This window comes from Pteropus medius, unplaced genomic scaffold, assembly GCF_902729225.1.
Source record: "Pteropus medius unplaced genomic scaffold, Ma_sr-lr_union100, whole genome shotgun sequence".
Classification (NCBI taxonomy): domain Eukaryota; kingdom Metazoa; phylum Chordata; class Mammalia; order Chiroptera; family Pteropodidae; genus Pteropus; species Pteropus medius.
The window spans coordinates 7905004-7967478 of NW_024351730.1; the positions used below are offsets into that span (position 1 = coordinate 7905004).

General features: G+C 40.8%; 1 protein-coding gene across 1 annotated transcript; it reads right to left on the reverse strand.

Annotated features, from left to right (window-relative positions):
• Positions 1–3923: 3923 nt before the first annotated feature.
• On the reverse strand, positions 3924–59870 carry USP46 (ubiquitin specific peptidase 46). Its single transcript, XM_039845189.1, has 9 exons — positions 59683–59870; positions 37203–37283; positions 34445–34658; positions 32808–33037; positions 21308–21384; positions 13998–14081; positions 11617–11814; positions 8388–8466; positions 3924–7528 (listed from the first exon to the last, which is right to left on the reverse strand). The coding sequence occupies exons 1-9, from the start codon at positions 59716–59718 to the stop codon at positions 7427–7429; spliced, it is 1101 nt and encodes a 366-aa protein (XP_039701123.1). The 5' UTR covers positions 59719–59870; the 3' UTR covers positions 3924–7426.
• Between the last annotated feature and the right edge of the window lie 2605 nt (positions 59871–62475).

Here is a 62475-nt window from a genome sequence, read left to right on the forward strand (position 1 = left end):
AATTATGTTTACTGCTCGTAGCAGCAGAGACTACACACTGTGGGGAAGCATGGGGCATCTCAGTAAGAGGATGTTAGAAAGAACTTATAGGATTGAGACTTTAGTAAGCTTGGGGAGGGTTCAAGAAAAAAGAGTTCACCCTGGATTGGGTGCTGTCAAAAAGTGGGAATAATTCTTTGACCGTGTGTCTTAACGAATCTCATGTATGACAGATAAGAGCAAAGCTAACACTGTCACTGGTAAAGCAGCAGTAGTGACCCAGATTTGACAGCAGAGAAAGATGTTTGGTATTTTGTGGTTTGCAGTGATCTTGTTTTTGTCTATGCTTAAATAGAATACAAAGTGGTCGTGCTTTTTGTCTCACTTGATCAAGGTCACAGCATGACCTTGTCTGAGGTTGGTGTTCTGAGATTATGTCCAACCAGAAAATATCATGACCCAGATGTGAGCCCCAAGCCGTCTCCTACGACACGTTAAGTTTAGCTGTTTCGGATTAGTTCCTGGCTGTCAGGGACGGCTTTTTTTTTTCTCACTTCTCTTTAGTCTTTTATCTTTCATGACTGGAAGATGTTGTGGGGATCAGATGAAACAAAATAATATAGCATAGTACCCAAGAACTTCTTAATTATTTAAGTAGCTATTCTATGCTTCCCATTGTTTTGGCAATTGTGTCTATCTCCCTTGAAGGCCTCTGAAGAGCACCTTTGCCAAAACCACTCATTAGCATCCTAACCTCAACATTATGTCCAACATCTGACTTAGATGACAGACCTGTAACATCATCAAACCAGGAAACCACAGTCAGGACTTGAACTCAGATCTTATGCCTCCTGATCCTTTGCTTCCCCCACATGCTATGACGATGACACCAGCTAGTGACTAGCCCATACTAGAACCTGGACTCGTGATTCAAAGTCTAGTAGAGCTTTTACACTCTACTATTGAAGTGAGTTTAAAATTCCACCAGAGATCAAGGTCAGGGCATTAACAAAGCATAGAATCTGTAGGTTGTACATCAATCAGCTGAAGGCACCTGTGGGATTCCCGGGGGTCCCATCTAACCCTGCAGGGCAACTGCACAGCTTACGGCAGGTGCTGCAGTGAAAACTAAACAGTTATGTTAAAAGGATCCTGACCTTATTCCCTTCCTCTTACTCTTGAGATCCACACCCTCACCTTCTATAGGCTGTACAAATTCTCCTCTAAGGCCAGCTTCTGTGGTGAGGTTGTTCTTCATAAACCTTCAGACTCCTCAAAAGACACGGTTTAAAGACCAGGTCTATCAACGGACACCCAGGAAGGGGACTCTTCCTTCTACAACCCTATAAATACGACATACCCAGGCTAGCAATTTATACTTATTTTTGCTCTCTGGGCTCTGGGGTAGTAAAGATAGAAAAATATGCAGAAGTAACTTTCTTTCAAAGAGTTTTCAATTTATTCTGGAGGTGGGGATGTGAGAGAAGTCAACAGAACGAGTCTCTTCTTCACACAAATTTTGTAAGTCATTAAAAATATTTTTCTATCCTTTAGCATGGAAACAAGCAATTCTCAATCTGGAGACAATCTTTAGAGAAAAGAGACTTAGCTTGCTGCAGAAGGTATAAAGGCTCACAAATTTTTCTTGTGTTTATTTTCAGTTGTCTCGGCACAGAATGTCAAGCAAGGTCAATTAACAGGGACTCTGAAATACAAATATAGTTGAGTTGGATCACAGGAAAATGAATTTGTTAAATATAGAGAAATGGTGGCTTCAACTATCAAATTATTTTGCTCCCGGCCAAGTCAAATCTAAGTCTCAGTTTCCTTCTGAAAGCCCCATACTATAATGAGAAGTTAGGAACAAAACAGGATTTCAACCCACAACGCGAGCATCCAACCTTTCTATGAAGAATTTCAGTGGAATTCCATAGACCTGGATGCTCACTTTAGGGGCGGGGGAAGTGAGAGGCATCCGTGTAACTTACAATATGAGTATGATACCCTCAAGGTTGTTAATATTTTATTGAGTCATCATGAAACGAGCACGAAATTAGTAATCCTCGTTATAAAATCTAATGTCACTTCTGACTCTGGCATCTCATAACCAAAATGAAGTCATTTTTCATTCGTTTGTAAGGTCCTAATGTGCTTTGTTCAAAGCACTATTAAAACATGAGGGAAACCATAAAAGGGAACACAGATTCGTAAACCAATACAATTTTTAGTCATATAGCTTAAAAACTCATGCTCTGGTTGCCTCTAACTATTTAGCAATGATGTTAAGAGATGGTTTAGATATCTGATTCATAAAACCCACCGTTAAGACTTCAATACCCTGGCTCTTTTAACATGAGAATTAAGAGGCAAGATGCTCAAGTCCATTGCTGCAATGTAACAGATCTATTACTTCAAAAATTGTGTCATCCCCAGAAGGGGCTAAAAGGTAAGCTAGGGCAACACTGAGAGCAGGCAGAGAGGAAAGTGGGGCCCCAAAAGGCAGATCCAAGAAAAAAGTAACCAGCCTGCTTTATTGAACAGTGCCCACCTGAGGCAGTGCCTACCTGCTCGGTAAGACGCAGGCCAAACACCAAACTGTGATGAATTCCCCCATACACACATATTTCCACAATTTAAATTTCTTTTCCCAGACTTTTTTTTTTCTTTTCCCTGAAGCAAGAAATTAGAAGAGGGTCCTATCTGTTACACCTTTTTATCCTCCAACTCCAAACACGATGCCCAACATATAAAAGGTGCTACATAATCGCTTAATTAAAAACCTCTCTGCCTGGGGCACCTCTGGGCAAGTCTAAGTGGTTTGTCTTTAGTATTATCCTCACAGTTGAAATCTTCCCTCAGGGAAAAAAATGATAGCAAATATTTTTATCTTCATGAAAATAGAAGGCAACGAAATGGAAGTTTTCAGCGTCTGTTAAACGTGTTTTAAGCATAAACGAATACAAAACAGGGAAATTTGGAGAAATGGGGAACATTTCTCATTCCCCATTGTGTCATGCTGAGGGTGACAGGCCTCCTCTATAAATCCCACCTGATAGATGATCAAAGGGAGGCCTGTCTCTCCCTCCTTATAGCCTTCATGGTGAATGCAGGTGGCTTTCCCAAAAAGCCTCTGTTCCGGCTCAGGTTCAGCTGAATTGCCCTGAGAGACGGATGGAAACTGGGACACTTAATAGCACATTGCCCTGCTCTTGGTCTGTGGGTTTATATTCTCATAATTGGGCCCCGGCAACTGTGTTTGGAAGACAACCTCCTGCCCACACATGGACCCTTGAAGACTATTTGGGGAAAAAAAGCCTTAGGCACATTCATAGCATGCTTGAGTCTTGGCCCTGGGAGGCCACAATCTGAGACCCCAGGACCGGGACCTGCACCTGTCCCACCTCTGGCAGGGCAGTATAGGAAGTGACATGCCCCCAACTGGGGACCCCCACAGCTCAGAAACCACCAAGAAGTCTGAGGTGGGCTGTCAGCACATCAGGGCCAGAACAGCATTCCTACTCTTTCCTAGATGCTGACAGTATCAGAGCTGGAAGCTGCTTTATTTGGGGAACAGATCTTTTAATTCAAACCGGTAGATTTTATATGCAAAGTCCCAGCTAAGCAATTCATTGTGATGTCTAATTACCTGCCCCTGATTCTTTTTTTTCCACTGATATTCTCAATTTGCTATTCCCTAGGTTTCCGGATTAATTCTGTTGATCTTTTCACTTAAAATATTGGTAAATTATCTGCAGACACCGACTTTACCAACCCCGACAGCAGCACCGCCTTCCTATCTTGTGACGACCAGAACGTTCTTCACATTCCCACTGCTTTGAAATCGAGTCTGGAATGATCGCCTGGACATGAGACTCACCGATGACTCACACTTTACAAAAATGACGTTAAGTCCATGTGTGTAACATTACCTGGATAAAATTCTCTAAGAGAAACCTATTTATTTATTTATTTATTTTGCAACAATTTTAGAGGCAGGGTGTTAAACTGATTGAGATTTCACAAGATTGACATTATTGCTTAAAGTGCTTGAATTGGTTACATTAAAAAAACTAAGGTACAGATTATTTTAAATAAAAACTAAGTTTTCTTAGCAACAAAATCATATGAATGCCACACACATACAGGAACTATTTTTGTTACACAGAAATGGAAGCAAAAAATAAATTAATGTAATACTGGAAAACAGAAATTTAATTAGGCAGAAAAGCAGGAAATAATTTTCCCTGACCCATGCCATTTACATGAGTGAATCACAATATTGCTGATAAATGCCTTGACCATATGATAGCAAACGAGGGCAAAACATTTAGTGCACAATATTTTAATACACATAAATATACAAAGTTGATCAAAATGCAATGTTTAAAGATAAAATCCATCTGTAATAAAGCTACACTCTAATATCTAAAATAAGTCCTAAGCTCCAGTTAGAACATAGTTCATTGTTAGGCATGCCCATGAAATTAAGGGTATCCATGAAAATAAATTCATAGGGACCATTTCTGTCATTTTTTTTCTCCATTTCATCTGAAATCCAAAATATACCAGGCTATAAAACCAAATACGACTGGCTTACTATTCAAAACAACATCCTCTTGTGTTGTTCCTTGGCTCTCTCCAAAACAGGCCACTTGGTGCTGCCTCGGAATGGAAAATGAATCAACACACCAGGACTGATGTCCACATTTTACCAAAATTTGCCTTTAAGCAAATGACTTTTTCGCATACTGTACCATAATCTAGATGCTAAACTAGTAAGTAACAAATAAAGGAAATATTTCTTCTCTTTTTTAAGTGTAAAACACTGTAACTTATTTTAAAACACCCAGCAGTTAAAAGAAATACAGCAGGCCTACTCACTCCTGCCAGAAAATGACACGCAAAAACCCTGGCCATTTGAGGGAATATTGCTGAGTCTTTGTGCTATCGTTGACCTCAGAATGGTCTTACATATCCCACACCAATCTCTGCTTTATGTGATGAATGAGGGATTAAAAAAAAACTAAAAAGTGTTTGCATGCTACTGTTTTTACATAAAGTGAAATGACCGGGGAGGGGTGGGGTGGCGGGGAGGGGAATGTAGCTGCCTAGTGTTTGTTTCATTAACTGAAGAGGAAGAGGAAAGAAGTTACCAGATAGCTCTAATGTCTAAAAAACTGATGAAGTGTTCGTGGATAAATGCGTTTGGTCTTTTCCAATCTTCTTTTCCTGTATCGCACAACCATTCCAATGTCTTTGCATTATCTTCCATACTTATTTTTTTAATTCTAAAAATCTATCCATGAATATTGACTTTTAACTGACCCTTTCTATGAAGAGGAATTACTTCAGTTTAGTCACTGGAAAAAAACTCTTTACACATCCAAAAAAAAGTACTGAATCTATGACTTGGCATTTAGATATTACTTCTATAGGCTTCCAAATGAAAATTTTTTTTCTAATAAATTAGCTTCAAAAGTCATTTCAAAGATAATTTTAATAGTTTTGCTTATGAATCAGTTCCAAATATATTAGATATCAACCATCACTTTTTAAACTTTGCAACCTACAATCAAATACATGAGTTATACATAGTACAAACAGTTCCCTATATCGATCAATTGGAAAAGTGTCTCTCCTTAAAAACAATAAAAACTCACCTTCCTGGTAAGTGATTACTGCATATGTTTCATGGAGGAAAAACAGACAAAATATTTATAAATATGAATTTGCCTCTAAACAAGGCAAGGTATATTTTTGTCACTCGTATAAAACAACATGAAGATCACCCTGTTTTTGTCCTCTCCAGTGAAAGGTAAAACATTTCACTCCAAGCATGAACAAATGAAGTGTTTGCATGCTTACTTAAGTTCTGAGCAATATTAACGGTTCAAGATATTTCAAAGATTAGAAATCCAGTTTTCATCTAGATAAAGTGCTATGCTCTTAATTGTTGCAAAATGGCCACTAACATTTTCGATTTCAATTTTAGTTCACATTATGCCAAACATTTGCATGTTCCTTTGCTGATTTATCAGGTAACTATATGTTCACAGTATATCATAGTGTATGGAAATCAACTGACTTCCCAAAGGAAGGTCTATGACTCAGAGTATTTGTAGGAAACCAAAAACCAGCTCAAAGGCAAAACACCACATCGACCCTTTTAATAAAAGGTACCAATACTCAAATGATCTAATAAATATGTATATAACAAAAGTGAAAAAAGTAAAAGTAACTATGGTGAGATGAGGTTCTTCCAAAAAACTGTCTCGTCAAGCATTCTAGGAGCCTGAGCCTAAGCAGCCCTCGGTCTCTTTGACTCGGCGCACACTGCCGCCTCCTTCGACCCAGCTTCGCACCCAGCCCCCTCCAGCACTCCCTCCAGGGAAGGTTCCACACTAGCCCTAGGCCTTGCCAGTGCCTCAGTGAACAGACTGAAATGTTAAAAAGTGAACGGCTGTACAATGAGGTTGATGGTAAAGGTGCAGAGCCTTCGTCCTTCCTGACAAAAGCGATGTTGGTACCGACCGGCTAAGGAGGGCTGCGCTGGCGGCGGCCACCACGGTGCCCGAGCCCTGTGGCCACGGACCGCGAAACACCAGCGTGTCTGGAGAGATGTCTTGGGAAGCTTAACAATCAATGCCAGATAAAGGGTAGATACAATTCACAGGACCTTACAGAAGAAAGTGTCACTAAAAACAAACATTAGAGTTATTTTCCTGAAACTTGGTTTTGGTAGAAAGATTAAAAAAAGTAACTTTTCACTGTCTGCAAAAGCTTCCTACTCTCAGCTTTGCCTGTCCGGAGCTCCCTACCTTCTCTGCCCCGGGAATTCTAACAGCTAGGTGAGCGCAGCCCGGGTCAGACGCGAGCCACCATGAACAGCTCTTCACTCGATTCCAGCTGGAGGATGATTTTAGTATAGAGTTTACTCACTTTTTAACATTTTCACTTGCACACACTTAAAGCTATAGTTGCAGCCCTAAAAAATGAACATGTACCCAATTCTTCTATCAGGTAAGAGGCAAAGAAGCTAATGTTTCCAGGGACAAGTTAAAGGAATGCATTGAAAGGAGACCCTGGAAGCCATTTAGGAAGTTTAGCAAAGACCCAAAATAGACCACAGACATTTGTAGGCAGTGTCATTCGAATTCGGCCAGACATAGCCAGTGGCACAACATTTACCCAACCCTAAAATTAGCAACTGTTATTCATATAAATCTTACTACAATCTGATCGCAGTTAATTCTACCTCAGACTAAAATAAAACCACAAATAGTGCTGCATGTAAAAAAACAAAGGGAGAGTCTAATGCAGCCAGACCACTGAGACTTGGAGTAATACCACTGGTGATCTGCTGGGGAAGAAGAAAGTCTGCAGAGAAACCAGGGAATAGTGCTTTGAACATTTTCCCTCACTTGACTTAGTCCCACAGTTCTCCGAGTTATTCTCTTGACTGATAGAATAAAATATATCCAGATTCTGAATTTTTTGATATATCTGACGTCAGGCCATAGAATTCTTCAATAGCTTGGGCATCTATTTTCTGCAATAAAAGAAAAATAACACAATATATTTGTTTAACATGATTATTAGTAGAAGGAAAGAAAAACTAATTGAAGCAAAGGAAAATGTAAGAAACACTGTTGACTATAAAATCACAATTGGGAACTTTGAATTGCAAATGGATAATTCCACCAACTTGGCAGAGAAACATGATTACATAAATTGCAAATCTTTGAGGGAAGAAAGCCACCTTTTAATCTATCAGCAGCCACATGTGGGTGCTCTTTTAAGCCAGGACTCTGTCTTTCAAACGGTAAACTGGGGAATAACCCTGATTCTTTTGGAGGTCATTCCCTTCAGTTGTCACCCTAGCGGGCCGACACGGACTATGCCTCTGAGTATGGAATGCTCTCCAGCTAGTATTCCTTTACAACAAATCAATATATGGAATACTGTGGTGTACTATAAAGATTTCCAGGTCCAACAGACTGAAAAATTTTTACATAATACCAACACAAGAAAAATTTGGTATAACGAGAGAATTTTAACATAAGTTTGAAGTTTATCATTTGGTATGTACCAGAAAAGGCTTTATTCTCGTTAGGAAATGGGACATAAACAATCTGATCGCAGTTAATTCTACCTCAGTGACTTATGGTGGCACAGAGATCCCATGTCTATGGCTGAGCAGTTAACAAGAACACTGTATTAATGAGTCCATGATCACATCCCTTCTCGCTTTCCATAGAGAATGGAGAGCAGATGTAGTTTTGAGATATAAGACATTTTCAAGTCAGATTACGGAAAAACGGGCCTATTGAGAAAACGTCCACATGTACACATCCCCCCAAAGCACCAAGCACGCTCTGCCCCTACTGTAGAACGCTCTGCATACCGACCTCTACAATGTCGTCATCGAACAAAAGCCAGAAGCCGTGACTTTTCACAATAGTGATGTAATGCCCACGGTTAGGACCGCTGGAAAAGAAGAAACGAAAGAAAGTTACCAAGTTAACATTTACTTCTGTATAAAACTCTAGGTAGCTCTTTATAAGCAGTGATTCACTAGAAAAAAACTATCATCAGGACAGAGAACTTGGCACAGGCCATGTCTACGTCCACACATTCTTTCGGCCAGTTTATGGAGGAACGCCAGGTGCTGGCTCTGTGCTGGGCACAAGGGGATGCAAAGATGAACGAACGTCTGTCTTCTAAGGACTCACACATCAGTAAGGGAAACAGACATTCAAATTCAACAAATATTAACAAGTAATCACCGTCTACCTACTATGTGTCAGAACTTATTCTGGCTGTCAGGGGGAAAAAAAGCAGTGAAGAAAAAAAAGTCCCACTTTCTTAGGGAGGGGTTGAATAGCCAATTAACAAACTAAAATACAAATATATTTCCAGTGGTGATAAGTGCCATGAAGAGTAAAGCAGAGTAATGGGATGATGAGTGATAGAGGGAAGGTACTACCAGATATAAGCAGTGAAAGGCCTCTCTGCTAACACGAGATTTGAGCAAAAGAAAATGTCCCTGAAGGAGGGGTGGGGGTGGGACACGTGACTGACTATAGGATAGAAGTTAGTTTCAGGAATAGGGAATAGTAAGTGCAAAGGTCTTGGGGGTGGGGGTACAGCTCTTGCTGTGTTCAAGGAACAGCAAGGAGGCTAGAGCCCACGAAGCCAGGGGAGGCTGAGGGGAGGCGGCCGGAGAGGTGGAGAATGAGTATCATGGCTAAGATTTCAGACTCTGCTGTGAGTGAGCTCGGAAGACACTGGGCCACTTTGAGGAGTGACATGATCTAAGTTTTAGAAAGATGTTAACAAATCATAAAGTATAAAAAGCACTAAAATAAAAAGGAATATATTTTATAATATGTAAAAAAGTAGAAAGAACCAAACAGCTGTTATTATGTAGTTAGATTTGCACAATTGAGGGCAATTTCATCTTAAATCTAGAGGTTTTTTTTTTTTTTTTTTAAGGCTTATTAAATTTTAAAAGCTGGATTTCCCTTTGTTTGCTTTCTTCAAATACGACCTCATCCAGCCACTCATTCCCCGTCCCTCCAAGCTCCAGCCCATTGGTCTCTTCTGTTTTCACACACATCACCCTTCACATGTTGGGCCTTTGCACTTGCCCTAACTGCCTGAAATGATCCTTCTCCAACGTTCGCATTCTTGACTCATTTTATTCCTTAGATCTCAGCTCAAATGTCACCTTGATAGAACGATCTTTGCCGATCATCTTCCCTGAAAAGGTACCTGCTACTCTTTCATCGCCTGTTCATTCTTCACACGATGAATCAAAATGATGAATTATTTTGCAGTGGTTTGTTTTTGGTGGTGGCAACCTGCTGTGTTTACTTGTTAACTACCTTTCCCACTAGATCCTCAGCTTCATGAGGGCAGGGCCCCTGTATATGTCTTGCTCACTGCAGTACCTTCAGATCCTGCCACAGAACCCAAGAAACAAGGGTTCACAAAATACTTGCAGTAAAAATCAATGAATGAGGCTGTACACACACTGCAACCATGGGTCAGGAGATCCTGGCATGGAGAACAAAGGGTTCAGCTCCCTAACTTCAAACCTTTCTAGGGCCCCCAGCCAGAAGCCAGAAGCCAGAAGCCACCTGATCCTTGGGCAAAGGCCAGCCTTGCTCCATGTATCAGAACAGTCATAGCTCTAACAGGGAGGAATTTAGAGAATCCTTGTTAGCAGGACACATGACTTGGCACCAACTCATCCTTGTTGCCAGGACTGCTCTGACCTTATGCCCCCATTACAGAAGCTGACTATTCCAGAACCCACTTGTCCCCCGCCCCCAGTCCTCTAAATAGGTCTCTGCCTTGTCGTCGACAGTGGTCCCAGCAATCAGAGTCAGTACCCACAGAGATCCATATTGCAAACCCACGCATCCCCTCCAAATCTGAGCACTTCTGTTTCTTCACCACTGTCCACACCACCAGCCTGGACCACAATGTCCTCCAGGTACCAGGCTCTGCTTCCCCAAGACCTCCTCCTCCCAACCCTTGTCAGGGGTCCCACCCAGAGTTTATGGCTAGCTTCCAGATCACTGGGCCCTTGTGTTCTTTTAAAAAAAAATGCTTGTTACAACTACTCTTTAGGGAAAACACAAAACTGGCTAACAACTGGCTAATAACTTACTGGGAATGTTAAGAAAATATCCAGAGACTTAAAGTTAATATGCGCAAGGCAAAACATGAGGTGCTTCAGATATGAAGTTACAGTTTCTGATCCATTCACCCCAGTACAGGGTTAAAAATGCATCCACCCATTCCTCCACATGGAACCGTGCACCCTCTTGGTAACGGTCTGTTTATCGCAGTCCAATCCTGGCAGATGGGGAGGAAAAGACGCCTGCTCTATGGCATGTCCAACACAGAGCCTGCGAGGGCGGGCAAAGCTGCGCCTACCTCAGGAAGAGGACAGAAACCCGGCCCAGCTGAGCAAAGGATCACAAGAGGTGAATTCTCAACAGACTTTTCCATGCTTGGACATTTCCAAATTATGGAATAAAAAGTATTTGCTAAGAGAACTTTCAGCAAAACACTGCTCTTCTATATCTAGGAGGGGTTCTCTTTATAACTCTTTTTATCTGATTATGTGCTCCTTATAACGTTGGAGAAATACTGAAAAGTATATAAAGAATATTTTTAAGGGTATATTTTCAATCATTCAAAATGCCAAAAAATTATTAACTTTGATCTACTGCTTCCAGTCTTTATTCATATATCTTAAAATATTTTTGAGATATTTTATATGTAACCTGGCCTTTTAAAAATTAAAATTGCAGCATAAGCATTTATTTCTTCACATTATTTCAAACTCCTCTTAATCATCATTTACATCCGAAGGAGATTTATTACTTCCTTCATAACAGATTATCATTACTGTAATGCATTTTATTTTGCTTTACGTGTGTACGCAGGCATGTTTAGATTGACTTTGGGATGATATATAAACAAGAGCTTGAAAGAGATTCCCAAAAGTCTTATTGTTGCTGAGTCTCACAGCCCAGGTGGGGAGCAGCCCAGCCTATCTTGGCACAGGGACGAGCCCCACACTTCTCGCGTGCACTCTGCTGCCCGCCCGCCCGCCCTCACCTGCCACAGTGAACCACCACAGCCACCAGGTCATACATGCGGTCCAGGTTCACCGCGTCGCTGGACGTGTTGAAGAGCCGGAGTTCCAGCGGGAAGACCACCCGGTAAGAGAGCTTGGTGTACCTGTGCAGCTGCTCCATGTACTTGAACCGCTTTAGGTGCAGGGCCAGAATCATGGGCAGCTTTTTCACTCTCATCCTAAGAGACCATGACATAGAAAATCAGTTGGACCCAACACCCGTTAGGGGAACAGAATTCACTGTTACCTGCACAAATGGAGAGCAGGAAGGGTCTAACCAACTTCAAACCAGTAAATGACCAAACCACTCATAAAAATAAAGGTATGCTTGCTTATGCAGAACTAACTTATCCTACATTCTCGGCTACCGGGAGCAGAGTCAGCAAGAGAAAAATGCAACACTGGGTCTCTGGTCAAAGGAGACATTCCAGAATTTTTGTACCGATAAAAATAAAATGTGCAATTGCTCTCCATCACTGCCCTCTGCCTCCTGGGGGGAGTAATATTTGAACAACCACACCCCCCCACACACACCTCATCCCAAGATAATGGAGAGGAGTGGTGACAGCTTTTGAGAAAAGGAAGTTGAGGAGACAATAAGCAGAAGGGTGTGATCTAGACTTCCAGAGTCCGAGGACCGGTGGGGACGTTCAGACACCACACGTGGCTGACATCAGGAAGCCAGGCGTGCTAGTCTCACTCTCACTCCTCACCCTGGGCGCTTGGGCAAGTCATTTCCCTTCTTTGGCTCTCAGTTTCCTCATTCATAAAATGCAAGGGCTGGCTCAGGGCTGCCTTTCGTGTCTGCGCTCATGAGCGCACTGGTGATGTTAACAGATGCGGGGTGTCTGCGGCCGAGTTTCGACACTGCTACTTTTTTATTTTGAAGCCCCTCCCTATATTTGACCATACTGAAGGTTTGCAAAAACCTGCAGTAAAAGAACTGTTCTCTTTTGTTTGATGCAGAATTCCCCAAACTTACATAAACACAGAAGGCTTTTTTTTTTTTTTACTAGATGACCATTCACGTTCCTTGGTCAAAAGGTCACAAAGACAACAGTTTATGTAGTTAACTCTGACAGAAGAGAGGACCCTCCGGTCACTTTCCAGGCCCCCCATGCTATGAATGTCTGAATTAGTGTAAATGCTGCTCAGCTTGTGTATGTTTTCAACGCATATTATTTAAAGAGGACAAATTTTAAGAGAATATTACTCAGGAATCTAGTGAGGTTAAGACCCCGTTCATAAAACTAAACAAAATAACATGAACAGAAACATAAGAATTATGAAAAACTCCATATTTTTAGGAACACATGACATTTTGGGGTATAAGACCTCCAGAGCTGAACAGAAAACACCTTCACGCCACATGGGAGGACCTGGGCTGACCCTAGGCTGACCTGGAATATATGAATGCGACCAGAAGCAAGCTCCCCTGACCGCTAATGAAAGATAACCACCTACCTACCACCTCCACTCCACCTGCCACAATGACTAACCTTTTTTAAGTTTTGATGCAGCAAGAAAAAATGTGTATATCCAGGGGAGAAGGGCTGGGAGGCTGGACAGAGAAATTATTTCAGCCTTAGCTCTAGACCCCTGGAGGTTTAGACAGCAGTAATGAGCATCTGAGTTACCCTGAATTATTCCACAAGCATGGACAGGGTAAATTTAAACTCACAGTAAGGCTTCACAGGATAATTAAAATGTCAAGTTTCTTGGCTTCTGGGGAAAATAACAGGGAATTGTTGGTTATCTTAGGTAGTCCAAGAGCTGTAACTGGCTGGTTGGTTCTGGTAAAAAGACGGGTGACCTTAGATCCCATATCAATTCACAGTGTGACAACTTTCTTATCGCCTACCCATATAACTGATGAGTTGATTTCCTCGTGATTCCTTATTAAATAATTAATTTAATTTTTTAATCTTTTATATCTTCTAAATAAGAAGTTCCACTAACAATGTTAGGCAACACTAACAATGTTCCTGGGTGACTACTGTGTGTTATTCACTATGCTAAGTTCTTTTTATAATTCACCTTTAATCCCTAGAGGATAGTGATTATATTTGATCAGCACTTGTTTACCCAGCACAGTATCTGGCACAAAGTAGCACTCAATAAATATTTGTTACATGAATGAATGAATGAATGGACAAATGAGCAAACAATCGGATGATTGGATGACTCTCCAAGGTAGGCATTCTTATCCTAGATTTCACTGGTAAGGAAGCTAACTGACTTCTCCAAAGCTAGTTGGCTATGAGCCCATGGAACTGGAATTCACAATCAGATCTGTCAGGCTACACTGTCTGGTTCCATCTCACAATACAAAGCTACCCCTTGAGCTAAATCCTTTACCCACCTTTTCTGTGCTTCCTGTTTGCTGCAGCACGTTTCACAATAATATTTCTGTTCACTACACAGAGTTTCTGTGTTGCTGAAGTCTCTGTAGAGAAAAATATTTTCAACTTAAAAAGAAGTCCAAACTGTACTTGTAAACCATGTTTTAAACTCCCTATTACCTGTAGGGTAATTTTTAAGTGAATGTGAGGAGAGAAGTAATGAGAAAAGATCCTTCTTATGAGTAGGTGCTATGATGCCATTAGAGCATGTCTGCTAGACCAGGTTATGATTTCATCCTGAGAGATTTTCAAGTATAGCTCTATTTAATGAGAAACAGATGTTTCCAACTGATTGGGGGGGGAGGAGGGGAAGGTTTAACAGAGTAAAACTAGAGTAAAAGCGCACCGTAAAGTTGAGTCCAGAAAAAGTCAATCACATAAAATGCAAGGTGACATTATTGTGCAGTTAATGAAAAACATTATGTCTCAGGTGGTCTATATTTTCCAAGAGCACAAAAGTAAAGATAATAAATGTAAACTGTATATTGAACATAGAAAGTACCCAAATTATCAGGAGATGACCGCTTTCTACCAACCCTATGCTCCCATACCCCAGAGGATGAGAACTTTAGCTTGCCTCCTTTTAAGAACAAATGCCACTCTGATGTTATATCTGCATTCACTGTATTGTGAGGATTTATTGTACTGCTTCTAATTTCCATTCTTTAAATGTCATGGCTTTTCATTCTCTTCCAGTCATCAAGATTCTACTTAACATTCCTGTGGTACTACTTCAAAGGCTGAAAAGAACATCCAGAATATAATAATACCCTGGAATCTTAAAAAAGTCTATGACATTTCCTTATTCATAGGGAGTGTCCTAGCACTAGAATCATCACATTTTATTAAACAGAAAATGTTACTTATTATTCTCATGGTGCAAAGGACTCAACTACTTAGAGCTTATGAAAAAACACAGATTGTTCATTTACTAAATCCCCAAATGTTTACTGACAGCACTCTGGACTAGGTGTTGGGGAGTCACAGAGAGAACCTGCCCTCACATGGCTCACAGTCTACCAGAAACACACGCAAGTGAGCCACTTACAACAGTGAGTGTTCAGTGCAGGTTGAACACGAATCATTTCACCCAACTGATTTCCCTGCCTAAAACCCTCTAACAGTTCCTCAGTGTACTTAGGAATAAAATTCAAATTACTTGCCATAGCAGACAGGCCAGCCAGCCTCAGACCGCTGACTACTCTTCTGACTTCATCTCCTGCCCCACCCCCACCTCCTTCACTCTGCTCCAGCCACAAGGGTCAGCCTTCTCCTGTAGCTCAAGTGTCACGCTCTCCCTGCCTCAGGGCATTTGCAGGTGCTGTTTTCTCTGCACTAACAGCTCCTTTCCAGACGCTTCCATGCTGGCTTTACTCATTTAGAGCTCAGTGTAATGTCACCTTTACTCAGTGTAAATGTCGCCTCTTGCGAGAAGCTTTCCCTGTTCACTCTCTCCAAATCCACCTAGCCCCTACCCTGTCGCTATCTTGTTTTCCTCTGAGCACTTACCGCCATCTGAAACTATCCTCCTATTCATTTGTTACTTGCTTCCGCTCTGTGTGGGCGGTGACCCCGTCTGTTTCACTCACTGCTATAGCTCTAGTACTGAGAACATGCCTGATGCATCATGGCACTCACCAATATTAGTTGGCTGAATGAATGAACAAAGATAGGAGTGTATGTATAGAGTCCAAGGAAAAGCACAGAGGAAGGAGAAATGAACTTGAACTGGGGTTAAATGAAGACATTTCCCCAAGGGGCGATACCGGAGTCAGGTTCTCAGACTGAAAATGTGCTGGGTAGATAAGATACAAGTATTGCAGACAGAGAGAATGACGTAGCACAGGGTCAAGGAGTCAAGGTACGGAGTATACTTCTTAGAAGCTGGCGTACACCCTGTGGCTCTGGAGTCCTACTAATGGGTCTCAGCAAGGAAAAGACATAATGAGACAGTGCTTTTTTAAAAACACCACTTCTGAAAGAAAAAAAAAAAAAACACCACTTGTGGCAGCACCACAGAGGGAAAACTGGAGGGGGTCAAAAGAAAACAATTTAGAAGGCAATTTTATTCAACCCTCACATTTCAATTGCTTGGTATATAATACAGACTCAAACTTAGCTGAATGAATATGGGCTGACACCTCAATGGAGTAACTGATGTGAAATCTTTTCTTGGCCAACACAAGATTTACTGGGGTAGAATGATGTGGGGGCCAAGAAGAGGGGGAGGTGAGTATGGGTGATGATGGAGATTCACACCCTTGGAACATCTACCACAGATAAACCTCTTCATTCAGCTAAAAAAAAAAAATCAGAATAATCAAGGTGAGGAGAACCATAAAGAAGGAATTAAACACTTCCTATTCACTTGCTTCTCAAAGACAGTTGTTTTCAAACATTTGTAGACCCAGATAGATAGAAATATAGTAGAAGTTAGTACTTAATTTAAAGACCTGATTTATAAATATTCACCATCCTGCCCAGTCCCAGCTGGCTGGAAGCTGCTGCCATGAGAGACAGGGTAATGCTTTTAGAGTTGAGAATTGGGAAATGAGACTCAGTTAGGAAAAGGGGATGACCGCAGCAGGAAACTCCGAGGCAGACCGGGCCGTTCAGCTGCTGCCGTGCAGTTGTTGGAATCAAAACAAGCAACGAAGGTTGAGGACACTTTTCAACAGGAAAGTCAAAGGGGAAGGGAGGACACAGTAGAGATTCTTTCTGACACTCAGGATGAATTCTCAAAGCACAGAGGAGAGGAAAAGCACAAAACTCTTTGTGTATTTCTTTAAAAAGAGTTACAGTGACAATAAAGCACTATTTAAAAATATACCTCCGGAACAAATCTAATATGAAATGCACACCTTTATAAAGGAAACTATAAAACCTTATACAAATGTATACGAGAAAACTTGAAAAAATGGAGAAAGACTATGTTCATTGATAAGGTTATGTATTATAAAGACAGCTATCATGTCCAACTTAATGTCTATATTTGATATTTTTTAATTAAAATCTTAACTTTTCCACTCAACACACTAGTTCAAAAATTGATTTAAAAAAAGCTCAAGCAATACTTCCTGATAATTTTCATGTCATGCATGACACACACAGAAAATGATTTACGTTCTATAGAAGGGAGCTGGGTAAACCGAGCAGCTGCTCCCTGGCTCTGCACAGCCTCCCAAGAACTGAGGGGATCATCATACACCTGTAACCCATTTTCCACAGCACGCCAGCTGGGAAGCTGCTTTGTTCTACAATCTGCAGCAATGGTTCTCCTGGCTGTTGACCTGCGGAGCTTTAAAAACAATCTCAGTTCCTACCTCTCCACCATCAATACATCAGAATCTCTCCAGTTAGAAGCCAGGCTTCCTATGTGGTTCCAACGTGCTGCCAGGGCTGAGAGCCACGATTCCCAATACTCTGTGAATGTTAACATACACTTGAATATTCTGGAGATGGTGTCAAAATGCAGAGTCTGATTCATTCATTCATTCATTCATTCTTGGGAGAGACCTGAGATGCCACAGTTCTAATGAGACCCCAGGTGACGTCAATGGTGCTAGTCCATGTGAGACAGGCTTGTTGACCTAGGCAAGTTTGCCTTCCCCTCCAGGAAGCGGTTCTGGAATTTTTCCCTTGTCCCGTACTCAGCCCTCTCCACTTTGATGTAAAGCATGAGACCCCAGCATTAGAAACAAGTCAAGACCCGGAGAAAAGATAGATGGCCTTGGGCCACCTCCTCTCCCGTACGTGGCAAAGGAAACAGATCAACTGGGAGGCAGGTTGGAAAGCCTCGGGACACCCCCCACTCCCAAGAAAACAAAATCTCGTAATTCAGACAGTTGTGGGCAGACTCTCTCTTGGCTGCCTGTCCTTTTCTCTTAAGTGTATATTTTCACTTTAATAAAACTTGCACTTTCCTGCTTGTTTGTCCTGTCTTTGAATTCTTTCTTGAGGCATAAGACAAGAACCTGGTCATCGAGCTCCGGGGCGAGGTCCTTCTTTGGACTCCTGTCCTGCTGAGCTCTCCAGCATCACATGGACTTCTGTTTGGCAAAGAACTAGAGCAGTGGTTCTGAAACTTTGGTGGTATCAGAATCACCAAGAAAATTAATTAAAAATAGAGGCCTAGGCTTACTGAAGTTGAATATAGCCTGGGCCTCGATTTTTATCAAACTCCCCAGGTGATTTTGATATACACCAAAGTTTGAGAACCACTGACTAGAAGAATATTAAAGAAAAATAAAAGAAATCCACTAGAAAGACTTATGTGTCAGATATTATGAAATAACATATAACATCGGGACTGCAAACTGGTGCAGCCACTATGGAAAACAGTTTGAAGGTTCCTCAAAAAATTAAAAATAGAACTTCCTTAGACCCTACAATTCTACTTCTGTGTATTTATCCAAAGAAAACCAAAATTCTAATTTGAAAATATATATGCACCCCTATGTTCACTGCAGCGCTATTTATAATAGCCAAGTATGGAAGCAACCTAAGTGTCCACCAATAGATGACAAGATAAAGATGTGGTATACATACAATGGAATATAACTCAGCCTTAAAAAATAAAAAAACAACTCACCATTTGCAACAACATGGATGGACCTAGACAGTATTATGCTATATGGAATAAATGAGACAGAGAAAGACAAATACCTATGATATCACTTATATGTGGAATCTAAAGAACAAAATAAAAGAACAAACAAAATGAAAACAGACTCACAGATACAGAGAACAAACTGGTGATTGCCAGATAAGAGGCGGGTAAAGAAATATGTAAAAAGGTAAAGGGATTAAGAAGTACAAATTGACAGTTCCAAAACAGTCGCAGGGTTGTGAAGTACAGCACAGGGAACATAGTCAATAACGTTGTAATAACTATGTATAGTGCCAGGTGAGTACTAGACTATGCAGTGGGATCACTTTGCAAATTATATAAATGTCTAACCATTACATTTGAAACTAATATAAAATAATATTGCATGTCAACTCTAATTGAAAAATAAAAATTAAAAAAAAAACTTAAAAGAAGAAGGAAAATACCATGTAACAACCAAAACCAAAATACAGTCAGAAAAACAAAATAGAGAAATTAATAGACAAGCGTGTGGCAATGGAAGTGTGGTGGGATATATAAACGTGGTACATAAAAGAAGTTTCTCAAAATGAGTAGAAAAGGAATTTAAAAAAAAATAAGATTAATTTTTAAAATAGTTTTGGGAGAATTAAAAGGCTACTTTCCTCCTGAGACCTAGCTGATCTCTCCAGCACTGGAAGAAAGGAACTTAAGTGAGAGGAAGACGAAGGAAGAGGAAGGTGGTTTCAGAACACAGCACTTGAGGAGACAGGGAAGATCCTGTGAAGGAGTCACAGGAAGCAACTAAGGCACCGGAAGCAGATGACAAGAATACCAAAAAGGCCAAGGAAGGATAATTAAGATAAACTTCACGTATTTTAAATTTTGCCTGAGGCCATTCCTGAACTTTTCAAAGGGAGAAAAAAAAACCTTTCTCAGTACCCTCCTGATACAGATGGCTCACTTTGCCTAAGACGCAGGTCTGAGGTTTGAAATAGCAGAATTACAGTTCAGTGGCAACATGGATTTAATGGCTTCTCTAGACCTGTATCCTAAATTTAACCACATTTTATATCATCATTTCTCGGGGACAAGAGTTCATTGAACACACATTGTTATCAATCACCAAAAACCACTCTAAAAGGAGGAGGCAAAGGTGTTATATTTAAATCCCACAATTCCAGCTTGATTTTTAACTTTTTCATCATCAAATATAAAATAAAAATATCACATCGGAAGAGATATAAAGACATGATGTTAAGAAAATCCATAACTCTGATTTAAAAAACTAACCCTCAAGGATGCAGACCAAATTAAACTATGAAATGGGCCACAAAGGAACCCAGGCCATAAACAGAACCATTCAGAATAGGCCATCCTTGGCCTATGGAACACTTTGCAAACAAAGAGATGACAAACTTGTCCTAGACGCCTGGACCTAGGCATTTGGAGACAAGGCTGAAATGCCAAACCACAGGAAGTGCTGAGGCAACTATCAGAGCAGTGTTTGGGGTCCGGGGTGGGGGCATCAAACTCCTGGGGGGCGTCAAACTCCCCAGCTCATACCATACATTACACCCAGATGAACCAAGAAGTTTTTCCATGTTGGAGCTGGTGCCTTAGCCCGGAATGACAACTTGCTAACGGTCAACCACCACAGCAAGTTCCTTTAATCTACTTCCAAAAAGTTCCAAGTAACCTGCACTCCTGAAAGAACAATTCTGTCACCTGATTCTTACTGATAAAAATAAACAGTGCCTTGTTATGACACTATAAAATGTCTCTGAGCTTTGGTATCTTAAGCATTGGGGAGGCCCCTGACCACTCGGTCCACACTGGCACCTCACTAACGGGCACTCGCCAGGCCTGTTTAATTTCCTTCAAAGCACCAATCACCATCTGTGGATTCCATCGTAATGTAAGTGCTGCGAGACTCGTATCTGATGCTTACTCCTCTATCGCCAGCGTCCAGAACAGGGCCAGGTTAATTATAAGCATTCACAGCCTCTTGATGAAGAGGAGAGGGAAGAAGAGAGTGAGGAGGCGTAAAGGGAACCGTGTCTCTGAGCACATTTTCAGTATACTGTATCTGCAGTTATCCTGGGCACATGCGCGGTTCTTACACGCAGACTCCTTAGCTCTATGCCTCCACTCAACCCTCAGGAGAGGAATTTTTTTCCCATGAATGATCTCCATACAATGCTGAGAGATGGAGGAAAAGGCAGTTCCCTCATTGGTTCTCAGCTCAAAAGTGCATGATTTTTAAAATAATAGATTAGCTTAGAGAAAGAAAGTCAAGGTAGGCATCAATAGCATTTATTAACTTAATTGTGTAATTGATTGTGCGTGTGTGTGTGTGTGTGTGTGTGTGTATGTATATGTGTGAGAGAGTGACAGACTGATGAAAGCCTCTTTAATACATCTGTATTAAAGACTAAAAACGTATTTTTAAACTTAATGACTAAAGGCTTCCATTTGATCCCCTCTCTTCTCAGCAGAACTCTCCTCCAGACCACATATACTTATTTTTAATCTCTCTTGGAAAAGAAGAAATAGAAAATAGGATTATATTGGCTTAACAGAAAGGAAGATTATCTCCTGAAGAAATACAGGATATTTTCCCCCCACTTATTCACTAGCCTGATCAAAAGCTCAGACCACAGTCAAAATTCATGAGATTACCTTAGACAGTGGGTAATAGATGTATTCTGCTCCACATCAACAGAAAGGTCAAGAAAATCTTCATCTTTGCTACTAACCTGAAGGCAAAAATATACATATATTAGGCACAAAATACACAACACAGTACCTTGAACACTTACAAGTAACCAAAAACCATAACTGCAATAAAAGTCATGTGTGGCTTTTGTACACTCACTGGCAAACAACCCAATCTAGAGAAAATCCCAAATTCTCAATTTAATCTTATTTCTATCCTAGCTTTGATTCAGAACTTTTAATAATTAAAATTCAACCCAATTTCTTCTCCTCTCCATTCATTTTCCTCACTGTTCCAAAGTAGAAAGTATCGGACAGATACAGCTCAAACTGGCAGAATGATAAAAATGAAAATGGAAAAAGGACAAGAGGCTTAGAAAACCAACCACTCAAGTGATCACCCCTTCATTATGTTATGTGCACTTTCTGCCAGTCCCTTGAAATCATTCCCTTCCTCCTGAGCCTCATCATTCAAACTGCATGAGGGGCCAGGACGTCCAATCTGTGACAGGCTGGAGAGTCGACTGGCTACACATGCAGTTGTCCTTTGGCCTGAGAAGTGGTCATCGCTTGCAGAACTCTGTGCTGTGTGTGATAACCATCGGACCTGGAGCTGGCCTGGTGCCTTGGCTCACACGGGCCCCACCATACTGTGGATTGCTCTTAGCCAAACTGGTTCACTGGCCCGGCCATTTCCCAGCCCTCCATGGCTCTCCCCATGCCAAGGCCTGGTCGCCTGTCTATTGAATCTCACCAAGTAAGGGTCTGCATTCCAGCAGTTCACCAGCAAGCCTAACATTTTACTGTCTTAAAGTGAGAGGGATAAACCATTCCAGCAACCACCTTGAGGTGCTCAGTCAATTGGCAGCAAAATGAAAACAGTACTCCATGAAGTGTGACAATTACCCGACGACCCAATACTCCACTGCTAGGGAATTATCTAAAGAAATATTCAGACATATGAACAATCTTTCATACTTTTATAACTATATACCAGAATGTGTACTGAGACAGACCACCCAGCTCCATATCCTATTACTGCTCCTTATAAAGTGGAGGACTTAAGGCCAGTTACTTAGCCTCTTGTATCTTAGTTTCCTCATCTGTAAAGTGAGGACAGTGAAAGTATTTTTTGAGGTTGTTTTAAGGATGATATAATACATGTAAAGCGCTTTAAGTAAGCACTCAACAAAACAGGGACGGATAGACAATTTTAAATGGTCTAAAATGGTAAAAAAAAAAGTTGGGAACAGTTTACGATACTGTGGGTATTATATTAAATGAAAAAGTAGGCTATATAATTATATATAAATTCCAATTTTGTATTTTAAAAGCCTGTATATATTTACACACACACGCGCGCACACACAACCTTGTCTTTATCATCCTACTTTAATTTTTTTATGGTGCTAATCACTACTATAGTCAAGTGCATGACAGGTCCTAAATCTTCACCATTGCCTATACTGGCTTCTTTGCCACATGACTTTACAGATCCTCTTATCAAGAAGTATGCTTCCCTACCCTTGATGCTGAGTTCAGCCATGTGACTTGCCTTGGTCAGCGGAATGTCATAAGACATATTATAAACAAGGGCTTGAACAGCACTTATAAAATTGTTCTCTTGCCCTTCTGTTATTACCATGAGAAGAACTGACCCAGGCTAGCCCACTGTTGCTAGGAAGAATTCGAGAGACCCATGGAGCAGAGCTGTTCTCAGTGAGGTGCCTAGCCTTGAGCCAAACGCCCAGCTAGCCTGCAGACAGACACAAGAGTGAGCCGGCTGAAATAGAAACACAAGTTCAGCCAAGTCTAGCCTAGATCAGGCAACCCTCAGCCAACTCATAGTTGCATGAATAATAATAATAAATCATAGCTGATTTAAGTCTCGGAGTTTGGGGGTGGTTTGTAACAAAGCAACTGATAACCAATAGAACTACAGAACGTCCTTGAATAATGTGGTTTGTTCAACATTGTTTCATTATAACACTGACGAGATGCAATAGGGACTTAACTCTTGTTTATATCAATTAGCCTACTGGTTTAATTGTACATTGTTTCTCTGAAAGTCACAGAGCCTACTGATGACGGTAACTGAGAACTCCCTGTACTTAACATTATAAATACTTTATTTTTATTTATTTATTGTCTGTTTTCCTCTTACTAAAATGACTATTCAAAAGACTGGAATCAGTAATGACTAAGATCCTGCCATTCCAACTCTCCTGCAGAAAACTATAAACTTAGATAAACTATGAACTAAAAGCAGCTACCTTTTGTTTGTGGAGGGTGAACACAAACAGGCAGATGGGGGGACCACGTTTGGGGGTGAAGAATTGCACAGAACGAGTTCATGATTTCACAGCCTTTAGCTGGGGATCTGGGGAAGGGGGGATGCCATCTTTCCGGTCTAGGAGCCAGAAAACTGAATCTGGGAAACCACGTCCACTGGAAAGAAGGGAAAGGGAAGATATCCCCAGCTCTCCCTACCCACGCATGGAAGCTTGGCTAGAGACAAAAGGCCTGACTCAAGATTCTAGCTGTTGCCTAAGCAACAAGTTTGTAGTTTGAGTCCAATCAAAATAACTGCTTGTTAAAACTAAAGAAACTTAATACTCATTGAAGAAAAATAACGGAACCCAGAGTCTCCCGAACTTAACACTGTTGACGTCCTAGATATGATCTGAATTTACAAATTATGAAGAAACAGGGAAATAGTAGACATTTTTCAAATAAAACAACTGAGACTATTCCTGGGATGACTCAAATGTTGGAATTAGCAAATAAGGATTTTAAAGATGCTATCATAACTATCTTCAGTAAAGTGAAATATAATCACAATGAACCAAAAAATAAGAAATCTCAGCAGAGAAAGAGAAACTATATATACACACACATCTCTCTACCATCTACTCTACCACCTATCTACCATCTCTCTATCTACCTAACTACCTATGGAAATTCCAGAACTGAAAAATTACTACACCGGATGGACTTAACATCAAACTGGGGATGACGGAGGAAAGAGCAAGTGGCCTTGAAGAGAGATTAGTGGAAATTATCCAATGATAATAAAGAAAAGATTAAAATAAAAGTTAATAGCTACTCAGAGACCTGTTAAATAATATTATATAAATTCCCAGAAGTGGAGGAGAGAGAATAGAGTAGAAAAACTATTTGAAAAATAATAGCTGAATAGTTCCTAAATTTGGTGAAAGATATACATTAATAGATTTCAAGATACTCAACAAACACTGAGAAGGATAAATACAATAAAAACCAGCCAAGGCACATTATAGTCAAAACTGTTGAAATCTAAAGGTAAAAAGCAAAAACATCTAGAGAAAAATGATGTATGACTCAGTTGGAAACTGACCTCCCATCAGAAATTATGGAGGCCAGGAGACAGTGGATCACCTTTAATGAGATAAAAGAAAAAACTACCAATGTAGAACTCTTATATCTCAAAAATACATCCTTCAGGAATGAGGCAAAACAAAAAGAATTCATTATTAACAGAACTGCATTACAAGAAATGTTAAAGGAAGTTCTTCAAGCCAAAGTGAAATGATACCAGATATAAATCCAGATCTTCAAGAAAGACTGAAGAGCATCAAGAATGGTAATTATAATATTGTTCTGTGGGGTTTATAATGTATGTAAATGTACTATATATTACAGCTACAGCACAAAGAACAAGGTGGGGTGGTAGAAGTAATATGCACCTAGATGGTTACAAGCTTTCTATGTTTTATGCGAAATAGTAATATTATTAAGTGCACTATGAAAAGTATAGATTATATATTGTAATCTCTAGAGCAACCACTAAAAAACAACATATGTATTCAAATAATATATTTTTTAAAAGAACAGAGATGGAGGAACAGAGAAACAAAAAACAGAGTTGAATAAGTGGAAAACAAGTAATAAAACGGAAGTCCCAAACTCGACAATATCAATAATTATATTAAACATTAATAGAATAAACATTTCAAGTAAAAGACAAAAACTGCAGAATGGATGGTTTTAAAAAGCAAGACTACCTATATGCTGTCCACGAAACTAAACTTTAAATACAAAGACACAGATAAGTTGAAAATAAATGGATGGAAAAGATACACTATGTGATGAGTCAATATAAGTATGTAGTGGGCTATCCCGATATCAGATAAAATAGATTTTAGACAAAATTATAATAAAAAATATTTCCTAATAATTGTGTCAATTTACTAGAAAAACAAAAAAAAATATAAAAGCCCTTCATAGCAGCCTCAAAAATACATAAAGCTGGAACACCATTAACCAATAAAAAGGAACAAAATATATGTTACAACACATATGAATTCCAAAAATGTTACGTAAGTAAAAGAAATGAAACACAAAAGAGCACATACTGCATGATCCTATTTATATGAATGTCCAGAAAAGGCAAATATCTAAAGACAGAAAGTAGCTTAGTGGTGGCCTGGGACTTGCAACAGAGATTAACTGCCAGGTACAACAGATCTTATTGGTGTGATGGAAATGTTTTAAAACTGGACTATAATGATAGTTTTGCACGGCTCAGTAAATTTTAAAAATGTCACTGAATGCATAAATTATATGGTATACAAATTATACCTTTAAAAAGTTTTTAAAAGTAAAAAAATACATGAAGCAAAAATTGACAGAATTAGAGGGAGAAGACAATTCCTCGATCGTAGTAAGATATTTTAACACCCCTTTCTCAGCAACTGACAGAAAAACTAGGTGGGGGGGGGGTCAAGAAAAACATAGAAGATCTGAATAATTCTATCAACCACCATGACCTACTGACAATTATAAGATATGGTACCCAATAACTGCAAAATATACATTCTTTTCAACTCAGTGGTTCTCAGTAAGGGAAACTTAGCCTTCCAGGGCACATTTGGCAATGTCTGGAGATACTTTCATCATCACATCTTGGGAGATGCTACTGGCATCTTGCAGGTAGAAGATAGAGATGCTGTCAAACAACCTATAATGCACAGGGCAGCACCCCACAACAAAGAATTATCTGATTCTAAATGTTAATAGCTCCAATGTTGAGAGATGCTGTTTTCAAGTACATTAACCAGGACAGGCCATGTGTTCATACAAATATATTCCCGAGCTACAACAGAATTAAATTCTAAATCAATAACATTAAAATATATGGGAAAATCCCAAGTATTTAAAAATTAAACAACATACTTCTAAATAATGCATGAGTCAAAGAAAAAAAATCACAAGAGAAAATTAGAAAATATTTGAACTAAGGACAACACATACCAAAATTTGTAGGATGCAGTTAAGGTAGTGCTTAAGGGAAAATTTATAGCTTTACATGTGTATATACGATAGAGCGGGGACTATCTTATCTGTTTATTCTAATTGCTATATCCCTAGGACCTAAACTTTCAGCATTCAGTAGGTATCCAATAAATATTTGGTAAATGAATGAATAAACAACAGAATAAAAGACTGAACAAGCAGAAAGTTATCTAAATGCCAACAGAGGCATCTGGGTGACAAAATTATGATTTTCTTTTTATACATTCCTGTGTCAGTTTTTAAAATAATCCACGAGTATTATGTTTTTTAATTAGTAAAACTTTTCAAAAATCTAAATGGCCCTTCTCTGGGGTGGGGGTGGGGGAGGATTATAGCCAACCATACATAATCTAAATAGCTAGGATCAGGTTTTACTAAAGCTCTCTTAACTTGAAGGGGGCAAAAACAAAGAAACATTGCCTCGTGTTAGATGCAAATCTTTTTCTCTGCTTAGTTGTTTCAAGGAGAGAGTGAAAAGGCACAAACGTAATTAACTAACTGAATAAAGTTACTGCAACTATCTCAATTCCCAATTTAATATGTATGCCCACAAACGCAAACTGCTTCCAGAAAGAGTGTGAGAAAGCACTGCTCAGGTGGGTCGACCATCCTGGGGATAACAAACATGGCATTAAATCCTTCCATTTGGACTTTTTCTCTCTCCCTACCCCACAATGACTTAGTCAAAAGCAATGAGTGATGGAGCAAAAAAATTTTTCCTTTCTCTCCAGAATGCTGCCAAAAAATAAAACCATTTTCTTCCCACACACAAGAATCTCATTCTGGTCTAAGTGAAAATACAGCTTGTCTCCAAGGAAACATATATAACAAGAAGACTCCAATACTCTCAGCAAATATAGGCTACATCTTGGTCTCTTTTCTTCTCCCCCAATTCTGGGCATGGGGCTTCCTGAAAACTCTAGTTTAAAGAACGGTAGAAGAGACCCTACTTGCTCTTCTTCTTAAAGTAATAATTACAAATCAATTAACAGAACAAATTAATTTATAAGGCATACATATAAATCATAAGCTTTGCTAAGTTCCTGAGTCATTAAAATCATATTCAAATGTGCTTCTAAATCCAGAGACTCCTTTCCTGGGCTGAGTAGAAAAGGTAACCAGGCAGCAGCTCCATGCTATTCAGCTAGCCAGGAACTGAAAATGTGCTGGTTTAGAGCTATGCCAAAATGGTGAGGTTAGGACAAGTGGCCACTACGGCCGCCTCAATCCCAGGGCTTGAGAATCTCAGCTCAGTGAGCAGTCACACCTAGCCACACTCCCCATCCCCACTCCTCTTCTGAGAAGAGCTCAGAAGCTCTACTAAATCAACTTTAACCTCTGCAAACAAAGCAAGAAGAAGCTGTACCATTGATACGCAATAAAGCAGTTCTCTAGACAAACTTGGGCTCCAGTAACAGATAGAACTGTGTCTTAAAGCTACTGAAGCACTGAAAACCACTAATTTGCAGAGCAAAAATTCAGTTTAATTGGAAAGAGAGAAAATGAACAACAACAGAATTAAGCTCCAATTGGCTCTGCAAATCTTATGAAACAAGCAAAAAACCAAGAGAGCACTGAAGCTACACTGTAAAATCCCCACGCCTCAATTCTGAAGGCTATCTGAGAAAGTTAGCACTGAATTACTCCTTAAAATAGTCTCTCCAAGTCTACTGCAGAATGAAACTATCTCCATAAATTATTCCCTCCTCCCTTCCCTCCCGCCGTTGACATTTGCACTGCAATCATAAGCAACATTTACAAAGGGGGAGACCCAGAAATAAAAATTATTGTTTTTGAAAGCACAAAGGCTGGCACAAAGAGTTCCACAATGGAGGAACTAGCAGCTGGGCAGCTACAATGGCCAGGCTCCCCCAGAGGCTAAGGTGCTGCTCAGGGTCTGGTGCAACTTAATTCCACAAATGTGGGTCTTGGCAAGTCTGGCTGAAGCACCATCTAAAGGCTGCCTGCAGAGGGCACTGCCAAAGGGGGTCGGAGCGCCTCATTCTGAGTAAGAAAACTAACGCTAAGTATTCTTTTACACAAGTCCTCAATGTTTTAGAGTAACGACAACAACAAAGCCTGCAGGTTAGGTATTTTCTTAGAAAGTAGAGGGCTTTCTAACAATTAGAGCTTTCTAAAAATGGAATGCATCTCCTCAGGAGATTGAGTTGCCTGTCTCTGGACAAGGTCCAGCAGATGCTCGTGACCAACTGGCTACGACATCATAGAAGGGACTTGGGCATGGGTAAAGAAAGGATTAGATGACTCCGAGGATCCTCTTCAGTTAAAGGATCTAAGAAAATGGAACTGATTAACCAAGTAACTCCAGGGGGAGAGGGGAAACGGTCTTGCCTCAAATCATATAGTATTCATTTCAGGGAGAATAAATGTAGCTTTTTCAGATTGTCCCATCTTCCAGAAAGACATACGCACACACTCACATTCACTTCCACAAACCAAGAATAAATGGTTGGAATACCATTATCACACATTCTACAGTACCATCCAAAATTTTTGGAGAAATTTTTGGGCTTAGGCTTCTCATCTATGGCAACCCTACATGAAATAACAGGCTAGGTAATGGTTTTTTCAATACAAATATTTGAGATATATTATTTGCATTTGTTGAGATCTACTGACCTGTTCACAGACAAAAAAGACTACAAAAATGACTCAGCCTCTCATCTGAGCCTTCTTGAAAATCCACACAGTACTGCAAGATGGATTTAGTAACGTCTACTTCAAAGATAACCAAAAGGATTAAACCAGCTCTTAGCTACAAATGTATAAACGCGATGCCCCATGGTTCTGGTTCCTGTACCATAGCTTGGAGAACTCTGTACTTGTCAGCATTTTGCAATCGTAATTACACAACTAATTATTCATTTTCTTATTAATGTTTGTCCTCCATGCTGACAGTTTCAAAAAGGCACAGTTCTCACCGCATCCTCAGTGCCTGCACCTCTACACAGCAGATGGGGAAGGGAACATATTTGTTGAAAAAAAGAATATTCACTTACACAGTCACTATATTACCCAAAATGAAGACATCTGAGAGTAGGGGGCAGAGAAAGGATGTGGAGAAATGAGAGTGTTCACATACTGGGTATGTAAATTGGTGCTACCACTTTGGGAATTTGATATTTTCTGGTAAGTTTAATGATCAGCACACCGTATGACCTAATAAATCCACATGTGTACATATCGTAGAGAAACTGGATTTGTGTACATTAGATTATAGGTATTAGAATGTTCACAGCAACATCGCCCATAGTTGTCCCAAACTGGTAACAACCAAACATCCAGCAACAGTAAAATGGACTAGTGAATTGTGACATATTCATGCAATGGAATACTATATGGTAATGAAAATGAATGAACTAAAGCGTCATGCAACCACACAAATTAGTTTTACAAGAAATATTGAGGTGGGGGGACACAAAAGAGTACATATTGTATGATTCCATTCATATAAAAATCAAAAACTATATGTTTGAGGGAAGCAAAGACAGGTGGTGAGTTCCGCCGAACATTCAAAGAACAGATAAATCAAAACTTATACAAACTCTTCCAAAGAAAAGAAATTGGAGGCCACTGCTATACTTTTGGCAAGAAAATAACATGAAGGGGGGCAAGAAAAAAAAGCATAAAATCCAGGAGGACATTACGACAGTAGTTTAGTTGAGACTGCCAGTCAAGAGCCAATGGTGGCCTCATCTGTGGTGGAACAGTGGAGGGAACGAGGGAAGGAGAGGATTAAAGAGAGATACAACAGATGGGACCTGATGACAGAATAGATATGAAAGGTAAGGTGAAGACAGTGCCAGGAATACTCCCTTATTAAAAGACAGAAAGAAAAAAAGACTAGCAATTATAATATTTACAAAAGAGCTCTAATTTTAATGTTTAAAAAGTACATAAAGTTATTCAAAAAATAAATTATTAAAAAAACTACAATGGACTAAAACACATGAAATGTTAAAACTCATGAGTTTATCACAAAACAATAACACAAAAGAAGAGATAAAGTAGTCTAAAGCTTTTAACATTGTTGGGAAAGTGGTAAAAAATGAACTAAGTCAAAGATACACATTGTCATCTCTGGAGTAAACTCTAAAAGAATTTAAAACTAATAATATAATAGATGCAAAAAACAAAAAAGAAACGTTTCATTGATCCAAAAGAAGGCAAGAGAGAAAAAGAAATATAAAATAGGTGGGATAAATAAAAACATAGAGTAGGATGGTTAAAAAAAAAATACTAGCATTTACTACACATATTAAACACCACCACAGATGTTTCCAGAATGTGGGAAATTATACAGGGCAAATAAACTGCAAGAAAAAAAGCTGGGAGAGGGTAACCTATGGATTAAGACACAGACTGACCAAGTACAATGTGTGGACTACGTTTGAACCCTTATTTAATTAAGCAACTGCTAAAATATATATAAAATAATCAGATAAACTTGAACACTGAGTGAATAATGATTTAAAGGAATTATTTCTAGATGTGATAATGGTACTGTACTTATGTTTTTTAAAAGATTTCTTATCTTTTAGAGATATACAACAAAGTAATGAAGAAATTACAAAAGAAGTGATATGTTATCTGAGATTTGCTTAAAAACAGACAAGTTCGGTGAGCAAAGGAGAGGGCGTAGAACAAGAGATGAACAAGATGGGTCAATGTGTTAACAGTAACTGATCCCAAGTAACACACGTGGGATTTATTATACTATTCTCTCTACTTTGCATTCATTTGAATTGTACTGAAATAAAAAATACAAAGGGACAGGAGGAGGAAGGGAGGAAGGAAAGATCTCTAGGTAAATAAGTATGTGTATAAAATGTTTTGGCAGGATACATTTCAAAATGTCCAAGCGGTTATCTCTGAGCTAATGTGATCATCATTTTTAGAAAATGTTACAAATTTATCATCTCTGGGTGAGGAGATTACTGGTAACTTCTAGTCTCTTCTTGCTTAGCCATATTTTGTAATTGTTTCTACAATGAACAAATCAGAATGTCGATTCCAAATTGTTTAAAAGGACAGAAGAAAGACTGTCAAAAAACAAAGAGCCTCCCACTTAAGTCCACATTTCTTAACCATTTCTAGGTCACAGCCCCTTAACAAGATCTGATGAAAGACACTGTTTTTTTCCCTCAGAAAAATGCACAATCCTACAGAATTTTTCTCATATTGGCAAGAAACTCTGAGAATCCTAATGAACCTACAGACTTTCTATGTTTTTAGTAGTTATATGTAATAATAGCTGACATTTATTGCACACTTTGTATGTGCCATGCTTGGTTCTAAGTGTTTTACAAGTGTTAACTCATTTAATCCCCCCAGCTACCCTCTGAGACAGGCACTCTCATCATCTCGAATTTATAGATGATGAGAATGGGGCAGGGAGGCTGAATCATCTGCACAGGGTCCACAGAGGCGTGGCTAAGCCAGCATACAAACTCAGCAGCCTGGCTCCAGAGCTGGGCTTTTAACTACCACATTATGCGGCCGTGCAGAGAGTTAAATCAAATATAGTAAGCAAACATAACATCCTGAATCATGCTCTGGAGATCATGTCTTCAAATTAACTAACACTAAGTGCCTACCATGTGCCAGACTCATCCAACCACATAAGCTCACCCGGCCCACCACAGTGATGTAAGGGACTCGCCCAAACGCCCAAATTGCTGCTATGGGATCAGGAATCAAGGCTGTCTTCTAACATCAAGTTCACCATATCACACAAATGATTTCTTTAAATTAGGTAAATGGTCTGTTCTAAGTCGCACATGACCTCTTCATGACCAAAATCTTTTCAAGATAACTGGTAGGGATCCAGTTCAATAGTTCAATTTGTGGGCCCTAAAATTTGCCCAGGATGCAAAGCAATTCAGTTTTTGAGATGTGTCCTCATCACCCTATTTTAGCCAGCTGAGACATCCTGGATGGAGATATGCTTCCAAAAGTTTCACCTGAGGTTCATATATACATAAACAGAATTATCTGCACATAATGAAGACAACTGCTGGGTGCTATAAAAGCACACTGTGCTCACACACAACATGGCCTGTACAAATATGCACAAGCGAATTACACTGAGAGCCCTACTAATGCTTACAGTTTCACAGTTCAAGCATCGAGTTTCATTGGTGAGCGTTCCCTGAAAAATCTCATGGACCCAGGTGAGTTCTGGTTTATTATTTTCTGCAGGTTCGTTCATGTTGCCATTTTTTAATTTCCCATTTTGTTTCTCCTGTTTCTTCTCTTCCTGCAGGATGTCCGCAATAGTGTTTAGCAAATAATTTAAAAATTCGTGAGCATCCTGCTGCATGTAGTTATCAAAGAGATCTGGAAAGGAGAAGGTCATTATTTCAATCTCTGGTTCTCGAAACACAAACAAAAATGCTGTTTTACATATGCCACACTTCAATTTTCATAGTCAAAGAATGGACAGGTATGGAATATATTCAACTCTATTCTGCAACTTCAGTGGATAAGTGTGAAAAGAATCTTTGTTTGTTTCGATTTTTTTACCGCCCAACAAGAACTTCCCTAGTCATTAATAAAAAGCTAGCAAACTTTTTTTGTTCTACCAAAAAAGGGCAGAAATTACTTGATAAGTTCTCTGATAAAATATCAATATTTAATATGATGTGACCACCAATGATCAATTATTCATTTTGTAATTTATCCAAAGCAACTGGGGTCTCTTCCCAAAGATCATATTAAACGCTGGCCCAGCCTGGAAGCAGCTTAAATGAAACGGGTAAGTAAGGGAGACAAGGGATAGATGTGAGAATGTATCTATCTGATAGTGCTCTGAAACCAAATACGAATGTTCCCAGAAGCTTATTGCTGTTCTCTGTCATAAGGACAAACCATTTAGAGATAAATGCAGCTGTGAAACTTCATTATTAATCACGTTCACAATGAGACTTGGGAGTGCTCTGCTTCCTTCTCAGATTATTTTTATTCTGGTATACATAAACTACAACAACTTTAAAAGACAGCAATCAAATTAAATGAAGCTTTATAAAACAAACATCTAATTAACTGTGCAACTCTGTTAGAGTAAGGCTGAAATTGAGGATAAACACAAGTTGCCATATCAAATATTTCTAAAGTTATAAAAATTACCATTGTAAAACTTCTGGAATAACCTAGTCTCTACCACCACTCCCTCCACCTCCCGCCACTCCAAAGAGAAGTTAGAAAAAGCAGGGAAAAAAAATCAGCTGACAGCAAGACATTTTTATTATGTAAAGGTATCAATTTAATATCTTTCAATTATCTTAGGTAAGTAAAACCAGAGATATTATTTTTAAAACAGTAGAGGCTCTGATTGGACAATATGCATTTACTTTAATCACTTATGACAAGATTATAAGACAATGCTATTTTATTTAATTATTGCATTAATCTATTTATTCCAATCAGTGTCCTGGCTCGGAAGGCTGCCTTGGGCAATTTTTCCTCTTATAATGATCCTACCCAGAAAAAAACTCCTTTCCAAATGTGGAGCAAATGAAAAGACCATTCCAAAATGAGATGACAAATCTGAATTTTTTAAGCACATTTTTTATCCAGTTTTATGTATACTGGGTGGGAAAGGAGAAATTTCTTAAAAAAATTACATTTGAGCAGTTGACCATACTATTTTCCCCTTTAAAAAAAGGGATTCATTTTGAGGTACACAGTACTGTTTGGCTTTCCTTATTTCAGGTCTTTAAGTACATTAATCTCCACACTACTCACCATTCTCTTTCCTCAGCCTTGAAATGAACTTCTTTGGTGGGATCACGCCGACCTTCTTCTTCTGCGTGGCAATGCTGTGGAAAAGGTCTGCCAGGCAGGTCAACAAGTTTTCCTTCTTTTTTTGCTGGGCCTTGTATGCCAGCACATTCTCACGGAACGGTCGGCAGAAATACAAGGCCTGAAGCACGGAGTTACAGTAGCATGTGTTCCCAAACTGCCAAAGGACAACAGGGATGGTTCGAATCATGCTCTGGGACATGCCACCTCTGCAACGGGTGGGGAAAGGGAGAAGGCCACCCTCCATGAACTGGCCTGGACTTCCCTGTGCCACAGTCCTGCTTGCCATGTCGGAAAACTAGTAAACCGCTCTAAACGCTAGCAACTACCTGATCAACAGGGAAATGTACACAAGTTTACATAAGCCTGGTGCCTCTCTAACCCATTAGTGTCTCTAAAATAAAAATAAGCACTCTGCCTGGATTAAAAAAAAAAAAAAATCTAATTTGAACTGACGCTTAAAAAAGAAAGAGAAGGGAAAAAATGACATAATATGGAGACCCAGAAAAGCAGCTGGCCAAATAAAATATACCACATTGTAACACATCAAAACTCCTATGAAGGAAAAATGAAAATTCAAATCAAAAAGAGATCCAGGAACCAGGAACCACTCACTCAGCCGAAACAGCCTTAACTGAATGGGGACTTTAGTTTTTCTCTACCCTCCGGCTTCAGAACACATTTCCCTGCTCACTCCAGAGCAAGGGAGGCAAAAAGGCGCTTCTTCCAGTCGCCCCATCAGCTTCCTCACTCGTAACTCCTAAGTTACCCTCAATTTTGTTTCTGCCAAGATGGCAACAGACCACCACCCAGTTCCTGGTCTCCCACAATCAGATCAGGGCCCGCACAGCAAGATTCGACACCTCTCAAAACCCACAGATAACCAGATGATTAAAAAGGGAAAAAGTCATCATCTCACTGGTTTTTACTGACGGTAAAACCAACTCTGTAGAAGAACACAGCTGAAACTATCGTTTTCAAATTTTTTCCGACACAGTAAAATGAAAAGGAAAAAAAAAAAATCTAAGTAAATAACAAGATTAACATCATAGATCACAAAATGCTATGTGAGATTTAAAGTAGCACATGAACATCTTCTCAGGATTGGTTGTTGGCTTGGGTGTCGTTTACCCAGACAGATGCTGCGCCATACTTAACAAGCCATTTCAGCAAATGCTAAGATAAAACATCTCCAATTTTTACATATTTTGATCTACTTGAACATGCTTATGTAATAGGAGGCAAACCTCTTTTTAGAGAGAAGCTGGAACTTTCATGAATTAACATTCAAAGCAAACATAAATAAATCCATTAATAATTTAGATTTCACAATGCTTCCACAAACCAGGAAGTGGCCTTAATTCTTTCCACCCCCCATAGTCTGCATTTATGTTTTCTGTAGCCAGGGCACAATTCTCGCAACTTGAATAACGATCTTCATAGCACTTAAGCAGAGGTCTGTGCACAATGGCTAAAAAAATCTAATAAAACTGGAAGTCAGTATTTTGTTAACACAATGCCCCATATTCCAGTACTTTAGGCTTCCTTTGTCCACTCTTTTTTCTTTTACTCAGTGCCCTGCCTTTATCCAGATACCCTGCAGTGCACTTGGTCCTGATCCAGTGGACGACTCCTGGGAAAGAAAAGGAACTAAGATTCACTGAGTGTCCACAATATAACCTTAACCCCATGTCGAGGTCTTCAAAAGGAGCTCTGATTGATCTTTCCTTATAACCCCCGAGGTAGAAACCATTATGATCTCCATTTTACAGATGGGGAAAAGGAGGCTCAGAGAGATCAGATGGCTTGCCCGAGATCACACGGCTAGTAAAGAGCATAGGCAGAACTCATATTTAGGTCTGCATTACTTCGAAGAAAATATTCTTTCCATTATATCACAGGTGGCATTCACTCGCAGAGAATATTTCCAGCTTGCCCAGTGGAAATTACTACCTATCACACCTAGGCACCAACAGACTTTGCTCAGGGCAGTTGTTCCAGAAAATGAGGTACTTATGAGTTAACACTTGATATCACTTAAAACCACCCTGGAGAGAAAGGGTCGGGTGAGGAAGAAAGCTCATGAGGGTGGTGGGTGAAACTGCCTTACTAAAAATCAACTTATCAAGGAAGCAGAGCCTGGTAAGTCTGGCAATATACAAGGGAGACTGTGCTGAGCACAGGTAAAATGAGGCCAAGGAATTTTGAGACAAACTGGTCCCAGTTTTCCCCCCACACCCTGCCCCTGCTTCCGGTACCACCATCAAGTTATATTGTTAAACAGTTACTGGTGACAAGCTGGTAACACTTTTAAAACTCTGGCTGTACCCATGCATATTGAAACAAAGACTGCAAGAAGTTCATTTAGAAGATAAGGGGAGAACATATACAAGCAGATTTGGTTACAAAAGCAAATAAAATCCCTGAAAGTTACATGTGCAAAGGAAATCCGCCCCCCCAACACCACCAAAGACGGGGGAAATAAGAATCAGATCTAATAATGCAGTAATTAAACTTTTTCTGAGACAACTCATACTTTCAAAACCTGGACTAAATTTCTCCCTTGCCAACATTTGCCACTTCTAGCAACTAAAGAGCATGAACAATTATCTAAAAATTGGTAACGATGAAAATGGCAGAGGAGTTACTTCAAGTACTCTAAAACACATCTGATTAAAAAAACAGATTTTTAAATACTTACGTTGACCAATCCAAAGTAGTGCTCATTGATTGGAAACTGCTCTGGACCAATGTCTTTTTCCAGAGCAGAGGCATTGGTGCCCTGAAAGAGAAAAATAATAAAAGCTCTTTTGCATGTAAAATAGAAAAGAAAAATGATACTTGAGGGAAACCACTTGAGGTAAGCATGTCCTCTGGTCCCCCATTGTTTGCTAATACTCATGCTGAAAGAAAAGATGTCACAAGTAAACCAGACGTAAATCTTCTCACCAACTTAATCATCCCCATCCCCTCAAACATGTTCTACCTGGTTTCAATTATCTTCTACTGGGAAAGGAGGTGTGAGATAGGCAAATGAGCAACCTATAATTAAGAGCTTCTGAATAAAACACTGTAAGCTCAGATAGCAGTAGCAGCTTTTATAATATTTGGTGGTGTATAGAAACATAGCATCACTTTCAAAGCTAATTTGTTCATTTTGGTAAAGATTTGTCACATACCCACTATGTGACAGACACTATTTTAGTTAGACTCTGACAATAGAAGAGTGAACAAAACAGTGATTTAACACACACAAACATAATCTCAAAAGGGTTAAGAATCGGTCCAGGGACTAGTCAGTAAGCAGCAAGAGCTAGGACTTGAACCCAGGAGGCAGACTTGGGTACCCACGATCTTAACCAAAGGCTATGCAGAGCAATCACATCACACAAAACTATGTACTGAGCTCCACTAAGGGCCCAGTGATCACCGGCAACAGCACACTGTCATTCCTCTCAAGGGCCTGGATAAGTCTGCAGGGATTAGGAAGGTGAGTGGTTTGGGGGTGGGCAGAATCAGGCTCCCCATGTATGTTCTCAGGCTATCACAGAGGACCCACAGCTCACAGAAGCGCAAAGATGTGGGAGACGGGTATTTAAAAAAAATAGACTTATGTTTTATAAAAACTCAATCTGCTGCTGCTACTTATTTTGATTTTGAACTCATAGTTAGCATCTCCTATCACAGGAAGAAATGGCCAAAAACTGGGCTGAGAACCAGTCAAAATGGTCATGTCAATAAACAATATTAAATGCAAAATAACCCAATTTTAAACAAAGATAACCACAGCAGAAATAGCATATTCTATGTCCTTATCATAATATTGTCTGTTTTCACTTGTTTTCTAGGTCCACATACTGTTCTACCGATCTAAATTCCTTTACCCTCCTCTGAGACTTTGATTTCAGTGGTCATCTGTGTGTACAGAAGTTTCACTACCTTTTCGCACGTGTGTGTGTGTGTGTGTGTGTGTTTCACTGTCTTCACAATAATGTGACCCCATATACAAGGCTGAATTTAAAATAATACTTATATTACAGCAGGATTTTATGATACAGACAAAAATCACTAAAATTTTCAATAAAACTATATCTCAAACATAAATCAATGTAAATAATGCACATTAAATACACCCATAGTCATTTTTGAAACATTCAAATAAATGGCTTAAAGCCCAGACATAATGTCAGATATAAAAGTATCGCACATGGACACATCTCATTAAATCTTTATGAGGTAGCCATATATTCAAGTTAATACATGATTTTTGCTATTTAGGAATTCTTGGGTTGAGTCTGATTTTTTTCTACCTGTCTTACTATTTTCTCTCTGGAGAGGGAGCGGGAGGGTGATGACTCATACCAAGGACAGTAACCCAGAGGGCAGTATTTAAGAGAAACTGTCTGTCAAAACAGCTGCCCTTCCATGGCCTCTGCACTGCACAAAGCCCTTTCTTTCTCTCCTTCTTGGCTGACCACCACTCACAGAAGACACCTTTACATCTCATCTCCTGCCAGAATCCTGGGTGGTTTCGATACTCGTGTGGAGTCTTCCCACGCCCTGCTCTCAGCAACCTGATGTCTCAACTGTCTTCGTTCCATTCCACTTCAGCTATCCACTCTGGTGACACCGAGATCTGGTGATCTACCCAGACTCAGCCCTGCCACTGACTCCCTAGAGCATCTCATCACAGCTATATTTACGTCTCACTAGAACATCTTATTCCTCTACTTTCTTACTCAGCTTGGAGTCCATGGATCTTGACCTCAATTGCTCTTATAAGCACCCATCACCCTGTCCTTTGGTCACATCACCTGGCCAAAGAACCGACCCAGTAAGAACTAAATTATCCACCTTCTCTGAACATACACCCAGACAGATGTTCAATGCTGGGGGGAAAGTCACACAACTAAGTTCAATGGATTCACTGGAATTCACCAAGTTCAAGTGGCCCCCAACATGTCCCACTTCTAACAATGGTTCTCTGGTGCACTCCACAACGACTATTTCCAACTTTCCCCGGGCTCCTTGAAACTTCAGCAATCCCTTTGCCCTTCTCACTGGCTTGCCACTCAACAGAAAAAAAAAAAATTAAATCAGCAGAAAGAAATTCCTCAATTTCTCACCCCCGAACCTTCAAACTTATGTATCTCCCCTGTTAACGACGGAGATTTCTCTCTTGTCCAAGTCCAATCTCTCTTCCACTATTAAATCTTTCTCATCAGAATTTAACATGCTTAAGTGTCTCCCCTATTAAAAATACATGCATACTCTCCTACACATCTCTCCCAGTTACTACCCTCTTTCGCGACTCCCCTCATAGCTAAACTTCTTTAAATGACTGTCTACTGTGAATCATTTACAAATGAATCAGATGATTTCTAAGATTTATTTCAAATAATCCAGTAGTGAAGTGGGGAGAAGTGGGGGAGTAGGGATAAAATTGTGTTGTTGAAGCTGAATTGTAGGTTATGTGGGACTCAACACACTACTCTGTTTATACTTTTCCATCATGCATACAGGCAGAGTAATGGTCCCCCGAAGATGTCCACATCCTAATCCCCAGAACTTGTGAACACATTACTTTACCTGGCAAAGGGAAATTGAGGTTGTAGATGGACTTCATTTGCTAATGAGTTGACCTTAAAATAGGAAGATTGTCTCAGATTATCAATGTAATCACAAGCATCCTTAAAAGTGGGGACAGAAGCAGAACAAAGATCAGAGTGATGCAACATGTGAAGGACTCAACTTTGCTAGCTTCGATGATGGAGGAAGGGGCCAGGAGCCAAGGAACACAGGCAGCCCCTAGAAGCTTCGAAGGCAAGAAAACAGAGTCTCCAGGAAGAAGACACCCTCATTTTAGCTCAGGGATATCCATTTCAGATTTCTGACCTCCAGAAGAGAATAAGATTATAAATTTCTATGATTTAAGCCACTGAGTCAAGGGTAATTGGTTACAGCAGCAGTAGGAAACCAATACGTTTGAAGTTTTCATATTATTCTTAAAGACTTGTCTCTACTTCACCTCCAGAATGCTTCTCAAAACAGACCCTTCTGGATTCTGTCCCATCCCTGATGGGCTCCAAACATTGCCGACTCCAGGGGGCACTTTTAGGTGCTAGTTTTCTTTGAGCACTAAGACCCTCCCCTCCTCTACATGCCTCTCTGTAGGGTCCAGGCAATAACCATTCACACGGCTTCAATCAACGGCCACATGCCAACCATTTCCAACTCTTTATCTTCATCCCAGAAACCTCACTTCTTCGGCTCATTCAGACTAGATGAATATTGACACTCCTACTTGTTTGTCTCACAGGCCACCAAAATCAACCTACCCCAAACCAGAGCTCGCACTTCTCCTTCCCCCCAAGTCCAATCCTTTTCTGGTGTTTCCTCATTTAGTAAATGGCAATGCCACCCAGAGGTTCCTGGCTAGAAACCTCTCGGTCATGCCTGTCATGCCCCTCTGCACTCTGCACCCATCCATCAAAGTGTCCTACTGATTCACTCTGCTTAAATCTCAAGTCTACTTACTTCTCTTTAATCTCCCACCACCAGCAAGGCCAGGCCACCAGCATCTCTCATCTGAATTACGATAGCCTCCTAAGTGGCCTAAACATCAATGTCAACACAGTAGTAAAAGTACTCTTTTTAAATACAAATCTACTGTAAAATCCTCCAGTGACTTCCGCTGCCGGCAAAAAAGTCTTCTCTTGCCACACATTGGCTCATACACTTGGCCTGTCGCAATGGCCTGTTCTTCAAACAACTCAAGTTCCCTTCCACCCATTACCTGAAGGCTCTTCCTTGCCTCCTCACCTGCCTGGTAACTATCATCCTTCTCAGGGAATTCTTCACTGACCACTCCTAGATTCGAATAGTCCCTGTGACAGAATAATGACCCTTCAAAGATGTCCCTGGAACCTAAGAATATGTTACCTTGCATGAAAAAAGGGACTTTGCAGATATGTTTAATTTAAGGATCTTGAGATGAGATTATCCTGCATTATCGGGGGGGAGGAGGCAGCAAGCAGTGTAATCATAAGGGTCCTCATGAGAGAGAGAGGCAAGAGATACCATGAAGGAAGCACAGTCTGGAGAGAGAAATATAAAGATGCTATAATGTTAGCCTTGAAGACGGAAGAAGAGGCCATGAGCCAAAGAACGCAGGCAGCCTCTAGGAACTGGAAAGGTCAAGGAAACACATTCCCTTCCAGACCCACTGGAAGGGGTGCAATCCTGATGATACCTCTATTTTAAGACTTGTGATCTCTAGAGCACTAAGAAAATAAATTTGTGTCATTTTAAACTAGAGTTTGTGATAATTTTTTACAGCTGCCATAGGAAACTAACACACTGCCCCCTTACATAAAACCTCCACTCCCCACTTGTAGTATCTTGTATGTCTCCCTTATGGTATTTATTCCAATTGTTACTTATGTAATTATTAACATCCATCCTATCCCCAAAACTACATACCTCAAGGAAGTAAAGACTGGATCTGACATGTCTGACCTGTACTCTCAGTGACTAGCACATAGTAGGCCCATGATACCTGATGGCTGGATGAATGGATGGGAATGGTTAGGGCTGCCTGGGTAGCCTCCACATGTATGATAATTTGGACACAGATGTGTGAGCTCTCCTTATTTACTGGTTCAGTAAGGCCTAGGTGGTACCCTCTACCACTGCCCCATTCTCCCCTTCCCTTCTGTAAACACATGCTCTAGGAACCGCTTCCAATGGATAAAGAATGTCACTGATATTGACATTTGGAACCAAACTCTTGCTTCACATGCTAGTACTTTCCACTGGTAACATGAAGTTTTGTGCATCTTTAACAGATTTGGGGGTTCAACATGTTAAATGTACATCTCTACATGATAAAAAGACATGGGCATGATGGGGAATATTTTGTGAGATGATGATGACAACAATTACTACTGCTTAAAGATCAATTAGGCAGATTCAATCAAAATTTTAAATGAGCATATTCTTCATCTCTGCAATGCTACTTTAAACAATGTATTCTACCTATAAACTCACAGTCAAAAAAAAAAAAAAAGATAGAGACTGTAACAAAGACCCAAATAATATAAGCATGGCTTAAACAAGATAAAAACTTATTTCTCTCTGTTATGTAAATGTTCACGAGGAAGCAGCGCAGGTCTGACTTGGTGGCTCTGCAGTATTGGGGACTTGGACTCCTTTTACCCTGTTGCTCGGTCACCTTCAAGAGTCAGCTTCTATCCATGGAAGTAAGATGGCCACGCCAGCCCCAACCACCAAACGACTTCGGCCAGGAAGAAGCAGACAAGCAGGAAGACACTGCTCCTCCCCTTATGCCCCTGCCTGTACCTATCACTTCCACTCACGATTTTGTTGGCCACAATCTAATCTAGTCACATGGCCACACCTACCTGCAAAGGAGCTTGGCAAACATGGTCTTCACCTGAAGAGCCACAACCAGATAAAATTAGAAACAAAAAAGATATTGAGGGAACAACTGGCAGTCAATGTCACAGATGGTCCTCACAACAAGGTCTATAACAGAAAAAAGTTAGAACTGGTTAAATAGTTACAGTAATCCACAGGATGGAATGCCATGTATCTATATAAAAAGAGTAAAACTGCTCTATAGCTATGGCTATGAAAATTTGTCCAAGAAACAGTGACAAGTAAAAACATGTCAGCAAGTAACAGTGTGTACAGGATGATACTGGAAAGGTCCTTCATTCCATCTTCATTCCATCTGCTCGGGGCTCAGGGCACACAGCAGACCAGGCATGCTCGACATCTACATTTTCATGGAAATCCCTTAACAACACTTGAGAAATCATGAGCACTAGTCCCAGTGTCTACAAGTGGGACTGGGAGATGAGGGGGTCCACCAAGGGACTTTTCATTTTCTCTTCTCAACTGTTTGAATTTTTCACTATGAGCACATACTTTTGTCATGAAAAACTTGAGAAAAAGTCAGCAAACTAATATCCTGTGGACCAGTTATCTAAGGCCCACAGCACACACCTCAGAGCTATACGGGCCATTTTTTTTGCTCCTCTGTGAATCTGCCTTTGATTTCAGTCATTTCCCATTCTGTCCTTAGTTTTCTGGCTGAGAGGTCCGGTTGCTGATATTAAGCCTACTTACTGCTCAGGGTGGCAGAGAGCATCAAGCAAAACTGGGAATGTTATTAGCACTACATAAACTGTAAAATGCATTACAAATCCAAAAGCCTGCACGTCTACCGCTAGAAACCAGCACAGAGGCACAAAAGGCAAATGGGAGGTATGAAAATAATTGTTATATGACCAGATGCTGGGAAAAAAAAACTTATTTATGGCAGTAAATCACAGGGTCTGGAGGTATAAGAAATACAGAGTTCTTATTTCCATCAGTAAAAAATCTGGTAACCTTTGAAAAACAATGCACTGCACTTTATCAAAAATAGAATTTGAGCTGGGACGAGTTCCAACAAGGAGACTGTAATGTTGGCTCTTCAAAGCACTCTGAAAGCAATTCTGTGACTGCAGAGGGGTGCTACAAAAACACACAACAAACAGCCACCAGAGCCACTCGGGAAGGATGAATCATAAATACATGAGGTGGGCATAGAAAGGCATTTCTTTTTAGAGCAATTTTAAAAGCAATTTATGAGAAAAACATGTCAGAATTTTTCCCTTGGGGGCAAAAAAAGGAGATAAATTCTTGCTCAGAGAGAGGATATAATCAGAACAATGGCACTGCAAGGTCTATAAAAACCAACGAAAACACTGTCATAAAATGGGGAGCCCGAATCCAAAACGCATAGACAGGGAAGGGTCTTTGGAGATCAGCTAGACATTTCAGAGATGAAAAAAACCAAGGCTCAGAGAAGTAAACCTACTTCCCCAAGCTCACCCCAAGGCAGTCCATTCTTCCGTGTCCTAGGATAGGCAGCCTCCCTCTCAAGTCTGTATGAAGTAGACACAAGAAAGGTAAAAAAAAAAAAAAAAAGTAAAGATTTCAAAGTACACAGAGAATAAGCCACAAATTATGAACTATGAATTAAAATATATGCCTAGAGATGTGAATATTGTTGCTAAAACCACATTTTTAGGTCTCTATTCCAAAGCTATTTTACTTATTAAGTATGTTTTTGGAGTACAAAAGTACAAAAAGGACTAGTTTCCAAAAGGACTGGTATTCTCAGACTTCTGGTGACAAAAGGTCATTCTGATAGTCTTACAGAGAAAGTGAAGCAAAAATTAACTGATGTAGCCCAAGATCTCAGGATGAGTCAGGAGCCACTTGCCAGAATTCAAGGATGGTTAAGGAGGAATTATGGGCACTGGTTCCCCCGAAATAATTAGTAATAATAATAGATAACATATAAATGGCACTTACTGTATTCAGTCACTGCTCTAAGACTTGATGTATATTTTACTCATGTTCATCCTCAGAATAACTCTATGAGGTGAATGCCATTATTGTCTCCATGTAAAGATAAGAAAACTGGGACACAGAAGGGGCAAGTTCACACAGTTAATAACTAGTGGAACTGGGTTTGAACTCATACCATCTGCCTCCAGAGTGTGTGCTCCCAACCACTATACCATACTGACTCTCACAGAGTACCCTCAAAACCACAGAACTGCAGAACTGAAGAAATCAAAGAGGGTCACAATTGTTCAAGTGAACACATCCCTCTGAGGCACCCTTCAAAATATTCTAGAATAAGGAACACACATGTCCTTTTCTGTAAAATCTACACAGAATACTGCACCCTGTTTAAAGGAAATGTAAAACTGAGCTTGGAAGTCAAGAGAAACACATGATGTTGTCAGGGGAAAATGGATTTTTCCAAAATCATTTGAAGAACTGTGAATCTTTGCCTAGCCAAACAGAAAAAAACATGAAGTTTAAAAAAGCAGAAAGAGAAAACAACATCAAAAAGTAGAAGTGAGTTTTAAGGAGTAAACCATTTTACATCTAATAATGGAATAATGTGCAATCTTACTGCCCTAACTTCTAAATTTTGGGATAGATAGTAACTATAATAAAAACAATGGCACAGAGAGAAAAAGAACCTATCAGAAGTATTCAGAACACAGTGTAGGGATATAGTAATATAGCTTATCTCTCAGTCTTAGGATTATTGGGGAAGGGGAGAATTGGCATGAATTATATATCAGGAAAAAAATGCCATTATTTTTTGATCAAAAGCAAAATATCGGTTGTGCTTCTAAAAGACAGAAATACAGACTGCAATTCTGAGTCTTGTGGCTCAGAACTAGTGCAGCTAGTTCTCTGGCCCCTCAGAGCAGTCTCCCTCTTCCCCCTTCTCCTCCTCTGGCTCTCTCCTCCTCATCATTTGGGTTCAGTGTCACGTCCCTAAAGTTACTGTCCATGACTTTTCCTTCACAGAATCCTGTAGGAGGTTTCACAGCACTTATCGCAATTTGTAATAACATAATTATTTGTGATTATTTAACATCTGTCTTCCACTGAACCACAGGTTGGCAAATGACCATGGGTAAAATATGGCCCACTGTTTTTTGCAAATAAAGATTTACTGAAACATAGCCACGATCACTTAGTTATTTTAGCTACTTTCACAATACAATAGCAGGAGTAGTTCCAACAGAAACATCATGGCCCACAAAGCCTAAAATATTTACCATCCAGACAATTACTAAAAAGCTTGCCAACCCCTACACTAGGGCAGAAGCTCCATGAGGATAGAGATTCCATCTGATTGGTTTGCCAGGACCTCACAGCACATATATAAAAGGCACTTAATAATTTTGCTGATTGAATAAACTTGGGAAACAGGAAGGGTAAGTAGTAGGTGCCACTCATTCAAGAGAACTTCATGTCTAAATATTCATTTAATCTTGTCCACTAACCCAAGGCCAATTACACTTATTATCTCCATTCTACTCATGAAGCAATGGAGGGAACCTGCCCAAGCTCATTCAGTCCATAATGGCAGAGCCAGGACTCAAACCCAGGCCATTCTATTCCAGAGCCTGAGCTCCTGACCACAAGTTAAGGAAGATGATCTTTTCATTCATGTTTTCAGTAATTCCTTAGCTAGAGATGTAGGGACTGGGCAGAGAGCCGAGACTGTTTCTTAGCAAGTCCTCTTCGGACGCTGGCTGGTACACGTTACCTAACCACGAGGCACGCCATGCTCAGAGTGGCTATGGATGCCCATTCTGCTTAGCAGACAAGTCGCCCCATCCCACTGACCAACACTGAGCAAAATGCTTCCTTCCTATAAATTACTAACAGGGACTTACTATCCTCATCTCTCACAAGTGAGGGAAAGAAGGTTAGTGGAGGTTGAGTACCTTGCCAAGATCAAGTGCTGGCGTGAAGCAGAGGTCAACTGTAGCCCACAATCTTAACTCGATTCCTGCTTCCAGTGCTCATCCACCTCCTGGTCCTCCCCAGGCATCCCAGGGAGACAGGTGTCAACACGAAAGCGGCTAAAGGGCATTTTCATTCTGCACTATGATAGCATGTCATTCCCATGACTTGTAGGACATTGGGTAGGAAAAAACAACCCTAAAAAGACCTTAAAATGACTTCATTTAATGATCACAACACAGAAGCAAAAATGGCTGCTACTGAAGAAAGATGACCCCTAGATACGCAGTGATCCCAAGTCATCAAAGGAAGGGACAGTAAAGGGCAGCTAGACTCTGGCTTGTAAAACAACTCTCCACGTGTCTAGAGACAGCATAATAAAGTCCTAAGACGAAGATAAAGTTTCAACTCAAAAGCAGAAAAAAGACTACTGGGCCTGTGTCTGTCTGTCTCCCAGCTGAAGGTGGAGGAGAAGGAAATATTCACCCTGGTCACTGAACTTGGTCACTGAACCCTGGTCGGTGAGCTAGAAGCAAAAGCCTCATTCCTACTCTAGTGTTCTGCCAAGCGACAGCGATGCCTCCATGATTACATCTCTCAGTTTCTGTTTTTCACAGAAGTACCCTCCCCATCACTTCCCGGAAAAGCAGTTTGGGTGGCATGCGATCCCGGCAAAGCCCCAGGTCAAAGAGGTCAACTCTGCAAATCTGACTAATAGGTTGATTTCAAGAATGCTCTCCTCACCCGCCTCTCTCTAGTTCAAGCTCAAGGTCTTCATTAGTGAAAAAGCAGGACACCAGCGTCTCCGCCTCACGGCATGGGAGAAATGCCTGAATGTGTTTTCCTGGCATCCCTGCCCTTGGGAACCAAGCCCTCTGGCTCCCTACCGCACGATCAGAGATCGTTTACTTTAATGTAATGAAAACATCCTGTAATGTACTGATTGTGAAATATAAAATATCAAATTCTGTGCTCTCTGCTTCGATCCCCAAAGAGGGTGACAATGGAAAAAAAGAGATGGAGCAAGTTCTTTACAGCAATAGAACTCAGTGTTAACACTCCTCCATGAGCTAAGTTCAGAAATGAAAACACGTATAATCAATGAAGAGTAATTTTGTATCTGTTAAGTTTAGTAAAGTAAAAAAAAAAAAAATTGGGCTTTGTGTTTATATATCTTCAGGGCTTCTATTCCACTTTGCTCATAATGCTTTATTGTACTTTTACAAAAAATATCAGTCTACTACAGATTGAAAATAAAAATAAAATGGGTCATTCCCTACAGACTTTGAAAATAACTGCCAACAGCAAAACTGTTGAAATCGAGCTTGTTTTCTGAAACATGAATAGCAGCTCACCCTCACTACTAATAAGAGAAATGCAGACTAAAAATATACTAAGACACCATTTTCCCCCAACTGGCAAAGAGCAAAAGGTTTTGGGATAGCACACTGTTTTGGCAAGGCTATGGGCAATAAGAGTCACACATACTGCTGGTGGAGGGCAATTTGGCAAAACCTATCAAAATTACAAATGCATACCATTTCTAGAAAGTCAGCCAACAGATATACTCCCAAATGTGCAAAATGATGTATGGACAAGGTTGTTACCTACAACCTTATTGTCAAAACCCAAGACTGGAAAACTACCATTGTGCCCATTAGTGGGGGCCCAGTTACATGAATTCAATACATTCAAGCAACTGAATACTCTGCAGCCATTGGAGGAGGGGAGGGGAGGGAGAGGGGGAGGGAAAGGGAGGGGAGGGGAGGAGAGGGGAGGGGAGGGAAGAGAGGAAGGATGGATGGAAAGAAAGAAAGAAAAGAAAGAAAGAAAAAGGAGGGTGCTCTTCACATACTAGCACAGACCCACGTGCAAGACACAAAAAGCAAGGGGCAGATCAGGACAGATCAGTATATGCTGTATTATTCGTGTTTTTAAAAACTAGGAGAGAAATAGAAAAATATCTGCTTCTATATGTATAAGAGACCTCTGGATGGAAGAGAAGACACTACAAATATTGATTGATGCCAGCGATAAGAATTTGGTCATGGGTATATTTTCAACATACATCCTTTTGTACAATCTGAAAACTTCTACCATGTGAACTCATATTACCTTTTAAAAATTTTTATTTAAAAGCTGAGCATATTTTCTGTGTATTTCTCAGTTAGGAACACCGGTATACAGCAAATAAAACAAAAGGGTATGTTATACGCTGATTGGATAACTAATAATCTTTTACTACACGATGTGCTCTCATTATCAGGAAATGAAAAACATTGTATCCTAACTGATGATTACAAAAGCTTTGCCACACACCATCAGCACTGTATCTTCCAAGACATCTCAGTGGGAAATCACAGCTTCTTCCTCCTCCTGTCTGCTCCATGCACTTCCCCTCCTTGGTCTTGTCTCTGATGGGAAGCCACAGCTAGATCACAGCATGCCCACTCCTCTCCTGCTCAGCACTGCTCACCAGCAGGAATAGTTCTTAACATCTTAAAGACTCAGCGAGGTCTAAGTCACCTGCCCAATGTCCCAAAAGCTACAAAGTGTTGGAGTCAGGCTGGAACTCGGTCGGGATCTCGAATCCCTAGTTCAGGGCTCTTTCCACTACAGCATTTGGACCCCTTTGAGGAGCTCTAAGGCAGTGGTCTCCAACCTTTTTGGCACCAGGACCAGTGCTCCCATGAGAATCTAATTCCTGATGACCTGAAGTGGAGCTGAGATGATGATGCTAGCGCTGAGGAGCAGCTACAAACACAGATGAAGCTTGCCCGCCGCTCACCTCCTGCTGTGCAGCCTGGTTCCTAATAGGCTACAGACCAGTACTGGTCCACGACCTGGAGGTTGGGGACCCCTGCTCTAAATGAAAGCTGTAATAACAGGGCCAGGCTCTGGGCTATGCACTAGACATAAATTATTCCACTTAAGCCCCACAACACCACAGAGAGGTAAGTTCTCTAGTCATCCACGTTATGGGTGAGAAGCAGAGACCATCAGAGGGTTAATAAATGGTAAGCTCTCACACCCAACCAACAGCAGTGTGGAAGCTCCAACCAGATGCTAACCTGCCTCTCAGCCCACCAGCCCATAATCTGCAAACCAATTTAACAGTGTTTCTCCAATAAACAGTTTTTGAAACACCATAAAGAACATCTTACCTGAGCCAATGTCTCCCAAACCCTAAATCATAAATCTAGAGGAAGGTGAGAAAATCTTAAGTGGCTTGAGTATGAATGGTTTTAACTTGAGGAACTATGTTTTTTGATATGTATTAGAAAAACAACTAGTTCATCAAACCCATTATTTCACAGATGTCTTAGCACAGAATGAGGTCAAACTAATAGGTGAACAAATTTAAAGAAAATTATTAAATAAAGTTCAGATGGTTCAAAACCAGGAAGAAGCACAAGTTGACATTTGAGAATCACTAGTCTAAGGAACTGGATCCATTCCATGGTTTACCCTCTAGAGAAAGACGTGCTTAAGAATAATAGCCGCCCCCCCCCACACACACACACCTGACATACAATACAGAGTTATAAATGTCACAATTTTTACTTTATTTTTATCTGCCCTCCTCTCTCCACATCACATTACATCTCTCAAATGGATGAGGCAAGACCCCAGTTATCAAAGCACCTGAATAAAACTTTACATTTAAACAACAGTGTCCTGTGGTGGCTTAACTTTGGGTTGACCACAGGATGACTTTGCCCTGAATAGCTCCGATTACACCTATAGTTGATCAATTTATACCAAATAATTATTTTGTGCATTCCCCTGTCACTTTAAGAAGTGTCTGTTTTGGGGAATAAATTAGAGGGTCTCCTTACTATCTTGTCACCTGGTCCAGTGCAGAGCTGATTGGGAGAGAGCTGTGGGTCTCTCTCTAGCCCTGGTTCTCCCCACACTACAGAAACAGTGAGAAGGGACCACCCCCCCCCCCCCACTGCCCCAGCACTCGCAGTCAGAACCACATCATCTGGTAAATTTTTGCCTCTGCTCTTGCCTAGCCTCTTTACCCCATCCCACTTCTCCCAAATGCGCACTAAATGTGGACATCAGATCAAAATAAAAACAGAACTCCATTGGATCCTGCAATACCAATAGCTCTATGCTTTGAGTAAACTGTAGGAAAATATTAATTCACGAAAAGAGAATATTTGTGAAAAGTAACATGCGTGAGGGCAGCGCAGCACACAAAACGTTTTGTAGGCAGGATCTCCTTTGATTCTCTCCAAAAAAGCTGTGAGGAAAGTACATCATAATATGCCTTTTTGTGTTGTAAAGAGATGAAGAAACAGGCTCTGAGATTTACCCGGCTCTGGCATTCCAAATCTCAAACTCCTCCACTCTATAGAATTGTACAGAAGATACTGTTCTCTTTTTTCCCCCTAGTGCTGTGCTGCTCAAAGACCAGAAGTATCTGGTCACCAGAGAGGTTGCTAGAAATGCAAAATCTCAGCCCTGCTCCAGATTTATTGAATCATCATCTGCACTTTAATAAGATCTCCAGGTAATTCTTGTGGACAATAAAATTTGAGAAGCACTGCTTTACTGCAAAGCAATTCTTGCATTCTACCATGCTACATCTCTTCATTCATTTATCCAATAATTATTTACTGAGCATCTTCCAAAGGTGTGCTAAATCAGGCTGGGAAATCAACAGTGAATACGATCAACATAGCTCCTGCCCTCATGGAGTTGCCAGTCTAACCCAGTGGTTTCTCAACCTTGGATGCTCATTGGAAAAGATGCGACAATTAAAAAACAAATAGCACGTGCCTAAAACCCACCCCAGGCCCACCTATACCTACATACAGTCAGAAACTCTGACGCTGGGGCCCTAGGAGCTTCACACCAAAAAAGCTCCAATTGCTGCAACCACTTTGGGAAGCAATTTGACAATACCTAATGAAGCTGCAGATGAGCGTATCCTAAGAGCAGCACTGCCACTTCCAGGACATCCTGGAGAAACGAAGGCACACGTGCAAAGAACACAGGAACATTCGCTGCAGCACTGCTTCCAGAGAGAACACTTTTGGAAACCATCCAATTGCCCCTCACAAGGTAATGAATAAGCAAAGCATAGTTAAGTCAAAGAATACAATTATAGAACCATTAGAATGAATTAACTAGGCCTATACGTGGCAACCCAATCTCAAGTACAATTATTGAGTGAAAAAAGAGTTGCAAAAAGCTACATATTTTAATACACAAACACTGATATACTGCTTATGGATTCATAAATATAAAGTAAAAGTATAAAGACATACATGGTAAACACCATACCAACTTCAGGAAAATAGCTAGTTTGGGGAAAAAAAGGAGAGGAAAGAGAGGTGGTTAGTGACTTTATTTAAGGTATTACATCTAAAAAAGATCTTAATCAAATATAACTAAATTTTAATATCTGTTAAATTTGAAGGATAGGTATTTTGGGTATATAACATATAATAAATTACATTCTTTTTTCCATACTTTTTTGGGAGTTAATATATTGTGATTTTTAAAAATTTCTTGTAAAAACTTCTCAGGTGACATGACATATAGCCAGGGTTGGGAATCCCTGTTCTGGGAGCATAAAGTAATAAAAATCTGGCTATTTAATATCAAGAATGGCAATGATCTATAGCTCTTGAAATTAAACTACTACCTTAAAATTTTTACATAGATTTAAAAAACTTTCACATAGTAATTTCTACAAGTAATATTTTTCTTAGGAGGCCAAGTTTACTATCCAAAGAAAGCAACATTTCTCAAAGTATAGTTGTCAGCTCACCTGTAACAGAATGAGGAGAGAGTGGATAGAAGAAAAGACTTATGTAAAATGCAGATTCCAGGGCCCCTTTTTAGGCCTACCTAACCAAAACCTCTGAGGGTAGGACCCCAGAGTATGAATTTTTAATAAGACAATGCACATGTGGGCACAATTCTTTGGTACATCAAAGAACCACTAGAGTATAACATATTTTTAAAGCTATTGTTAATCATATTTTTAAAACCATACATGTCTGCATTCAATAAGATGACATTCGTCACACTCTGAAAATCAAAATAAAGTGCAGAGAATGTTTTCTAAATATTTGAGATAGAAACTCCACAAGTACCTTCAAGCGCATCCTGATAAAAGCTGGTTTCCTGCACAGTGTACTTAACATGAAGGACAAAGAAATGTGCTGTAGTAAGAACACAATTTCACATTGCCTCTCTAAAAGAACTTCAAAAATCGACTGGGTAAACAGGATCACTCCACACGTCCAGCCTTGCTGTTCTCACCGGAAGAGCTGCCCCACCCCAGATATGATTTTCACTGAAGCCAATTTCAATTAAACAATGCATGAAAAATGTGACTTGAACTGAAAGGCCTGGCCAGCACAGTAATATATCCTGAATTTATTCTCAACATTCAAGGTATCATCTACTCTATAGTCTTTTTGCTATAATGATTCACTTGTTTCACAGTGTTATCATTCCTTCAACCTGTATCTTCTGTTCCATTTCTACCTTTCTCGATTTTTTTTTTTCCTTTTGGTCTCCCTGATTTTCCCCTTTTCCCTATTTTCACACAAAAACAACACTACGATCCTGACTTATAAATCCTGGAAAACTGCTCCAAGGCCTATGGATTAAAAACTCAGCATAATAAACACGTACAAACATGTTTACCCTCACTAGTACACAGGAAAGTGCTAATTTTAAACCAGGAAGATACCATTTCACATCCATCAGACTGGCAACACATTAATTCTAACAATGTTGGGTATCTGCAAGCATGTGGAACAACTGGAACTCCCAAACACTGCTGGCTGGAATACAAACTGGCACAACTGTTTTGGAGAGCAACCTGGCAATATATTAGGAATCAAAGATGCCCATTTCCTTTGATCTGGCAACTTCCCTTTTAGGTATGTATCACAGAGAAGCTTTAAATATATACACAGGGAGACAAGTTCAAAGCTGTTCACGGCTCTAAAGTGGCACACACACAAAATTGTAAACCCAAGCGCTAATCAACGATAAAATAAATAAATATATTCCAGTATGATCATGCAATGGAATATTACACAGCAGTTAAAACAACCTAGAATTATATGTATCTTAATGCATAAATCTCAAAATCATAATTTAAACAAAAGCAAACTAGGGAGTTGTTCAATATTACAGAGCATATTTAAAACATGAGGAAACAATACCATATCTGGTTGATGAATACATAAATACCTACTATAGTATAAAAACACGTGATAAATACCAAATTCAGAACAGTGGCCACTATCTGGAGGGAAGGGGAATGAAACGGGGAAGGATTTCTTTATATTCGTAATATCTTATTTCTTGGTAGATGCATGGGTGTTCACTATATTATTCTCCATATTTTTCTGTATGCCTAAAATTTATCCCTACCCAGAAAAAGACTCCCAAGTCCAAGCTACTTTAAAGCATTTGAGCATTCTGAAAGTGACATTAGAACTTGATGGGCAGGAGGAAGACTGGACCCACAAATGGAAATTGAAGCTTTAGGAACCAATAGTATTTTCCACACACTCTTGCTTTAAAACTATCCATAGCAAATAACCATTCTCAGAATTACGGTAAAATTCCATGCAAAGGGCTTAGGACATCCCCCCAATTCTAAGCAGCAATCCCAGAATATAAATATTCCAAAATGCCTTTAGTGCCGGGGTTGGTTCCTAACACAGAATTTATTAGCCTCGAGAAAGCTTTCACTGGTTCATTTTTGGGTGGCCTTTTCTCTTAAAAGATCAGCAAGGACTTTCAAACTCTTAGACTAGCATGTGGCTTCACTACAACTGAAGGTTTACTGTAAGAAGTTGCATTAAAATATTTAGGACAGAAAAGTTAACTAGACTAAAAGACACCATCTTTTACAACTTTTCCGTCATTTTGCTTTGGGCTGGCTCCATGGGTAGGCTAGAGATAAAACCACCAAGAGATACCTTTCTGATGATAACCACAGAATTAAACACCATCATGAAACTTCAACTCATTCAAACTAACTGGATAGACTAGGCTAGGAAAAAAAGAGAGACATATGAACTAGAGTATTTTCTCTTAATTGCTACAAGGATCAAAATTGAAAATTACTTTCAATTATAACCCAAATATACCAAAGTTACACATTAGTAAAAAAGAAATAAATAGGTTTTTTGTGTGGGTAAACTGGAAACAAATAAAGTTGATATCCAGCAAATGGTATGACAATCTTTCATTCTAACCAAATATTGGCATTCAACTTTGTTTTCCCCTAGGATTCCAAGAAAAAACAGAAAAATCTGTAGACTTAATTGTCAGGACCTGATCCAACACAAACGCCTACATATTAGACCTGGGAAGCCAGAAGAACAGAATTTTTCTTTAACATTAGCCCATCCCACCTACCAATTTCTAAAAACTGACAACTCTGAGAAGACCCTCATATATGACTGTAGCAACTCCCAGCCGATACATTAAACTAAACTTAGTCTCAAATTATCTCTAAGAATGGGAAGCATGAGTAACAGTAATAAAGAGGCAAGTTAACTCTTCTCCCAAATTATGCAATTTACATATTTTTAATATTTAAAAAATGTTTTTCCAACAATTATCGAAATACTTGCCCCAGGTAAGTGACTGACTTACCAAAATAAAATGATCCCTATAAAAACACTCTAGCTGTTTCAAACTTTTACTAATTTTACTTTCCCTTTATATCAAGGTGACTTTGCTTATTTAAAAGAATTCAAATCAGGTACTCGCTGTGGTGTTCAATAATTCCCGGGGCCAACCAACAGTGCTAGAATGCTAATATCCGGTGCGAGTAACACAGCCTTACACAATTAGGAACTCAGGTGGTCACTAACCACTTAAAAGATGTAGATTTTTACAAAGACTCTAAGAAACACTACTTACTAAGAAGCTTTTGGCGACAATAACAACAAAAACATCAGTTTTACGACTTGAGAAATACAATTTGTCCAAAGGCACCATTAGACTCATGCTGAACTGGAGACACCCAGCGGTACAGATGCCAGTTCTAAGTTATATTGACTATAATCATGTCCTCTTATAAAATACAGTCAAATTTTGGTCAAACACAAAAATATTAAAGAAATGTCCTGATGTACTCCTCAGTCTTTCCACTGTACTGCTTCTGCAATTTTGTTAATCCTTTATCTGTGCACATACCACACTATACCAAAATTTTCATCTTTACCAATGTTATGCTCACAAGAAACCGGTGAGCTCCTTGGAGATAGGGAGTCACCTCATTCATTTAGTTAGTACCTGCACATAGTATGTGCCAACAGTGACATAGCAGGTCCTCAACAAATGGCCACTTATGGGAACACAATGTAATCTATTTGACACAGGGCATTTCCTGTATGGTACATCTTAGAGCACTATTAACAAGTGAAACTAAGATTTGATGATTTAGACCAGTTTGCACCAAAGTCATATTTCTAGAGGAAACATTAGGTTTCTCCTAACAAATGCTTCTTCTTTAGAAAATTCCTCAAGCTCTTCAAACATAAAATTTACCAAAAAACAAAACAAAACAAAACAAAACAAGAAAAAAACCCACAACAACCTTTCTATTTGTAGGGCCATAAAAATACACAGGAAGTTAAATCCATTGGTTCGGACAAAAATCAGAGAATTATCAACACGGGACACTTCCTCACGCTTGGTAGCAGCTAGTGCATTTTAAAAATTACAACACACCAGCCAAACAAGCTTTACTATTTGTGAACTAGACGGTGCTGTGTGGCTAAGCTGACAAGCCCTAAGCAAGCTGATCAAGAATAGCTATGGCAAGAACTTACATAATAGTAAAATTAAAACAAATGAGAGCTAGCATTCAACTTAATGCACAATAAAACTTCAGTGGGGAAGGGGACAAGTGGGAGGATGTGATTCTTTTCCAAGTCCCTTATAGCTAAAATTGGTGCAGGAAGTTTAAGAGGAAGAGGTGTTTATTTCTCAGTCACATGCAGGATTTGCTACAAGTTTTGTTTCTGTTCTGCTGGGTCCTTTCTTATCTGGTAGATGAAACAAATCCACTTTTCAATGCTAGGTCTTGCTTTGTTCAAGTCTTACCTAGAAGGATAGTATTGTTTAACATCCTTTCTGGACACGCATCAGCCAAACGAACTGCTTAAAAAAAAAAAACATGCGATTGCCCCCTTGCTCTTACGACAATTACTCAAACCAGCTGAGACCAAATAGAGTGGGAAGGATCAATAAGAGCCCCAAAGAGAAGCTAAAGAGTGAGGAGAGACCAACAGAATACCTACCTGGAAACAATTCATCATCGAGTGAAGAATCTAAAGAGAGGTCCAACAAAATTTACATCAGATCAGGTGAAGAGACAGCAATCTCTTCTTCATCACCAAGCCTTCTCGTGTGGGAAGTGAGACTGGGAGGGACAGGGGTGACATGAGTAGCCTTTTATAAGGGGTGGAGTTAAGGATTCCTATCCAGCCTTCCTATACAGCCATTGGGCTTGGTTTGCATAAAGGAGCATGTGGGTTGTTTTATATTAGTGGCTGCTTCCATCAGGTCCAAGAAGGTATAATCTCCACTGTCCTTTAAACAACTGAAGTTGACATAATGAGAAAGATGATGTTGATAACAGCGAACATTCACTGAGTACTTGCTCTGTACTAGGCTCATTCACTTAATATAATAGTCCTAAGAGGTAGGAACCATTATCATCCCCTCTTTGTAGATAAGGAAAGACAAAGAGCAACTTGCTCAAGGACAAAAAGCTCATATGTGTTAGAACCAGGACTTGAACCCAAGAAGTCTAACTTTAGAGCTCAAACTCATCACTTGCTCAAGACACAGTTTCCAGCTAGGAATGTAAAAATCCCTACTTAACAAATTATTGGTTCCTCACTGCACCTGAGTGATGAGCCTCAATTTGGTACCTTTTTTCAGATTCCACATGAAGTGTCAACCTCCAGACACAGTACTAGCTCCTTCCTCTCATGTCCTTCTTGCAGCTTGCCTCCCTGGATGAGTTTTACAGGAAACAGGTTGTGACATTCTGCCCAGGTGTGCCAAGAAGCCCCTGCTGCACTGAGGGAAAAAGAAAAAGCTGGAGGCTGGCTTCCTCTTGGGGCACGCTAACTCTCAAGTTTCCAGCCTGCTTCAGTACAGAGAGGTGTCACCATACACAAGCAGGACAGAAACACCACCAGAAGCTGGGACTGTGCCTCACTGTCCTGTAAGCCCGAGGCCACCCCAGCAGGCATGAAAGAATATTAAAGCTGCTCTGGTTTTACAGTTTCCCTCAGGAGCTGGTCTAGCAGAGAGAGAAACCTAGAAGAAAGGTATCACTTTTTCACTGCACCAGGTAACATTAATGTTGCTCGACAGGAGCAGGAGACCTGTCTGTGTGTGGAAAAGAGAGGAAATGGATATGCTCCAGAAGCCACCCACCACATCCAACTGGTCCTGTGCCTTGGCAGCTATCACTCTGGGAAGCCCCAGCATTTATTCTGCTGGCCACGGCAGTGACCACATCCAACAGTGCTGAAAACTGAAGGCAGCACCCTTGGGTCTCGATTCCATCCGAGTTAACACATGGCTCCTTAATGATCCTTTGCCATGTGTTAATCTTGGCAACAAAATGTGGGACAGAAGATTTTAAAAAGCCGTGTGATGGGGGAAGGGCAGCCAGATCACCTTACCTCCAGGCTTCTCAATCAAGCCTTCTCGGATTCTCTTTAGGGGCCTGTATTATTAGCTACTAGGAGGTTTTCCTCAAATAGGCATTAGAAGAACACGTGTTCCAGTTGGAGGTAGAAGGGCTTAATGGGGGGGGGCGGGGATGAGGACCCTGGAGAGCCAAGGCAAAGCACACTCTCACCCTTCACAGGAGGGCTCTTACTCCAGGGAGAAAGGTTTGCACCCCAAGGCTCTGACAAGTGGGGGTGTACGCAGGGTGCACCCTGGGGACTCAAGGGCTGGAAGCTGTTCCTGCAGAAACTGATAAGCAAAGGAAAGCAACAGAAGACACCCAAGTTAAAAGTCACCACCACACCATGGAACCAACCTCCACTGGAGTCCAGTGATGTCCCCTTGCTTTGTCCACACCCACCGGCCTGCACTGGGTCTTACAATGCATCACCGGGCAGGGTAACCCTGGAGACCTCCTCCACTCTCACAGCCTTAGCGCCTTCGAATGTCACTGCCATATAACCTGTTCCTCTTTCACTGATGGGGAAACTGAGGCGCCTAAAATTATTGTGCCTTCTCAAACCAGGTGAAGTTCACTTCTCTAAGCACAATTTTGCACTTTTTCACAGCTTTATTACATTTCAAATTTCTCCAGGTACACTGATTGCCTTTGCAAAGTGAATTTTAAATACAGTTTAAGGAGTGAACTCAAAATGAAACGAGGGCGGTCTGGGAGACTGGCAGGGCTTCATCTACGGCAAGGACAGGAAGGGGGTGCCCCCACCCACAGCTTATCACCCAAACCCCTCCCCCGGGACGTTCGGGTTCGGCCTCCCCAGCCAAGACGCCTGCACCGCAACCCGAGGGCGGAGGCACGCGGCGCGGCCCGAGGACCCGCGGGCGGGCTCCGTGGTCCCAGCGCAGAGAGGGGGCGGGGGGCTCGGGGCCCGCGCCCAGGGGGCTCCCGAGGCTGCGGGGCCCCCGGCCCGGGGCCAGGAACTTCCAGCGGCGCCGGCCGCCCCCCGCCCCTCACCCCCGCCCCGCCGCCGGGCGAGCGTGCGGCTCGGATTTCTCTTTCTTTGCCTCGCGGCGCCTCGGGCGCGACCCCCGAGGCGGCAGCGGCCACTCACCATATTACAGATGGAGGCGATGTTTCGGACAGTCATTAGTCTAAAGGTTGCAGCGATCCCGCACCGCCATCTTTATAAGGTGAAAACAGGACTGTCCATGGTGGCGGCTCGCGCGGAGGCCGGCGGCGGCGGGGAGGCGGCCCAGGGTCCGGCGTTCGGCTTGGCTGGGAGAGGGAGGCCGGGAGGGAGGGGGAGGAGGCGGAGGCGGAGGCGGGGAGGGCGGGGGGCGGGAGGGAGAGCGGGGGGCGGGGAGTGGCGGAGCCGGGAGCCTGGGCCGCGGCCGGCGCGCGGGGAGGAGGGGCGCCCCGAGCGCTACGCGTGCTGCCCGCTCCCCGGCCCCGCGCCCGGCCCGCGGCTCCCCTCGTCCTCCTGCGCCCGCGCCTCGGCCCCGGCCCCGGCGGCGCTTTCCCTTTTTATCTTCTGTATCACTGTGTTGGGGCCGAGATGCGGGGCCAGGCCCTTGCCCGCGCGGCTGCGGCTACGCACCGCGAGGCCCCCAGTGCAGACCCAGGTGCGGCGCGGCCTCCTCGGAGCTCGTGGCGCCGCCGGGAACCAGGGACAGCGCCCGGCCGAAGGGGCCGCGCCTCCCGCGGACAGCAGGCCGGGCAGGCGGCGCCCCGCCCAGGGCTCCGACGCCGCGGAGGGGCTGCCAGGACCCGGGGCCGTTTTCCGTCTTCACTCTTTCTTTTCTGCCTCCGGTTCCCCCAACAGCGCCGGGTCTTTATATTTTGGCGAGTGGAGAAGGCAAGGGGTAGGGGTGACTTAGGCCAACTTTTAGTTTCTGCAGCCAGATGGCACCCGCGGGGACCCGAGAAGTAAATGGGGTCAGGACATGGGAGTGTCGGAAAGCCTTTGCCAGCAGTAGGCCTGCTGCCTAGTAAAGGGCGCCGGGAGGGGAGAGGAATCTGCGTTGGGCAGAGGCCTGAGCGACGCGCTCAGGCAGTTTGTGACACTAGCAGGTACAAAGGGCAAGTCTGGATTCTGGGCAACGGGTAGGGAATGTCCGAGGAGCGATTTGAATCCAGAACGAAGGAGAACCAAACTTTAACCCATCTTCAAATAAAACATTACCTCTCCGGGCACCCAACCTCTTTAGGGTTTCGAGAAGGGTGTTGTACTGGCTTAGACACATTTCCTGCATAAAAGGTCGTGGCTTCTTGCTCAAAACGCGAATCTACACCACTTAGGAGATCTGTTCATGCGAAGTGGAGGAGCCTATTTACGACTGTGTGAAAATTCTAGATACAAGGTTGCAATTAAGGGCTTTCAACAAAAAAAGTTATACAAGTCAAACGCATGGCAGTTCTTAAACCAATATATTTAATGACGATAGAGTAAGAAGAGAAATTAATATAGATGAAGGTAGTTTTTATCTAACCAAGGGTAACATCTTGGGAAAATACTACACTTTTATTCTCCATTATCTATTCAGTGTTACTAAAATTTGAGAACCGTAGATTACTAATATACGTATGACCTGAATGAAAATAAAAGAAGACAACTGCTGACTAAAGTTTTGTGCGATCATGTTGGCTCTGTATATTTCAGTGGATTTAAGGAATAAATTCCTGCTTATGTTAAGTCATTCTGCCTACATCTTATTTCCAAACAGATCCCGATGATGGTGATCACTAATTGATTTCTTACCATCGTCAGTCATGAGATTGTTTATATTAATAATCTTCCATCACCACTGTAACTATCCAGTGATGCTAGTATCGTAGCCTCTTGCAGATCAGTAAAATACAGCTTAGAGGATCAAATATCCCACCTTGATTGTGTTACCCAAATGCTACAAAAGAAGCTAGTGTGCTAACCTGACTGAGCACTTGAGAGAGAAGACAGCCAAACACCCAAACTATGGCCTAGTTTGGGTAACTGAGGCGTAGGAAGGTTTAAAGACTTGAGGAAAGTCACAAAACAAGTTCAGGAGCAACCCCAAGGCTAAAACTCAGGAATCAGGACTCAATTTCACAGACATTCCACCATAAAGACAATAATCCAAAGCTTTAAATGATACGGAAATTTTATACTATAATAGAGTTCAGTATTCTGCCAGCATTGGCACAATGGATGGCAAAGTCCACAAGACTGAAAATACCATTGACATAATGAAAATTGAACATCATCTGATTACCGAGTGCTATTATCAGCAAGTTAAAAGGATCTTTTGCATGCCGTTTAACAGCGTATAGCCTAAAACTGAAGTGCTCAATGCAGACAAACATCCAGACTGAAACTCAGGCGGTGAATTATGTATACAACAAATCAATTGAACACAGCAGATCTTGTCAGGCTCATGAATAATTAAATACATTTTTACAGTACTACGAGGTTGGTATTCACAGGTCTAAATTGGAAAAGGCATCTGTTGAAGAATAATCGTAACTTCAGCTTCACTCAGGAAACATTTGTAAGTGATAAGAGGTAAAATCTTGAAAATGTTGACAAGCTAATGAAAACTTTGAGGGAAAGTGTTTCACATATAGGGACTTAGCTGGTATGAAGGTAGAGAGTTAGACCTAGGGAAAGTAGACAAATGGAAGGATGGGATATAGGCTAGCAGTAAACAGCCTAAATTAATTGGAGAGAAGCAGTCACTCCAGGTAGTATGCCCCTTGCTACATAAAGTGTGGCCCATCAACCAGCAGCATTGATTTTACCAGGAGCCAGTTAGAATTTCAGACTCAGATTCCATCCCAGACCTACTAAGGAAGACCAGTGTCTCCCTGTCCCCCCAAATTCATTAGGCTCATTCCAAATTCATGATGTTTCCTTTTCCCCTCTACTCAC

Coding starts and splice junctions, on each gene's coding strand:
- USP46 (XM_039845189.1), bottom strand. CDS start 59,718: ATGACTGTCCGAAACATCGCCTCCATCTGTAATATG. Junction 11,815..13,997: donor AAACAGGAAGCACAGAAAAG/GTGGGTAAAGGA, acceptor ATGGTCTCTTAG/GATGAGAGTGAAAAAGCTGC. Junction 7,529..8,387: donor TCGATGACGACATTGTAGAG/GTCGGTATGCAG, acceptor CTTTTATTGCAG/AAAATAGATGCCCAAGCTAT.